This window comes from Ictalurus punctatus, chromosome 22 (genome assembly GCF_001660625.3).
Source record: "Ictalurus punctatus breed USDA103 chromosome 22, Coco_2.0, whole genome shotgun sequence".
NCBI lineage: Eukaryota > Metazoa > Chordata > Actinopteri > Siluriformes > Ictaluridae > Ictalurus > Ictalurus punctatus.
The window spans coordinates 19,037,076-19,109,164 of NC_030437.2; the positions used below are offsets into that span (position 1 = coordinate 19,037,076).

At 42.2% G+C, this 72,089-nt stretch overlaps 1 protein-coding gene across 1 annotated transcript; it reads left to right on the forward strand.

Moving 5' to 3' along the window:
• Positions 1-19,039: 19,039 nt before the first annotated feature.
• On the forward strand, positions 19,040-25,289 carry npffr1l2 (neuropeptide FF receptor 1 like 2). Its single transcript, XM_017451392.3, has 3 exons — positions 19,040-19,401; positions 22,205-22,304; positions 24,194-25,289. The coding sequence occupies exons 1-3, from the start codon at positions 19,053-19,055 to the stop codon at positions 25,179-25,181; spliced, it is 1,437 nt and encodes a 478-aa protein (XP_017306881.1). The 5' UTR covers positions 19,040-19,052; the 3' UTR covers positions 25,182-25,289.
• The last annotated feature ends 46,800 nt before the right edge of the window (positions 25,290-72,089 follow it).

A 72,089-nucleotide genomic window follows, 5' to 3' on the forward strand; every position in this document is an offset into this window, starting at 1 on the left:
GAGAGAGAGAGAGAGAGAGAGAGAGAGAGGTTAGCCTTATGCTAATTTCATTTCCCATCCTAAATATCTCAACTTTTCTCACCATTTATTTCCGATGTGTTGTTTAATTTTTTTTTTTTTTTTAAATTATTATTATTTTTAACTGCTCCTAGTTAAACACAAACATGTTCACACAGCTATACAAGTACACTCAGGTAAAATACATCGGATTTCTCGGACGCTCTCACCTTCCTCACAACAGGTGCTGTGACTTTGAGTGTCACGCGCTCGGTTTGGTGCTTAAAATGCGTTTCATGGAGACGGACGGTTCCATCGAACACTGGAGGGTGGTTTGGGGGAGGAACGAAGGGTACGAATTCGGCGGTGGTGATGGTGAAACGTAAACGTACATGTCCGTGCTAATGGACAGGAAATCATTGAAGCTATCTGAGCCACGAGGCATGCAGAGTGTCTAGTTCTGCTGTTATTATAATCTTCACTTTGCCTCGTTTAACTCTGACACGAACAAAATCTATGAGCCAGATCGTCAGGACGTATGGATACAGGATCATTAGGGTCATCTCTGGCATACTGGGATGGAGAGATACTGTATATAGATTATACCTTGCGGAGAGGAATTGGTAGAACGAATACCAAGGGATGCATGTGTGTTTGTACTACATCCTGTAGGCTTTGCCTCGACTAGACCAGACTAGACTAGACATTGTTGTTGGGCTTTTTATTTTATTTTATTTTCACTACAATTCTTTGAAACTCCACTCAAAAAAATTGTAGGTTAGAAATAATTCAATCCAGGACAATTTGGAAACCGAGCACAGGGTCCACTGTACAATCCCGCAAGGGGTTGTTTATTCATCAGCTGTTACTTGTTTGAACAAATATACAAAAGTCCAATTTCCAACAGTACATATTTGGGGTACACTCATCCTGTTTGATTTTCCTACGCATTAGTTTGTTTGTGCTCGCCTTCCTTGCGTTTTGAGCATCGGACTGGTTCTCAGTCCCAGGAGATCCCCGCTATGTAAAGTCTACAGTTTTCCCTGCCAGATCTTTAAATCACTGGTTATCTACCAAAAGTCCTTGTGCAGTTCCTGTGTCCTCATTATTTCTTCAGCTTGTACTGGGCCACATTGATCAAGCTGGATCCAGACGCATTTTATTTACACAAGAGCATTTACACAAGAAACGTGGCGTTCATGCAAATCCAGTTAGTGAGGAAAAATAACCGCTCATATCCTACAAGAGCTCCGACGTGTGTAAATTTATATTTATATATAATCGCTAACCCGCTAATGTGAACCGCAGGCTTTGCACATTTTTGTGTTTTCTGAGTCCTGACACACCAGTTTGGGACAGTCACATGACAAGAACACTTACTCTTTGTTCCAGCGCCACTATTTTTCCATTGTTTGCATCTCATTGTTGTTGTTGTTGTTGTTGTTGTTGTTATTGTTGTTCCCTTAATCAGTGGTTGCGGTATTTCTTTGTTATTGGAAGACTAGCCTGTATTGCCTGTATTTTATGAGCAGTGCTAGGATCTCGGACAGTGAATCTGGGAGCAGCCTGAATAAAACGACCCCCTTTTCATATCAGTAAACCTCCAGTGCGTCAGGGAATCAAGGGATGTTGCGATTTTGAAGATTTCCACGTGAAAAAAAATTTCAACAAAAGTGTGAAATCAGGACCAGAACCCTGAAGAAATATAATTGCCCAAATGTTTGCAGTGGCATTGCTTCCATCTAGAAAAGAACAGACATCAGATATTTCTCACTGGGTTCTGAAGCCTGGAGCGGATTCACTATTATTATTGATTAAGTGGCGTCTGCTGTTTCTGTTATTTGACCACAGAACCACCAAGTTTTATACAGATATGATAGTTTCCTTTATAATATCTACATGACTGTGCGACGTTTTTTTACGTAACGGTTTAAATAAGAACGTAACCGGAACCGCGGTTAAAATGTTAACGATGTCCATGTTGGAGAAATGTGTGGTAGTTATTATACACGATGCCGAATACGTACTACGTCGATTGCTCCTTTCTAATCTCCGACATGTTTTCCTTCCATTCTTCCATCAACTGGTCTGAAACCAGTTCGACCGTTTCATTTCATCGAGTTCAATACTGATTGTTGATTTCTGAATTCCGTTACACGATATTATATCATCAGTACATTGGTAATAATGCGCTTTATCGTGCTTGCAGTGTGATATTAATGACTCGGGTTACACAACTAACATCGCACGTTTATTTATAGCCAACCAAAGCGCTTGTAGTCTGCGTTACAACCGAGTCGCTGATTCGGCTAGCGATGTTTTAAAAATGAAACCCATGAGGGATGTGATTAACAACTGGGAATTTTGTGACCGTTTCTCACAAATACACAACACAACACTAACGACGGGTAACGGTTAGTGAATCGAATGAGTGACTCCTGTTGGTCGGAGCCAATCGAAAGCATGCCTTTCAGAGTCTAACGCTGATCAATTCCATTAAATGCCCCTGACCTGAGGAATACTCACATGCACGGAATGCTGCGTTTTCTAATCGATCTCTTCCTCGTATCCCTGGAAACTCCAGTTCCAGCATGTAGATTATTTTCCACAGGGTTAACAAGAGTTGTAATTGCATATACATGCTGTTAATGAGCTGTAAGGTATGTTCAGATTGTACCACTTGGGCAGACGGGTTGTTGACCATGACCGTGAACTCATACCAGGGTAATTAGCCTTTCAGAATCCGTTTTCTGGAATACCTGTAGGATGTTTTACACCTACTTGGAGCTTGATTAGCGACGCTGAACAATACAATCTGAGCCCCTTTGCGGAATCTCATTTGTGGAAAAGATCAAAAGGATGTAATTTTGCTATTGTGTCATGCTTGGCACCATGCTTTAGCTGTTTCTATGAGTACACGGTGTTAAAATAACTATAATAAACTTGTACCCACACACACAAACCAGAACATCATTTATTGGGCTGTAAAATTATATATAAGCGCTGTGTCCTGTTTTGTTTTCTCTTTTTTTGTGTGTGTAAGTCCTATGTACATTTTTCCTGTATTTTTAAGAGAATTATCATTTGAATTGGGTCTGAACGTACAGTAGGCCGGTATGCAGGGTTTCAGTAGCATAATCAGAAAAGTGCTATCCTGCTATATCTATTCATTACTATACTAATTACTCATAGTACATTTTGAATTTTGCATTAGCTCATTATCTAATGAGTATAGAGGCTCTACCATGAATGATATCAGGGTAAATAAATAATAATAATAATAATAATAAAAAACCCCAATATAAACTCTCTCTATACTCTCTTCTATCGTCCTTCAGAAGGAAAAATACAGAAATGCCATCGCAGCATTTGTTATACAAAATGAACAGATTTCTTTCCCCCTCCCAAGAGATCTTTATCAGCATCACACTGATCTAATTTTAACAGGATTACAAGAGAACCTTAAATACTACACTCAAGAGCTGGGGTGTCCAATCTTATCCAGAAAGGGCAGAAGCCACAACCGATAGTCTATTAAAAGCCAAGGTCAACAGGTTGTGAATCCTGCTTGACTGGAATGAAAACATGCACCTATAATAGCCCTTTGTGGACAAGACTGGACACCCATGCTCTAGAGGGTAGTCAGTAGGCGTACTCCAGTCCAGATTTGAACTAAAGGACAGTCGAATCCCTAATAAAAGAACAGGATCTAAAAATCTTCGTGCTGGTTATCTGACACCTGGCGTATAGGTATAAAGGTTTGGTGCGAACGGCTCTCCGGTCCTAACGTAACAACGTCTCGACGTCCGTCGTCTGTCAAGTCGCCGATTTGTTTTGCCGAGCGGCATTAGCGAATTAGCAAAATTCGGAAGCGCTACGAAAATGTTCCAAATGGTCAGATCCAAAGATAAAGGAAGGTTGAGAGTGAAAACTGTGTGTTTAAAGATGAGCGGACAGACACGTGTACGTTTATTCTCCCTGACAGAAGCTTCGTTTGCGACGTGACACGGGAGATTGTTAAGAGCGCTGACGATCAGCACCGGCAGGAAACAAAGCACATGTATTTTGAGCAACGTGACCCCGTGAAGACAGAGGTGAGGTGTGTGGACCTTCAGCTCAGGGGAAAATCGGCAAGAGGACCAAAAAAGATTTGGATTTGATTACCCCTGCTAGGGTTAGGGTTAGGGTCATGGGATTCGGTTCCCTGAATAGAGGGAATGTTTTCAGGCTAACCAAGAGTACTGCTTGAGTTTATATTAATTCCCCAAAATATTGTAGCGTCTGCTTCTTAGACTCTATTCAGATGATCATCTCTTTGTTATCATGAAAAATTAGACTGCACGCTTCATTATCCGATTATGTGCCTTGCACTTAGTTTTATTCAGAAATTTGGCTTATTATTACAATGCTTGCCTTGGCACCTACACGTAACTCTAATTGGCGTATTCCAGGTGCTAGATAAAGACTCACTGGAAATGACTTAGACACCATTTACACTTGCTTGTTTCAGGAATGTTAAGTATCACCCTACGATTAGTGGGCAACCCGCTCTACCACCTGAGCCACAGCGGCCCGTTTATATATATGGTGAATGCAAAGGAAATGCATTTTACATGGCTAAGTTGGATCACTAATGTCAGAAGATCATGTAATAAATGGTGATAATCAAGCATCCATATCTATCTGGGCAAAAAAAAAAAAAAATGCCAAAAGGGAAAAAGCACATGGACCCATTAATGCTAAATAACAGACATGGATATAGATAGTTTGTCCACTCAGTAGCTAGTATGTACAAGTGTTACGTCACTACTAGCTACGATAACAGAAGTCTTGCATTCTTCCATATATAAAATGAAATGATTGGAGTGGGGCGTGGGCCTGTGAGTAAGCCGTCGCTTAGGACAACGTTATATGCTACATACGCTCTATATGCTTAGTCATGTGTATTCACAACTTGCGGACTAACGTAGCGTATCGCATGTGACACTTTTCACTTTGTTATTATTATTATTATTATTATTTTAGTGATTATTATTATTCAAGTGTAGCGTAGACTGAAGTGCATTGTAGCCACACATAAATGCATATATGACTCCAAGCCACGTCCAAGCAGTAAAAGCTTTCCCAATACAGGGCACACCTTTTTCTATGAATGCCAAAGATAAATAATTAAATATGAAATATATTGAGAAAAAAGATCCGGTAACTACGAACAGAATCAACATTGGGAAATGATTGTTGAATCCTTTTGTTGCGAAAATGAATAATAATAAATAAATAAATATTACGGTGATTTTACATGTGAAGGAATGTTTACAGTGGGATGATATCCAGTGGTGAAGTGTGGCCAAAAAATACCCTGAAAATCTGTGAAATCTATTACAAAAAGTTAAAAAAAAAAATAAAAAAAAAAAATCAGAATTATTACATACTGAGATGACAAAAAAAAAAAAAAAAAAAAAGAAGATAATTGTCCCTGAACTTTTCCAGACGTTTTCATTTCCAGTATCATGACCCCTGTGTTCCAGGTGTTTCCGTTTAGTTCTGAAGGATCCCTTTTAATATACTTCGGTTTGCAATAGGAAAGATTTCTATGAAAGAAAGACATTTTCTTCTATGGGTAAATCTTACCAGCAACGCAACTTTGTCCAAAGTAGATATAATTCCAGAGCTAGTTCAAGGGTTAAGGGAAAGTAAAACACACCGACGTTCGTAACGGCAGAGAAAATGTCAGCTATTTGAATGTCTTTCATTCTATAATATATATATCTTTTTTTTTTTGAGTGATGTGAATGCCAGATTTGTATATTGAAAAAAAATTCCTCGTGTTATAACACATAATAGCAAGGTAAGACCGAAGTCAATTTCTTGTACGGACCGAGTAGGGTTTAAACATGGCTTCAGAAAAAAACAAATGAATTCTCCTAGTCCTCATGGTTTAAGTCATGTTAAAAGTTAAAGTGAGCGCAAAGAGCATGACTAGCAGGTCTAACTTTTCACAAAATGTAATTCTTGTGAAATTCACTGACCTTTGCTAAATATTTTCCTAACTTATGTAACTCAGATGGTGGATAATGCCATGGATTAGCCCGTTGGGATCTAGGTCACACACATATGCAGAATTTATGACTTTACAAATATGGTTAATAAATGAATATGATTCTCCACGGGAGTTGAAGGCAGCTTGAAAACACCGTTTTCTGTTTACACTAGCGAGTGACAGATGACCACTCAGGTTCCTCTGATTCCTCAGGTTCCTCAGGTTCCTCAGATTCCTCAGGCTCCTCAGCTTCCTCAGATTCCTCAGGTTCCTCAGGTTCCTCAGATTCCTCATCTTCCTCAGATTCCTCAGGTTCCTCATCTTCCTCAGGTTCCTCAGGTTCCTCAGGTTCCTCAGACCAATTGTATGAAGTGTTTGGAAAAACATTTTTTCATTCTCCATTCACAAGTTTGGTTACAACCCGCAGTTAGTCCCTATGTACTGCGAATCCTGATGACGCCACAGCCATCCATGGGAAGCATTCAGGACAGTAAATTTTGGCTGTGCTCTGTGGGTGTGATCTGTCGAATCACAGTGACACTAGCCAATTATATGCTGCCCTGTGATGCAGTAGCAGGTCAAAAGGTTTGCAGGCTTCACACTCTGTCAGGTTAGTCGTGGTCATATGGCAGGGAAGATAATTGGTTAGGTGAGTGGGAGGAAATTGGGGATAAAATGTGGGAAAAATGTGACATAAGAAGCCGAATATTGAAATTTCTGCCCTGAGACGTAAATCTATTCATATGTAAAGTCCATCTTGAGAACAGAGGGCTCATTTTCACTTTCAAATAGAGAAACTCAAGATCATTTCATCTAATTCATAGGACCTAATACCATAATATCACCACTAATGACCTACTGTGAGCCTTAATGTGCTCACTGAAACCTCAGTGCCTGTTACACCAAGTCTTGCTGCAGGGTTTTTCACAACCTGCCTTCTCAGAAATCTGCTTGCAGCCATTGATAGCGTCCTTTTTCTGCCCCGTCCGGGTATTTCATACGTTTTCCACCCCTAGCCCGTTCAGGTATTTCATGTGTTCCAGCTCAAGCACACCAGGTGCAACTAATAAAGCCCTTGAGACGACACCTGTTCTGCATATCTGTGCTGTTGTGAGGGATTCTATTCAGGGGGTGAATACTTTTGAGACTGGAGAAATCATTATAAGTTGCATTTTCATTTGAATTTTGGGAAAGCGCTTGAAGCGTTCGTCGTGTCGAAGTATTTCGATCGCTTTTGTTTGATCTGTTCGTCGCAAACAGCTGAACGTCTGTACATTCTGACAATGAACGCGCCCTGCACTGGGGGTTGAACAAGTTTGATTGCGACCGTATTAATAAACTTCCGAAGTTCGAACCACCGGCTGAGCGCCAGTGTAACGTGATCATGTCCAAACTGAGAAGGAATTTGATGGGTTTTGAAGTATGTTTTCAACTTTTCTTCCTGCTTCAGGGCAACGTCGTTTGTGCCAGCGTGAATCATCACGTATACCACACACACCAGATTCTCTCCTTTCCTAGAACACACTCAATTCACCCACTTGACATTTCAGGACGTTTACTCGAATTGAATGAATATAACTGTAAGAGGTGTGAAATTTCGCATTCCTTTTGACAGAATTTTTCTTGGACAAGCTGGCTTGTCTGATATCGCTCTTTCCTGTTGGTTAGAAATATATAGCGTGGCTTACATTTTTGTAGACTTACTTCGGTGAGTGATTTTGTGCCCTGAAGCAAAAAAAAAAAAAAAACTTTACTACCAACGTTCAAGTTCAAAATATGAAAAATAAATCATCCAGGTGGCGCTGTGCTGCCTCGGAGAACCACGTCTCCCAGTTTGATCTAGGAGTTTTTCATGTTCTCTCAGCATCTGTGTGGATTTCCTCTGGGTGCTCTAGTTACGCCCATTTGGTGTAGAACTGGGTATGTGTGTGAGAAGGAGGACTCAAGAGACCAGAGGCTTTTGATGGAGGTTTGCCTCTGTTTTTATTTTTCTTTCTCTTCGTTCACCCACGAGCTCGTTTCAGCGTGCATCGTTCGCATACGTTACACCAATAAAACTCCAAATGAAAAACTCGTGGCTATGTCCAAGTTCAAGCTCACGGTGAGCATATTGTGCTTGTGCTTGTGTCGCCTCCATCAGTTCTGTTGCTCTCTGACTCACGCTGTTCTCCATGAAAGCACAAACAAATCACTTAAGTGACCAGGAGGGGAATACACACAGGTGAGTTCCGGTACTCAGTGGGGAAGAGGGTCCTTCAAGGGTTGTTTGGACGGTCGAAGGGTTCTTAGCTGCCTGAAGAATTTCCACTTACTTGTAGTTGTAGGGTGTTTTCACCCTGGTCTAGGGTCGAGGTGTAACATAAGTAATCAAATCAATCAATCAATCAATTAATTAATGATGAGGTTGACACACGCTTCTTTCAATTCTTTGATTTCTTTACCAATTTAATGTTGGAAAGAAGGAAATAATCGTAAAAAAAAAACAAAAAAAAAAACACACACACACACAACAAAATCCCTCATAAAGCGAATCTCTTCAGGGCTAGGCAAGGCCAACAAAATAAACAAAACAGCATCTAACCTGACCTGTATCAATGTAAATAACCTAGCAACAGAAAAGGTACTTCAAAATAAAATACAGAGTCTAACTTAACTCCTTCGCTAATTCAAAAACAGAGAACAAAAAGTGAAAATAAATGGCGCCCTTACAGCTTTCGTTATACAAAGAAAAGAAATATTTACACTGTGTTACAATATATACAGATAAGGCGTACACTCAGCCACAGCACATAAGGCAAGAAAAGGAATTGGAAAATACGTTACGTTGCGTTACATTTACGGCAGGCGTACTTATCCAGAGCGACTTACCATTATCTCATTTTTTTTATACAGCTGAGCAGTTGAGAGTTAAGGGCCTTGCTCAAGGGCCCTGCAGTGGCAGATTGGCGGGAACTCATGACCGTCCGATCAGAAGTCCGATGTCCTAGCCACTGAGCTGACACTTCCCAAATACAATAGCGTACCATAATAAGACCGTCTTAAGAAACACAATCCAGTTCAACGAATCCCTTCCTTCACTCGTACACGGTATAAACAATCAGCGAATTCACTCAAGCACCAAATAACATTCGATAATTAATCGTCACCACACTGTAAGAGAGCGAGAGAGAGAGAGAGAGAGAGAGAGAGAGAGAGAGAGAGAGAGAGAGAGAGAGAGAGCGAGAGAGAGAGAGAGAGAGAGAGAGCGAGAGAGAGAGAGAGAGAGCGAGAGAGAGAGAGAGAGAGAGAGAGAGAACACAAACCAGCACAGTACGTCTCCTGACGTGACTTTTACACAGGATCTATAACGCAAACTGAAGAATGCTTTATGTCTGTATTTCACCAACGTATGTACTGTAGCATCTAAAAACATAAGCATTGCGTACCTTTTTGTTTTTTTAAAGTGGACCTGAAGGTCCTTGTGGGTTTAACCAGGTTCTCTGGTTTGTCTCACCTCTCAAAAACCTGCCAGTAGGTGAATCGACTACACTAAATTACCCCCCTCTGGATATTAACACATGATATGCACTCATTGTTCCCGTGATGAGATCATTCTCCCATCCTGGGGGTATTTCCACCTTATACATGGGAATGTCCCTGGATAAACCAGTGGCATCCAATCCAGGGGGTATTCCTACCTTGCACACAGTGTTCATTGGATTCACTGGATTCATTGGATTCATTGATTCATTGGACAGGCTCTGGATCCACCATCGGCATCCCATTCAGGGTGTTTTCCCACCTTGTTCCCAGGATAGGCTCCTGACCCACCACCACCCCCTGCACCAGAATGAAGCTGCTACTGGAAATCAGTGACTAGTTCTAAGTAAAGATACACTTGTTCGTAAAAGATACATGCAACCGCAGTGACAGGGAAAGGATTCAATGTACCATGACCCACGACCGGTTTGTTGATATCTCTTTCGTACTGTGCAGAAAGCAGGGTCTTTTCTCCTAAAGTTTATCGAGACGAGGAGCTGGGTAACTAATGGAACGCAGCAGGCACAGAAACAATTGGTACCGAGGAAAGCAAAACTCTATGAATAATAAGAAATGTGAAGCTCCTGACAAGCTTGGCTGATTAGAGTCTGGTCTAATGGAAATGAACAGGTGTCACTGGTAAGTCAGTGGGTGATGCTGACACCTGATAGTCCGCCCCCGAGAAAGCCACAGGCGGAGGCATGACACTGAGCACATCTCTCAGTTTGAAATTAATCATGCATCCTAGTACATTAGTCCTCAGTAATTAAACGAGAACTGGAGAAAGTATGAAGACTTTATAATGACTGTGTAGAGTTCAGTGAACACGGTCCAGTTCGGCGAGATGTATAATTAGGTGCTCGCTACAGTATAATTAGGATATTATAAGTTCTCATGTCAGATCAAAATCATAGCGCTCCCCACTCCACCACCACCAGCACCAATCTCGTGCGCGCAAGCCCATATTAATTACCGTACGTTGACGTGGAGGGTCCCGGAGAGGCTGAGAAGGAGCTGTACATTCTGAATGAGAAAGCACGTGAAAGATCATACCGCACCCGGTATTCAGGTCGAGGAGAGAAAAGAGATTATCACGCTTCAATTCTTTTTCTTTCTGAAAGAGATCATTATTTCGATTTTTTTTCCCCCTCCACTTTCATTGTAGTCCTCGGAAAACAGAAACATGGAGGTGGGTTTGTCAATACTGTAGTACTTGAAGTGTGTGTATTTGTGTGCCTGGGGGAAAACAAGAAAGAATGAAAAGCAAGATGGCGTGTAAGAGAGAGAGACTCTGTGAGGATGATGGAGTGATATCTCACTGTACGGCTGCGGCTCAGGTGGTAGAGCGGGTCGTCCACTAATCGTAGGGTTGGCGGTTCGATTCCCGGCCCGCGTGACTCCACGTGACTCCACATGCCGAAGTGTCCTTGGGTAAGCCACTGAACCCCAAGTTGCTCCCGATGGCAAGTTAGCGCCTTGTATGGCAGCTCTGCTAACATTGGTGTGTGTGTGAATGGGTGAATGAGAACCAGTGTACAGCGCTTTGGATAATAACGCTATGTAAGTGCAGACCATTTACCATCAGAAGTTGTTGATATATATATATATATAACACAATATATTGAGCTCTCATAGGTCTGTTGTGTATATCTAGGATGAGATATTGGTGGGTTTCCCTGTAATATAGAACTCATAACAGATCAGAAATACACATTTCGAACAAGACATCGATTCTATTTTCCCGTCCAGTCCCAGCTGGTGCAGTTATGTTTCTGGGAGAAACAACGTAATGTAAACGTAGCTCTCTTATCTAAAACACGTTTTTTTTGTGTGTTTTTTTTTTCTCAGGTAAACGATAAAAAATGGATTAGCCTTCCAGCTTCCTTGCAGCTTTGAAAGAGATAGCGTGTGACATTTGGGAGTTCTCGATATAAATACATATAGTACTATGCAAAAGTCTGAGGCACATGCGAAGAGATACTGTAGATGCCTTCAAGAGTAATGAAACGAAACGTTTCTACATAAAAATAAAAAAATACTACGAAGAGCAGTAAACGGTAGGAAATGAAACAAAGTCAGTATCTGATGTGATGACCCTTCGCTTAAAGAAACACGTTGTAGTCTCAGGTACAAGGCACGCAGTTTAATAAGGACATGAAGTGTAAGTTTTATTGAACACCTTGCAGAGCCAGACGTTTTTTTTTCTGGAGAATTTGACTGGGCACATTTTCTTCTTATTCTCGCTGCAAAACCCAGCAGCCTTCACTGTGTATTTTGGTCTCTTACATAATATGCTGTTTTCTTCGCAGACATACGGGGACATTGTATTAGTGCATTTTAATTAACTGATTTGCATATCAATGTTGGGATTGTGATGAGGTTATTAGACACCGATTTTACTGTATTCACTTGTACCTGGAGTGTCTCCATGAAGTACAGTGCATTGGCCTGTACGGCCACGATTAGCCTGTTCAGCCTTATTAACTGATTACATTAGCCAGTAGATCGTGAGTCATGCATGTTAGCAAGACACGGGTCAACTGTATTTGTCTTTTGGCTAATTAGCTTTAAAGTCAAGGCACTTAGTCTTCTGTTCATCACCACTTACCCCCAGATAACCCCCAAAACACCCACAACTGGGATAGGAGAGGGGAGGAGCTGCTGTCCGTGTGTGTTACATTGCCGCTCAGAGACGCGACGGGAGAGAGGGAGGGAGATGGAGGGAGACAGAGAGGGAGAGAGAGAGGGACAGAGAGGGAGGGAGAGGGAGAAGGACAGAGAGGGAGGGAGAGAGGGACAGAGAGGGAGAGAGAGAGAGGGACAGAGAGGGAGGGAGAGAGGGACAGAGAGGGAGGGAGAGAGGGACAGAGAGGGAGAGAGAGAGAGGGACAGAGAGGGAGGGAGAGAGGGACAGAGAGGGAGAGAGAGAGGCACAGAGAGGGAGGGAGATGGAGGGAGACAGAGAGGGAGAGAGAGAGGGACAGAGGGGGAGGGAGAGGGAGAAGGACAGAGAGGGAGGGAGAGAGGGACAGAGAGGGAGAGAGAGAGGGACAGAGAGGGAGGGAGAGAGGGACAGAGAGGGAGAGAGAGAGAGGGACAGAGAGGGAGGGAGAGAGGGACAGAGAGGGAGAGAGAGAGGGACAGAGAGAGGGAGAGGGAGACAGACAGAGAGAGGGAGACAGAAAGGGAGAGAGAGAAGGACAGAGAGGGAGGGAGAGACTGGGAGAGAGAGGGACAGTGAGGGAGAGAGAGAGGGACAGAGAGAGGGAGAGGGAGACAGAGAGAGAGAGAGAGAGAGAAGGACAGAGAGAGGGAGAGGGAGACAGTGAGAGAGAGAGGGACAGAGAAAGGGAGAGGGAGACAGACAGAGAGAGGGAGACAGAAAGGGAGAGAGAGAAGGACAGAGAGGGAGGGAGAGAGAGGGAGAGAGAGAGAGAGGGACAGAGAGGGAGAGGGAGACAGAGAGAGAGAGGGGGACAGAGAGGGAGAGAGAGAGGGACAGAGAGGGAGAGAGAGAGGGACAGAGAGGGAGAGGGAGAGGGGGACAGAGAGGGAGAGGGAGACAGAGAGGGAGAGAGAGAGGGACAGAGAGGGAGAGAGAGAGGGACAGAGAGGGAGAGGGAGAGGGGGACAGAGAGGGAGAGGGAGACAGAGAGGGAGAGGGGGACAGAGAGGGAGAGGGAGACAGAGAGAGAGAGAGGGACAGAGAGGGAGAGGGGGACAGAGAGGGAGAGGGAGACAGAGAGAGAGAGAGGGACAGAGAGGGAGAGGGGGACAGAGAGGGAGAGGGAGACAGAGAGGGAGAGGGGGACAGAGAGGGGGAGAGAGAGGGACAGAGAGGGAGAGAGAGAGAGAGAGAGGGACAGAGAGGGAGAAGGAGAGAGAGAGAGAGAGAGAGGGACAGAGAGAGAGAGAGGGACAGAGAGAGAGAGGGGGACAGAGAGGGGGAGAGAGAGGGACAGAGAGGGAGAAGGAGAGAGAGAGAGAGAGGGACAGAGAGGGAGAAGGAGAGAGAGAGAGAGGGACAGAGAGGGAGAAGGAGACAGAGAGATGCACGTGCTGACTGACATGCAAACATTTTTGTGCACCACTAAGGATTTTTAAAAAAATTTTATAACTTAACTATAAACTTTTGATGAACAGGTTATAATTAAGGTTTAATGCTGTGGCATGTCCATGGGACTAGTTAGATCCTGCTCTCACATTATAGCCACTATAAACACCGTTCCCTTACCAGTAGAATACCAGTATAACACCAGTATAACACCAGTATAACACCAGTATAACACCAGTATAATATGAGTTCTGCAAACGCAGAGAACCCTTCCATAAATGATAAATAAATCTCTTCCAACAAAAAAACCCCTCTATTATCAATCATTACATGTTTTTCTTTGTTACACACCACAGTTTAAAAAATATGTGTATTATTCTTAGATCATGTGGATCGACCACCATTACTGGTTGGTAGCTGTTACTATAGAAACAAGAACACATTAGAACATGAATATAAACCTGCCATTCATGTTTCAGTCAGAAATACCGTACAAAAATAATGCACACAGTTCGGGAAATGAGTTCTTTTGTTTTCAGTGAATATATTTCCACTGAGGTTATTCACATGAAATTTTCCCCAGACATCAGTATTAACTCAAGAAATCCGCAAATATAAAGAATTCACAACATTTAAGTCCATCAAACTGAAGAGGAGAGTCCACCAGCGTGGACCTCCAAATGTGAAGGATCTGGAGAGGTTCTGTATGGAGGAACGCTCTCAGATCCCCCGCCATGTATTCTCCAACCTCATCAGCGTTATAGGAGAAGACTCCGAGCTGTCATCTCGGTAAAGCGAGGCAGCACAAAGTACTGACTAAAAGGGTGTCAATAATTGTTGCGCACCTATATGTAACCGAGATTTATTTATTTATTTTTGGATAAACCCACGTTGTGTTTGTAATCGTTTGATATTCACGAGTGTGTTTACCGCAAGCACAAAACGGGACGGTGCTACAACAACACGTCTCTGATCTTTTGACAATCTGCAAGCACATCGTTCAATTCCTCTAACAAGCAGCCACGTACACAACCCGTGGGTTCATGAACTTTAAATCGTGAACTCCATTACCCAAAACGCACTGCCATGTACTGTACTTTTAACCGAGACCTTGCCCCTCCTCAGAATGCTTCCCAATGACTGGAAGAAAAGGGGGCGGAGCCGGGCGGGGTTCTATACCAAAATCGGCTACAAAAAAAAAAAGAAGACATAAAACACCTCAGTAACCAAAACCAAAACCCCCTTCTAATGAAATGCATCGTCCGTTCCTACATCTCTCTCCACCCCCTTAAAAAAAAAACCAAACAGCAACGACAACTACTTTCACACCATTACGACTTACGGAACCCTGGAACGGTTCGCCATGTGGTTGGTTTGAACTCCGCATCATATTAAAGGGCTCTGGATGAGACCATCTGGTACGCTTTGATCAAGAGGAATGCATTGATTACCCGCACACCCTCGATATATATATATTTTATACAAGAGCAAAACAAACACTGCTCTGTGAGCAGCAGATCTGAAATACGCATCCAGAGAGTACAGTTATTAGGATGAATAAATTATACTCCATCTCAAAGTACAGTCTTAAAGTACAAACAGGCCGTCATGTTCCAAAAACAGCACTTCGACCCGACCGTCGGATTCCTCGAAGTGCGTTCAGATGCCACGCATCGGACGGACCGTTATGGAAATTGGATTGGAAGCGGGATGGAAATTGGTTTATTTATAACGCAAAAACCATCATCCAAGTCCGTAGCAGGGGTGAAAGAACCCGCGAGCAGAGTCACGTAACGGGAATACCGAAGTGCACAGAGGTATAGCTGCGCTACGTCGTATGGCCGAAAGTATGTGGACACCTGACCGTCAGACTACGTCAAAGGGAATGCTTTACGTGAGCAGGATATTATATTCAATACCTTAAAAAGACCTGCGATTTCTCTCTCTCCGTCTTTCCGTTCCTCTCTGCCCACCGGTCACACGTTTCGGCTTGCGAAGAGCGAGAAATGTGCGAAAAGATAAAGTGTGGCCGTGCGTGTGGTCTTAATTAGATCCTGGAAGAGAAAACGTCAGTCTGTTGATATCCTGTGAAGGGACTCTGACAGCTGGTGTGATTAGGAGATATATAATTCATGCTATTAATATCACTCCAGTTTAAAAATCAAAAGGTTTTTATACGCGGATCAGATTCTCTTTGTTTCTGATGTTCTGAGTGTCTGTGGCGGGAAAGACAGCAAACTGAAGTATAATTCCGTATATCATTAATCGTTAGTGGCGCCGTGAGTGCTGACGCTAATATCATGCTTCATGTTATTATTCACAGTACCGTTAACCGTTTATTACTCTGCATACAGGGTAGTGGAAATGCTCTCATGGGGAAATTTCTCATGAATGTGCCTTTTATGCAGGAATCGCTGGTATGTGGTATGTAATTACGTAGGAAAACAGAAGTTATTCCACTTGCGCTACGACAATTCGCCGACGAGTACAATTTATGATTATTCATGAATGACACCATGCGTTTTAACTTTTAAAATGTTCATGCTAGCGTTATAGGTGACGTACAGGGTTGTGCCGAGATTTTTTGGGGATCGCCGCGCCCGAAAACGCTGCGTTTTTAAAAAAAAAAAAAAAAAACATTTAAAAAATGAAATTTGTGATGCAACTTTCGGAGTTTTTTTGAGGCGTTTTTTTTTTTTTTTGGCGGGAAACGACTCGGAATCGGCGAAATCGCGATCGCGCGGAAGTCCTTCACGGCGATGTCCGTTGGAAAATGAGACCTTTCGGCTGTACTCGCGTTCGACGACGACGTCGCACCACGTCCCGGCCCAGACCCGCGGAGAATCCTGGAGGGACTGGTTATAGCAGCTATAAACAGACCACACCAGCCTCACTTAATTCTCTCTCATGAAGATTTGAATAAATAAATAAATAAATAAATAAATAAATAAATAAATAAATAAATAAAGCAAGCCCAGACGCTGTTCCAGCACGACGATGCCGCTGTGCACAAAAAGCGATCTCCACGAAGACGGCGTGTGTGAAGGCTGGAAGAAGGTAGAAGAACTCGAGTGTCCTGCACAGAGCCCTGACCTCAATCAACCCCCGTTGAACACCTTAGGGATGAACTCCTCAACCGACTTCAGTGCCTGAACGAACACAAATCCCCACAGCCACACCCCACAATCTAGTGGAGAGCCTTCCCGGACAAGTAGAGGATATTATAACAGCAAAGCAGGAATAAATCTGGAATGAGATGTTCAACAAGGTGTGATGGTCGTGTGTCCACATACTTTTGGCCTTGGCATCTACCGGAAAGATCATGATGTATGAAGAGTCACGTAGCAGTCAGGCTGCTACAAACATCAACCTAGTTTTTTTTTTTTTTTTTTTCTCCCACGGCCTTATTTCTAATCCGTCTGTATTGTTTACTGGCGATTCGACTGAACTCATTAAACGCACATTCGATAAATAAATCGTTTATACAGTTCGGCGGAGTCGAAATGGAAAGTTACACATCCAGTCATGTCACTGGATGTGTGACTGCATGATGAATTCGATAGCTGTGTTGACTTTTTTAAATTTTTATTTTCTACATATTAAGTACTGATGTTGTTATCGTCAGCCGTTAGATGTCGGTGCTCATTAATCTGTTAATAAGGACAACCTTTCAGGATCGTCTGAGAGAGAGAGAGAGAGAGAGAGAGAGAGAGAGGATGAACCGATTTCTTAATCACAACCCGATCACCAAAAATGATCATGCGTCAGAGTTGTTTACTCAGACGTGTGTGAAATGTCAAGCATGTGATTACTCCCACTGAAAGGAAAAGCGTAATAGGTCAATTATCATTCCAGGAAGAAGATTGCAGCTTTCAATTGTTCCCGCGTTCTCAGATCGGTGTGTTGCGATAAACTTTAGCTATTACGCACTTCTGACTTTTCCTACCATGGTGGCAGATTCAACTCAAACAAACCCCTGGAGGACATCTGTAATCCTTTCGTTTTAGTGTCGCTCACGTGCGTTGTAGTTCCTTCCCGTCCTCCACGTGGGTCTACAGTGCCGTCGGTCCAGCTCTGTTTTATTTATCGCAGCGGATCTAACAAGGTCAGGGCTGGGTCGAAGACCTGAGGTGGGTCCGCGTCCGTGTTCCTCGGCTCACGGTGAAACGTATTCCTGGATTAGCTCTACGTGTAGGACTCAGTTCAGGCTGCCCTGATTGAGCGGTTTCACATAACAGGTGTTTACATACAGTCCACAATTCACTGACAATCAAGAAGGCGACAGGATGCATTAAAAGCCAGGGGGGTGTAAACTTTTGAGCAGGGTGATGGGTGTAGATTGTTATTATTTTGTCTTCTGGGAAACATGTAAATGTCTTATGTCGTTTCTGAAAGGCTGTGCTAAATGAAAAAAGTAAGATCTTTAAACAAAATAATAACAATGTACTCCGATCATCCTGTTCAAAAGTTTACACCCCCCTGGGTCTTAATGTATCAGTGAACGTTCGCACCTTTTGTAATAGTCGTGTACGAGTCCCGCGGTCATCCTCGGTGGGAAAAGACGGATCTGAACATCATATAGTCGATGTTGGAAAGGGGTCAAACGGATGTGTCTTGTGGATTAACATGTAAACATCTGTCATGTGAAACAGTGTATTAGGGGTGGGAATAAATAAACAACAACATGCCATTTTTATTATCCCGCCTATTTAAAAAAAAAAATGATGAAGATTTTTGCAGATTCTGCACGGCGTATGCAAACTTATCACCTCGACTGTACTTTCATTTTCCCTTCTTGCTTGTTTTCCTCTGAAAGAACACATGCAGTTTAGTTCAACTCGCCTTAATAAATTATTAGTTGCAACCGAGCAATATCAAAACGGGAAGAAAACAAATTTAATGAGGAATCCAGGGTAATAAATTATTACTTTTAAACACTGATTTAACAAACAATGTAACATTATAACATATGAAATGAACCATAATGGGGGGTCAAAAGACCTTCAACCATGACGTTAACCTTGTTTTACTATGCTCCGAACTGAATCTGGTAGCAGTTAACAACAACAACAACAACAACAACAACAACAAGACACTACTATGAGAAAAATGTTGTCAGTAAGTTTGAAGATTTTGTCAATAGCCCTGTCTATAAAGCCAGTGAGTTTTCGGATGACTCGCGTAACAAGCTCAATCTAATGTCTCTTAGAACTACTGATGTACTGGTCCAGTATTACAGCAGAGCTATGAAGTTGTTCTGCAGTCACTACAACATGACTGATTACAACATCAGGGCAGGAGTTCTTCAGAGAACCCTGTCTCTCCACCTCAGTCTGTACAAATTTCCACATCAAAGCAGTCCTGGAGAAGTTATACATTTATTTCTATTGAACGCTCTGTTTCTGTGTGTGTTGTCAGGTCTCGCCTGGTACACACACAGTGATGAATTCTCTGGATATCTGGGACGGCATGCCTTTAACTGAGGTGTTATCCGATCTCCAGACGAATTCAAGCCTCCTAAACGTCTCCACCAGCAACACCACCAACCTCACCAGCATCACCTACTACCCGTACTACCAGCACTCGCTGCCTGTGGCAGCCAGCCTGACCGTGGCCTACCTCTTCATCTTCCTGCTCTGCATGGTGGGAAACGGCCTGGTCTGTCTCATCGTGCTGGAGAACCGGCGCATGAGAACAGTCACCAACCTGTTCATCTTTAATCTGGCCGTGAGTGATCTCCTGGTGGGGGTTTTCTGCATCCCGACTACGCTGGTGGATAATCTTATCACAGGTAACATTTTGCGAATAATCCTAAATGTTAAATTACCATCGAACTTACCGTTGTGTAAGGAATTACAACAACAACAAAAAACACCCCACTGTGCTGTACTGTAATACAAAAATGATAATTAACCGGGTGGTGTGACGAAGCGTGGTTACTGTTACATGTCCTGAAGGGTTTGATTCCTCTTATAACACACTATACTGTGGAGGGGCGAGGGGTGGCAACGGTGGCTTAGTGGTTATCATGTTTTCCTGCACGCCTGGGGTTGGGGGTTTGATTCCCGCCTCCACCCTGTGTTCAGAGCTTACACGATCTCCCTATGGTTTGGGGGTTTCCTCCGGGTTCTCCAGTCCCCCCCATCCAAAGACATGCATTGTAGGCTGATTGACATTTATAAATTGTCTGAAGTGTGTGAATGAGTGTGTGTGTGTGTGTATATATATATATATATATATATATATATATATATATATATATTTGTGCACTGCTATAGGTTGGCACCCTGTCCAGGGTGTCCCCTGCCTCCAGCCCAAATACAATAAAGGTAAAGGATTCATAATAAAAAAAACAAGGGGGGGGGTTTGGAGGGGTAAAATTACACCGACCCCTTAAACCTCATCATACCTGCTCAAAGGGAAACATAATCCATTAATATATTTTTTTAAGATGCTTTCTACCAGGGTGTCAATTCATGGAGAACTTGTGAAACATAAAGTGAGAGAACGGGTGAGGGAATGTGAGACAGAGAGAAAAACGGCAAACTGCAGGTGTCACTTCCTGCTTTGTGTCAGCTGTGCGAATAATTTCAACACCATTATCCTAAAAAGCGCTACTCATCAAACCAATTCAAGGGCAAAAGCGCTTCAGAGAGACTGCACATGAATAGATGAAAAGCAGAAAGATTACCATACTCTATCTCTAACGCTCAGGTACTGCATTCAGAGTTTCCTCATATTTTACCTCAAGCGACAAAAGTGAAAAACAAAAACGTGGATTCCTCCCATGTTCAGATTTTGTTAGCAACAATCGAGCCACCAAACATCCGCAACGAGTGATGAATATTTTCCTCCTCTGAACGGCGAACTGCATAGTGAGTGTTATAGATTTAACAAGCTAACGTGCTCGATTCAAAGCAAATACTCATATATACTGTAGTACAAATATATATATATATATATAAAATATATATATAAATATATATAATACATATATAAATACATTATATATATATATATATATATATATATATATATATATATATATATATATATATATATATATATATATATATATATATATATAATGTATTTATTTATTTTAGACACCAAATTGTTGAGGCCTCTCAGGCGCCCCCTGGCGGCACCCAAGGGGGCCGCGGTCCCCCACTTCGAAAAACCACTGCTGTAGTACACTGTAGTACCGTACAGCAAAACTCATTTAAAAGTAAAGCGCTACGTTATCCGCTGTGAGCGGATATTTTGAGTTGACGTCACTTGCTGAACTCGGAGTTGAGGACACCATCCCGAATTTCCAAGTTGATGGAGGGTTTTCCATGTTTTTTTTCCTAATAAAGTCGGAAATTCCAAGCTTTCGTCGAAGGCAACATTACATCGTAAAAATATTTAAGTTAATATATAATATTATAAATATATATATAAATATAAATATAAATATAAATCAACTTCCAACAGTCTGTTCTGTAAAAGCCGTTTTCTCTGAAGAGAAACGTCTTCACGTCGAAATAAATAAACAGACGTTTCAATTATCGTCCAAAACCTTTTTGGTTTCCTCGAGTCTGCAAATTGACGCACGTTAAACGAAAATGAAATGAAATTTGCATACATTTCCGTAAGAACCCTTATCTGTCCGGCGCCGTGACTGGAAATATCAGATGGCCGATCCGTATTGTGTGATAACGCAGAGAAACTTTCCTTTCTCAGACTTTTCAAAGCAGTCAAAGTGCAAAAGAACGGTGGAAAGAACGCGGCGGAACGAACTTTGATGAGGACTTTATATATCACGTCATCACGGTTACGACTAATTATCATTCCGAGGCCTCGTGAATGAGCGGTCGTTCCGTTTAAAGCCACTCCGGCTTCAACACTCCTCCGAGAATATGTCGACCGACTGGGTCTATAATGACCTGCTAACTGTTATTTCCAAAGTTCTTGACTTTTTGGGGTATTGTTTCTCGTCACCGTGATTCACGTAACCCGAGAAATCGTTGAGGAGTGATGTATGTCACAGAATGTAAAAAAGGGAGAACGTCAAGAGGTTAGAATTTTGAAAGTAACTTAAGGTTCACGCTAGTCGTGCGAAGCAGGGGTGGAAAAAAAAGTACAAAATATTTCAACCTGATGACCTTCTGGTCACAGAGCTTCATCTGCTGCACGTGCTACCACTAACCTTCAACTTCAATGAGCACCGTACAGACTTTCAATCATTAAAGACGGCAGCGCTCGGCTAAAAGCACGACCACTACGACTCCACTTGGTATTAGACAGAAAATTGCGGACGATGTAGTGCGGCGCGAGCCGCAGCTGGTGAATCATTGTGTGAGTGTCTGGCTATTATTAGTTTGTCTTTATAAGAAGTGAAGGCAGAACTTCCTGAGTGCAGTCTTCATTGTCTGCTTGCTAGCACGTGCAGGAACACGTGCGTCTGCCTTCTGCCTCGTCGCAGTCCGGATCACGACAACTTCCGGAAGGGAAAAAAATCAAAATAAGTAGATTCGTCTTCTCAGGAAACAAAATCCATCCCTGTATCCCTTCGTGTCTCGTGATACAGTTTCTTTTCTCGTTTCCCTCAGGTTGGCCCTTCTCGAACACGGTGTGCAAGATGAGCGGTTTGGTGCAGGGAATGTCCGTCGCAGCCTCCATCTTCACTCTAGTGGCCATCGCCGTAGACAGGTTTGTCCTGGCAGGCTTATCTCCTGCCTGTTTTGCTCGATATTAAAATAATCAATGGTTGGATACGAGGTTAAAAGAGGAGCCATGGCGCCTCCTAATAATTGCATCTTACTGATATAACACGTCCCTTCCATCTGAAAGCTGCATCATCAAAAGGCTTTCATCGACATAAAAGAAATATTTATAATAAGGAGAAGAAAAAAAAGTATAATTTTGTTCGTATGAGTCACCGGGTTCCTTTTTTTACACCGTTTGTTTATTCCCTTTCAAGTCACCTACTGATTAAAAACAACTTGTTAAAAGTGTCGAATAGATTGGAAATCAGAGAGGAGCATACGCAGAAAGTAAAAATAGTACGGACTTTGGCGGTGGTACGTACGGCGGAGATGAAAAATCTACACACCCGTTATGACATTACCAAAACACACCATGTGAGATCTTTTTATAGCTTCAGTGTGATACAGCAACCTGCACAATTCAAATGAAAGACGATGTTTTTTTCCCGTTTGTTTGGGGGGAGGGATAAAAGAAAGAACTTACAATAACCTGGTTCCGTTCATTAGTATCCACACCCCTGAACTAATTCTTTGTTAAAAACACCTTCTGCTTGTTATAGAGCACTCGGTGTTTTTGGCTAAGAGTCTACCAACTTAGCGCGTCTAGATTAGGCAATTTTATCTCCCTCTTCCTTGCAGAAATGGTCTGTCCAGATCTGTCAGATTGCGAGTGAATCTCCTGTGCGCAGACTTCAAGTCATTCCATAGGGTTTTTTGATAAGATTTAGATCTGAGTTCTGGTTGAGCCATTCCAAAACGTTGATCATCTTCTGGAGCCATTCTGTTGTTGATTTGGGTGTGCTTTGGGTCGTCATCATGCTGGAAAGTGACTGAAGGATTTGTGCAAAACAGTTTGGTATTTGGAGCTGTACATCATTCCCTCCATGTTGACTAGAGCCCCAGTCCCAGCTGAAGAGAAGCAGCTCTGTAGTACGACGCCGCCGCCACCATGCTTCACTGTTGTTTTTGCACCAAATATATCTTTTAGAGTTATGACCAAAAGGTTCTACCCTTGGTCTCGTTAGACTAGAACATATTTTACCACATGGTTTGGGGTGATTTAGGATTTAGGGAAGCTTGAATTTGGAAAGGGTTTTCCTTCTAGCCACCCTACCCCATAACCCATAAACTTGTGAAGAATAGGAGAGATTGCTGTCACATGCAGCGAGTGACCAGAACTTTCCAGATATTCCTGCAGCTCCTTTAATGTTGCTGAAAACTCTTGAGGAGTTTTCTTCCTGCTCTTTCTGGAGTTTCTGGAAAGACGTCCCGTTCTCGGTGGTGTCACTGCGGTTCTCCGTTTTCTCCACTGGTTGATGACGGACTCCGCATTGTTCCATGGTACAACGCTTTGTAAATTCATTTGTAAGCCTCTCCTGATCGATGTCTTTTGACAGCGAGATCACGTACATGCTTTGTAAGCTCTTCAGCTTCAGCGGTCGGAAGAAACAAAGATGAAACAGCTTATCTTTATTTGGGGATAATCAAGATCACTTTAATGATGACAGCTGCATGATTGAATTTCTTTTGAACATGAGGGTGAATGTAATTAGTTCATTCAGAGCTCAGTCATACGCTCCGGTATTAAAGGGTGGGCACGCTTGTACACCAAGGTTATTGTAAATTTTTTCTTTTTCTCTTTTAACACCAGAAGTGCTTGCTTTCACTTCCGATTCCTATCTGCTTACTATAAAGTAGCACTCACACCAAGCATCTGAGGGAGAAAAGGGATTTTCAAGGGATTTGACTGGTACAATTTTCTGTATTTATAAGAATGTTATAGAAGAACATCAGTTCCAATTAATCTTGAGTGCATCTTATAATTCCTTTTAGGTTTCGCTGCATCGTCTACCCTTTCCAGCCTAAACTGACCTTGCTAGTTGCCAAGGTGACCATAGCGATGATTTGGGTGCTGGCGTTGGTGATTATGTGCCCTTCGGCAGCAACGCTGACTGTGGAGCATGTCAAGCATCACTTCATGGTACACAACCTGGATTACAACCACACATACCCACTCTTGTCTTGCTTCGAGAACTGGACCAACCCTCACATGAGGAAAGTCTACACCACAGTCCTGTTCGCCCACATCTACCTGATCCCACTCACAATCATCACGCTGATGTACGGCCGCATCGGCGTCAAGCTTTACACCACGTCGGTCATTTCTGTGAATGAGCAACAGGAAAGTGGCGGGGGTCAGAACGCTGCCAGACCGCTTATCTCGCACAAAAAGATCAAGGTCATCAAAATGTTGATTGTGGTGGCCCTTCTTTTTACCCTCTCTTGGCTCCCCTTATGGATCCTCACGCTCTTGACGGACTATGGAGGTCTGGACCAAGAGGAACTCGAGTTCCTCGCCGGTTATGTGTTCCCGTTCGCACATTGGCTGGCTTTCTCGAACTCCAGCGTTAACCCAATCATCTATGGCTACTACAACGAAAACTTCAAGCGAGGCTTCCAGGCCGTGTGCAGGACCCATTCGTGCTGCTGCTGCTGTTTTATCATGCCCACGGGGAGCAGAAGGGTTCACAGACCAGGCAGGGAAGACAGGAGAGAGGTGGTGGTGAACTCAAACTCTATGCCCTTTGGAGCCAGAAACAGAGTATACACTGATGGTAACTTAAAGAACTCCAGAGCCAACATGGATGAGGGGCAGAAGAGGGCTGGTTGCAGGCTCAGCAGCTCTGCCAGCATGGATGACGCCAGATCTGAGATGGCCATTCAGACAAAGGGGGTTGCAAGCCAAAAAGGATTGCAAATGGAGGACCTGGAGAAGATCAGTCCCATTGGCATGACTGTGAGTCAGGCCTGGGACCAGTAGAGACCAGTATGCAGCGACAGTCATTTAAATTGTATTATATTATTTTTCAACTACGGCCTAAATCTACACACAGACATTCCCAGGATGCATAAAGGGGTGCAAATCAAACAGGCCGGCAGACTAATAAAATCAATCCCATTTGCATAATGTAGTCAGACGTGGGATGTTTAATGGATATACTTTCAGCCGCTGTAATTACATTTTATTTTTAAACTAAAGCCTAAAGATTAAATACAGAACCAAAACAAAAAAAAAAAGGCTTCAAGACCAAGATGAGAAAATACTTGAGTAAATGTACGTCGTTGCGGTACTCAAGTAACATTTTAGAAGATTATTGCGAATGTTGAATAAAATGTACTCTAATTTAAGTACACTTTTAAGACGAAAATTTACTATATACTCCTTAGAGTTTCATTCTGACCTTAAAGCACTGCCAAAAATGATATTAGATATTTCTCTCACCCAGCTGCTATGCCAATCATTTCGGTTTTCGCTTATGTAAATGGCTGTAATTATTATTATTATTATTATTTTTATTTTTATTGTAAGACTTTAAAGAAATTACAGCTGACACACACACACACGGACAAGCTTGTGTCGCGTCTGTGATTAATCCGTGCAAGACGCAGGATTTAGCAAATATCCGTACACGATGACATGGCTCCTCCCATGGAAAAAAGAAATATCGCCTTTGAAAATTTTCCATCATGCGTAAAGAAGCACATCGAATGAATCAAGCTAGATTTAAGTTTGCTAAATTTGCTAGCTAGTTTTGTTTTTATCGCTAAGCCCAACTTAGCATTTATCCCAACAAGGTTATTAAACATTATCTGACCGGAAAGCCAAATACTACTGTATAATAATTTCTCAGCAAAAGTTAGCAGAATATTTATGAATGAATTATTTTTTACAAAAAAATATATAAATTATATATATATATATGTATGTATGCACTCATGAATACTTGAGCACGTTTAAATGTAGATACTTTTAGACATTCACTTAAGCAGATTTATGCTGAGAGTGTCTTTACATTTACTCAAGTACAGTTTCTCGAGACTTTTTTCCACCAGCAGTGACCCATCCAATCAGCATTCCTGAGACAAATAAACATTATCTGTGTTGATAAAAGGCCCATAGAATGACCACAGAACTATTAACACTTTTAAAAAGCTCATGGACCAAAACGTCGATATAAGAGTGGACCTTCAGAAGATCAGTTCGATTAGCATGACTGTGAATCAGCTGAGAGACCATCAGCAAACACCAGACACCGTAACCCGAGCAACTAGAGAGTGAGGCCAGACGAGCACAAAGTGGCACCTGCAGGTTTAGCAGCTCGGTCAGCGGGGATGATGCCAGGTCCGAGGTGTCCAAAATGACAAAAGGGCTCGTGCTGTAAACAGGACCGCAGCGGGAGGATCTGGACACGCTCAGTCACATCGCAGTGACTATGAGTCAGGCTTGGACCAGTGAAAGGACACAAATTCAGGGTTCAGCAACCAGACTGATCAAATGCTGAGCCTCGTTTGCCAAATGGCATCACTACTGATGAGATGGACGCTCTGAGAAAGGTTTTTAGGAGAGCTAATGAAAGTTTAGAAAGAATATATATATATATAAATAGAAAGGGATCATATTCTAAAGTGATGATTAATTCATCAGTTATAGATTCTTTTCCCCGATGTGTTTAAATATCTGGTAAGGAGCATGATGGTGTATAAATATTCCGATATTTCAGAATAGGAAAGAGGTCCATTGTTGAAGCTCATGTGGTACTGTGTTTGTTTTTTTTTTATTTCTACATTTTAAAGCGCTTTTCATTTGAGCCAAGAAGAATTCAGCAGTCATTGTGTGCATCCAGCTGTTCAACCTGATAATGGGTATTTTTCTATTTTGTCCAAAAACCCTTTGGAAATGGATTGGAGGGTGTTAAGAAAGCTGCACAGACTCTTCACAGGTGTCGTGCTTGCCTAGAGACTTACGATCAAGAGAGCAGGCTGTCATTTACGATCGCTAAGGAAACACTGCTCAAAATCTGCGAGAGATTTATTTAAAGGAGTCGTATCGTCGTTTTTAAAAAAAACGTTTTTTAAACGTTCATTGTTTTGTTTACTGGGTGTACGAGAATAGGTTGACATGCTTTAACGTTTAAAAAAACGCATTATTTATCAAATAATGTACATTATTGCATTACCTCCATTCCCAAGCTGCCTTAAACGCTCCGACTTCTCCAAAGCCCCTCCTTCTGAGAAGCCCGGAGTGCTCCGATTGGCCAGCTGACCGGTTAGCCAAAAGCTTCACGTGCGTGTCGGAAATGTAACGCTCCTTGGCTTAGTTTAGCCTCCAAAGCTTCTCAAGCAATTCTAAGCTCCTAAGCAGCATGTCGTCGGTTTTACCGTTTCAGTTCGGGCCCGACTCAGATTGAGAAAATGCCGATGATCACGTGGAACCAACTTTGCAAACACGACTTGAGCAGAACATTTCATAATGCCAAGTTCTTATTTTGTAACTCGCTCACCTTTCAGACACGACGTAAAATTCCGACGCCCCGCGAATCTGTGCTATGTACACAGCTTCTGTGTGTACACAGGTACTCATGCGATATATCTTTGGATTCTTGTGATTTGATTGATAAACCGTTTCAAGATACAGTCACAACAGCAGCTACAATCAACATCTCTGCCGGACCACCAACATACGAACAAACACTTAAAAACCCGAGGCAGCTTAGCAGACTTCAGCTAACACGATAGCAGAGGTCTACAACGGAGCCGCAAGACAAAACTCCGCAGTTGAACAGTCAATGGCAGATACTTCATAAAATAATCAATCACACGTACAGGTTCTGATTCATGAGCACCAGATTGTTCGAGCAGATTGGGAATCCTGCCACTTTTCAGGAGTAGCCTTTGTGCGTAGCCTGCGCTGTACTCGCCCAGGTTCGGGAAGCTGTCCTCCGTAAAAAGCGCTGTGCGCAAGCAAACGTTCGGGTTGTACTGCTCAGGAACAGCGTTATAAATAAACACTAACCACTGATTCCGAATTTCGTCCGTTTTTGGGAAGGGGGTTTTGCTCTTGAACCGAAACGCACAGCGTCTCCGCGACATGGCGCCTGAATTCATCGAAGCCTCACCGTCTTTCTTCATGGCTGCCTTTGGACGAGATTATTACGCTGTGACGTAGACGGTTGAGGAAGTAAATCCAAGACTTCGAATGAGACGTTTTAGGCAGGTCTGGAACAGTGTTCTCCAGTGTTAGATAGAATAAATCCCTTTGAGCTTTGGGACTTTACAGAGCTTATACATGCACAAACAGATACATCACACACCCAAGGAGAAGGAAAACATTAAAAATCATGTTATGAGCCCTTTAAGTTGACGGGCTAGACGGGTGACGTTTCTGTCATCAAAACGTGGATGAAAATAAGGAGGGAGATTAAAAGACAAATAAACTGGAGATACGTCTGGAGATATTTAGCAAGTGGTAGCAACTGGTTCATCGCAATGCGGACATTAAAGTGGACGTGGATTAAAAGCTTGTGCCCATCATGTAGGAAAGCAAGCCTTAAATGCGAATGGCAGCCCAAACTCTCATTAGTGACATTATTATTTGGTGTATGCCTTCGTATCTGGTTTATTTAGAGCGCAAGGTTAAAAATAAATAAATAAATACAGATTCACTCAGGTATATCATGAAATTATAATCATGGACGTGAATGTGAAGAAATCTCTCTCATACACAGACGTGAAGTCTAACGTCCCGTTCCAGTTAGTGAGAACGTTCCAGAAGCAGCCGTGCAAAGCCCAAGCCATGACGCTACCTCCACCATGTTTCACAGATGAGCTTGTGTGTTCTGGATCATGAGCGGATCCTTTCTTTCTCCACACTTCGCCCATTCCGTCACTCTGCTAGAGGTCCATCTTGGTTCCTGAACTTTTTGTGGACTGTCTCTGTATTTCCTTGTGAATTCCAGTCTGGTTTTCTGATACTTACTGCTGAGGAGAGGTTCGCATCTTGTGGTACGGCCTCTATATTTCTGCTCTCAAAGTCTTTTTCGAACGGTGGATTGCGATTCAGTGATTCCTGCCCTCAGGAGGTTGCTGGTGATGTCACTGACTGTTTTTTTTTTTTTTTTGGGGGGGGGTGGGGGGGGGTTCTTCACAGCTCACTACTGTTGTTTGACTGTTGCTGATTGACAGAACACAAGTGGTTTCTTTCTTTTTCAGGGCGTTCCAGATTGTCGTATTGGCTATTCCCAATGCGTGTACGACGGCTCTCATTTATTCCCCCTCTTTTCTCAGCTTCGGAATGGCTTGCATTTTTTTGGCCCAGCACGTATTTATGTACCTTTTATCTATGCATGTCGTGCATCACCTGTCACCTTTGCTTTGTTTTTAAGAGCAACTTTCCACAAAACTCAATCCTGGTTGATGTTGGCTTTTAGATGTCTGCTTGGTACATCACGCCTTTTGACAGTAGAGAGCCACTGCTGTGCCCTTGAGCAAGGCTTTTAAACTCCAACTGCTCAGTGTGGAGTTCTTTCTTCTCCTGTTGCTATGGATAAAAGCATCTGACAAATAAATGCACAATAATTTGCCGAGCTTTCGATCAATTTTAATGATATACATTATGCATGTGTTTGATTGACCATATCTTTGTAGGTTGCTAGGCAAGGAGACAGTAATGTGCATGGGACCAGGTCACTAACGAGTGTGAATATATTCGCTGCTTACCTGGCTGGCTAGCCATCGAACAGTTAGGTCTTGTTGCAATTGACAAGCCGTGATAAATTATTCACACACATTGTTGCAGCTTTTGAGGTCTTTGTAAATGGCCCGAACTTGAAAGCATGTGGCAGTAACGTAATCCTGAGCTGTGTGGCGTTTCTGTGCAAGTTCTCCCAGTGTCCACGTAAGGTTCCTCAGAGGTTCCCCAGGGTCCTTCCACATCAGGAAAACCACCATCAGGTAGATCTTAAAGTGTTTAAAGCCCTGACATGCACTGTATTTCCATCCGGCGTGTGTTCCCTCATTTTGCCCAGTGTTCCTGGGATACTCTCCAGCTCCACCACACCGTTTAACAGAATAAAGCGATTGCTATTAATACTATAGATAAAGCTGGTCCTCGCCTGCAATACTGAGCCGAACATCACCGATAAATAACCGCATATTAATATTACTCATTATTTCTTGTGCAAAAGTCCTCCTTTGTTGAGTTTATCTCCGTTTAAACGTTCTTCGGATGAGATTTTCTAAAAGCAGATCGCTTTCGAAGGCGTACATTGCATTACAGCGTTTTTCTTTACACGTCCCCAAGTCCTTTGCGCAGTACTTTCTTTCTTCTTCTCGAAGAACGAGCGTGACGTCCCATCCGCAGAAACACCCGATTTAGCTGTGACTGCAACCCTGACCTGTGGGATTTACATGACGCATCGTCATAAAGTTTACAAAGCGTGAGTTTCACCTTTAAGACACGACAGTGCACAAAGCCTGCTTTAAACTAACCGTATACGCGAGCTGGAACATGCGAATTTAAGAATTCTAGACATCAGTCCTAGAGGTACGGAATGATACAGGGACCAAGAAAGGACCGACTAACCCAAACTAGATTTCCTCACCGCTTCTTCGGGGAATATTTTAGGTCTCCCAGAATCAAGTTAACACTGTAAGTCTTTTACATCCTGGAAAACAGTCCTTGCAATAGTTAGCCCACTGCAAGGCACCAACAAAAACATTCGCACCTCGAGGTATCGTCAATCCAGACACCTGCACGTTTTTGGGAGGTGGGAGGAAACCGGAGAACCCAGAGGAAACCCACACAGACACAGTAAGAGAACGCTAAACTCGACGCTCGACATTACTCTGAGCTCAGGATCGAACTATTTAAGCTGTAAGGCAGCGACGTTATGCAGTCTCTATACAAGTTCCACTAAACTTGCTTTGAAGTTTAATTATATGCATGACGATATTGTGGAGGTTGCGCACAATATATATGCTCTCCTTCTGGGTTTTTTTTTTCTCCTCGTCTTCTTAAGTTGTTTTTCCTTAAACGATTCCCTTAATTTCTCTGCACGTATTCAAGATGTCAAGCTGTGCTTTGTATAGCGCAGAGCTGTCAAACTCAGGACAAAAGGGACTGGCTTTAATTTATTGTTAATTGAAGCAGAAAGCGGTGAATAATGAGCACAAGCGCATGAAAGGCCTGAGAACGGCTGTGCTTACACAATGAGAAAACTTTTATTGTGAGGGGGGAAAAAAAATAAAAAATAAAAGGAATAAAGCTCAGTGTTTTTGTGCTCAGTGTATTTTAATAGCGTACGCAGTAACACACCAGCTCGCTCTACGTTATCGTTTTTCCAAAAACACAAAAAAACAAGGAAAAAAAAACGCGTTTAAAAACTTGTGTAATTGTCGATACGGTGAAGTTTTCCGTAAGGGGATGTTAAATATTTTCGGGAAGGAGTCTCCAGCGTCAGCGTCGTGTAACGATCGGATGTACGTTTTTTACGCTTTACTTTACGCTTTTCTCGACACGACGTTGTTGTTTTTTTTTGGTTTTTTTGTCGTACTAACTTCATGAGGAATGGGAACTACTGAATTTTGTTTCTCACGACGTTCCATAAAATCAAATGCAACTATAAACGGAAAAAAATTATTTATATATATATATATATATATATATATATATATATATATATATATATTTTTTTTTAAGTATAACGCATCATTCTTTAATAAATTAAATATTGTAATCGTCGTTAACTTACCGTGGTTTAAGAGACATGAAACACTTGAAACAGGACGTGTGTCATGGGGAAAGAATCAAGTTCCGATAAGTAGCTGTAACTCCACTTCACACTTCACACTTCACACCACACGTCCCTGAGTATTCCCACATAAAAGCACAACATGAAAGGTTTCATTCTATACAAAAGCACACGACATATTTGTTTGACAGTTAAAAGTACGGAGTTCTCCGTACGTGTATTTTATATCAAAGGCTCCGCTTTGCACTTCAGACGTGTTTGCCTTCAGTAAAGCACTCGTTTACAGGTCTCGCTCCAGGCAGATTTTAGCCTTCCTTATTTAAATACTGTTCTGTATCTTCTTTTTTTCTTCTTCTTCTTCTTCTCCCGGCAATAACGGTGATTGAACTCTAATGAGCTGTAATGAAAAACTAAGAAACTGCTAATTGGTCGATCTACCACGAACGGTTCTTCTTTCCAGACTCGCTTTTTAAACGAAGACTTTTTAAACAAAGAAGCTTCTTGTGTTTAAGTCGAATAAAAATCAAATGAATGAAATAAACGCTTAAATAATCTGGCTTTTTTCCCGATCACACGAGTGTAGGTCTGTTGTACGTGATGTATAAATGTCCCCCCCCCCCTCTTAAATCATTAAATATTCCTAATAAACATTTCGCAGTTAATGCGTAAGCTGCTGGTCCGATTTTCAAATCGGAATATTTAAACAAAAAAATGTAAAAAAAATAAAATAATAATAATAAAATACTGGAAGTGCGAAAAAGTCCGACTTGTATGATGTAACGCGGTCGGCTGAATGCAGGTCTGTGATCCATGATGGACTTGGAGTAGTTATGGCTATAAAATCAGTCATAAGGGGGGGGGGGGGGGGGGCGTGAACAATGACCAAACCACAAATCAGTTAGATTTTTTAAAAAAATTAAAAAATTAAAAATGCTGATCCTTACAAAAAAATCGATGCTTTTTTTTTTTTTCAGTTAAATTGAAATGTACTGTCAGCGGGAACAAACAACACACCTCTCCAAAGTCTATAAAGATAGAATTATTCGGATGTGTAGTAATGGAATTGTTCTATAAAATCGAAAAAAATTGTATACTGTACTTTCTACAGAAAGTAGGATTTCCTCTAGTGATCTCGCTGCTGTTATTTAGTTTTATACAGTAAGGGCTGTCGTGAAGAGAACGACAGAAATACGGCCAGACGTTCACGTCAAGAGAACACGAGCAGAGATCCTCTACGTGCTGAGTCGTTACCGCGGGCGAGTTTTTCACGTTATTTTTCTTTTCCGTTAAAAGAACCGAACCGGTCATGTTGTGTATCGTGGCATTCGTGCACATCGTTCTGGTTCAGCACCTGAAATTCGAATTTCAACATAAAAACAACCGACTGAGGTATTTTAAGTCAATCGTTCCTTTCCGGTTTATTAGCAGGTATGGATTTCCCCGAGTATAAACAGCTGAGTGGTCGAGCGAGCATCACAACTCTCTCTCTCTCTCTCTCGCTCTCTCTCTCTCTCTCGACCAGTTATGATGCTCGGTCAGGGGGACTCGTACAGTGGAACTCCACATAAATAAACGGATAAAAATAAATAAATACACGTTCTTCAATGGTTCTTTACAGCGCCATAGGTTCTGCACAGAACCTTCTTCTCGTCACGAACGGTTTCCCATTGTATAGGGTTCTTGAGTCGAGCTGTACGGTTCTTTGGAGATTAAAGACGTTCTTTATGGTTCGTTATAGGTTCTTCAATGTGTCGGTTCTTCAGGGTGGCATCACGTAACAGGTTAACGTGAACCCGACCGTATACGGTTCTTTGTGGGACCGGAAAAGGTTCTCCTGGCAGGCAACACTCTTAAGAACCCGTACTTTGGTTCCTTAAAGCACAAAGTTTTTAAAAAAAAAATTTTTTATGATAACATTGTGGCGCTGCCGTGAAGAACCATTTCTTGGTTCTTTCTCCTCTTTTTTTTTTTTTTTAAGTGTGTAATCGTTGATGTGGTGAAGTTTTCTGTAAGTAGACGTTTATGTAACGTTTATGGAAGGAGTCTCTAGCGTCAGTGCGTTGACTGTGTGTTTTTTTTTTATTTTTCTAACATTTACAGGACAGGCGACATGTTAAAAATGACAAGTTGTTTTGTTTTGTTTAGTTTTTATTTATTTATTTTTTTTGGGGGGGGGGGGGGGGTTCTTTTTTTTTTTTTTTTTTCAAATTAACTTTGAGAGAGAGAACTTTGAGAGAGCTTGTTTTGCAGTATGTTCCACAACATTAAACGTAACTATAAATGGATAAAAAAAAAGAAAAGAAGCATGAAATCGTTAATAAACGATGTAAAAATGCAGTTTTCACATCATCCTGTTGTTGATGATCGTTCTATAACATGAGATACCGTGCTTTATTCCTTACATGAGAACACAGGAAGACTCGTATCAGCTCCGTGAAGTCTCTCATAAAGATCTCTCTGTCTTACCGTAGAGAAGCTCTTCGCCACACATCACACTTTTAATACATTCTTCTTGTTGTTGTTGTTGTTGTTGTTTTTAAAATTACATTCTGGAAAAGATCTGAACTGTCAGACACAGAGACGTCAGCGGAACCTTCACTTCCTACCACAGTTTCTCAAAAAGCTATTAAAAAAAAAAAGAGAGAGAGAACGTGAACAAGCTCTCTCGCTATAGCACCAGCATGAAAATGTGATCTCTTAAGTGATCTGTTGCTATTCATTTCGATTTCATCACTCGTTCCGGTCTGTTTCGTGAGGTAGGAAATGTAATCTGACTGTCCGTGTCTTCTCAAAAGTTTTCTGCCGTCATATTGTGTACGTGTGAAAGTATCTGTAATTGTACAGCGGTGTTTGTACTCGTAATAAATGAGTTTGCGATCCAAGTGTCTGTGTCGTTGTCTGTATCTGCACTTCACTGGGAAATTTAAATCAACCTGTGCAGGACTCTTAATCATATACATTGTCGTATATAGATCGATCAATGAAATATTGAAATATGAATATATATATATATATATATATATGTAATACAACTGCATGCTCTCGTCGCATTCCGGCATTTCTTCAACAGCAGCTATCAAGCTATCAATCTAGCAGTATTAGATCGAGCATTAAGTATTTAGTATTTACTGATTTCCGTGCTATTTCATTATGGATTAGATTCGTGCATTTCATTTTCACTTCCTCTGCAAGTCTACATCTGTGTGAATTTTGATTCGCACAGCGTGTTGTCGTTCCTCATTTTCCCCCACCGCTGTTCATCTAAACTTCCAGGGCACTACGTTTTAAACTACAGCCTTTCCCACGGATACATTTATTCGCCGCCGGGGTCAAAGCGTTCGGGACTGACGCGCCGGTCGGTGTAAAGATATATTTTGTTCGTTTGTTCGTTTGTTTTTTGCGATTGTCGCAAACAAGACTTGATTTTCTTGCGTTTTTTTTTTTTTTTTTCAAAAATGTGCAAATTGCTGTGATTTTTGTGTTTTTTTAAAAAATTTTTTTAGTGAAACTACTCGAATCGGCGAATCACACGGAATCGTTTCACGCGTTGTTTCAAAGTGATGTCTGTCGGTAAACTAGACTTTTTGGCTGTAGTCGTGTTCGACGCGCGTGAATCGAAGATTCGGCTTTGGCTGAACGCGTATAGTGATGACACGTCTCGGCCCGGGCCTGCTGAAAATCTGTGGTAATTTTTTTTAAAAATTGTTTGATTTTGCGGTAATTTCTGCGATCGCGAAATCGCAACATCGCGAAATCGCAAAATTGACTGAAAAGCTCTTTGAGCCCTTAAACAGTGAGCCGGAACGTTACACTAGCAAAAATAGGTGGAGTGATCGAACATTTGGGTGATCACTACGGGTGAAGAACTTGAGTCTGGACTTATTAGCATTTATACTTGGGCTTGGGAATTGGTCTCAACAGACTCTTGTAATTCCTTTCCCTAGAATTATTGGAACAATACACTAATGAAGCTAACTAGCCTCCATCTTGACTTGGTGTTGACCTTCTTAATACAGACCTCTGTCCTGACCCGGTCCTGGTTCTGATCTACAGCCATAGTGATTCCTCATTCCGTCCGACAAAGAATAAATAAATGACAAAATTGTCCATCCCTGGCTGTCCATCCCAAACAAGGTGTCTATGAGTACCGGTTGTCTTTCTCACCAGTTGCGTCGTCAGCATTACCACGAAATATTCAATATGTGACAAAATCTTACGGCCAGCTGTGCGGAGAGTCTCTGGGGTGATTAAAATGCCACCACAATGTGGCATAGCTCACCAAATGATGGAGTTGGTGCACGTCCAAAAGCGCGCACGCCGCATCCTTCATGGGTCGTTAACTAAAACTCATTACGCGCCCTCTGCCTTAGCACTCTCTCTGACAGGAAGACAGAAAACAGCTTAATCATCCCTCAGTTCAGGAACTGCCCACCAGGGGCACTGTAACTGAGGGGAACTCGGAATAAACGTGATTCCACGAACACGAACTGAAGTTCCCCAGAACGTTTCCACGTGGCCTTTATCAACTAAAAGGTCAACTAAAATGAACGCTTTCCGCCTCGATGGCGTTCCAGAGTAATGCTTACTGGCAATCATTGTTCGCGCCGATTACGTATTTATCATCGCAGTTATTCGAATATTTTTTAAAACGTAGATTTTATAACGCAGCTTACCATTTTTACTCGAGTGTAATGCCTACGCAATAATAACACTGGGGCTTTTTTTTGGAATAGGAATAATGATGGTCAGGATCTTAAGGCACGATATCTTAAAAATCAAAGAGTTACTGTATATATTTCCTGTATACAGTCTGTTCTCCGGATATTTCGACAGTACTCGTAATTTTAAGAAAACATATAGCTCAGAGAAACATTTCTTAAAAAAAAAAAAAAGCGATTATAATGGGGCGGCTGTGGCGCAGGTGGTAGAGCGGTGGTAGCGCTAATCGTAGCTAACTCCACGTGACTCCACATGCCGAAGTGTCCTTGGGCAAGACACTGAACCCCGAGTTGCTCCCGATGGCAAGCTTGCACCTCGCAGCTCTGGTGTGTGAGTGTGTGTGTGTGAATGAGAACCAGTGTAAAGCGCTAAGGTTAAAAAAGTGCTATATAAATGCAAACAATTATAATTCTCCCTGTTCGCTACTGAAAACACACAGCCCCGGTCTCAGATTCTAATGAAATTAACATTAGTGCATAATTAAGGTCAGGTCAAGGCAAGCTTATAAATAAAAGCGAAATTACAAGGTGTATATGCGTATATGCTCGGTTTATTCGTTTATTCGAATTTTCCCGTTAGAATAAATGGTCAAACGCTCAAGGAAATGTCCGATCAGTATGTAGAGTAGCGCATGTGCTTAATTAGAAAAAAAAAAACATCAACCACAACCCACTGCGTGTTTTTTCACACAGTGCCAGAAAATGCATCTTTCTTGTTCCACTTCATCGTCGGGAAAAGTTTGAAGTTTGGCAGTGACCTAGTCCTTTTAATGTCAGCCTCACAAAGCAACTCAGACAGACGAGTGAAAAGAGCCCTGAGTACAGTTGCGATCGAAATTACCCCCCCCCACACACACACCCCCCCACAAACCCACCCACCCACCCCCACCACTGCGAATCGGGTTTACTGTCAAAACGTACAGAGACTGTCAGCGGTTTGCGCTGTAGAAATCGAACAGAAGCGATTGAAATAGTTCGACACGGCGAACGATTCGAGTCTTCTCCCCAAATACAATCTCTAAATGATTCAACCCCCTGAATAGAATCCCTCACAACAGCACAAATATGAAGAACTGGTGCGTTATTCGTTTGAGTCCCTCCGAGCAGATTTCTCCCAAAGGCAGCAGGGAGAAGTGCGCATTCAGCGATTCTCTCGGCTCCTCACTGTCGGGTGTAAAAACAGCTCGTTCCTGTCAGTACACATTGAGAAACATTGTTCACTAAACGTAATTGTACCATTGAACCACGGACTCGAGGACTATAACTACAGCACACGTCGTTGATTACTTTCCACGCTGGAAATGAGAAACCAATCCGGGTTAAAAAAAATTCCATCTATCGTCACCTTCGACGATCCACCCTCCGTGTTGCTCAGTGGGGTTTGTTCCAAGAACAGGAATGTGACGCTATCGTGGGGACAGACTCACCCAAACTGGACAGAAAACAAAACAGCTGGTCTTTTTCCAGTCTTTAATGGTCCAGTTTGGGTGAGTCAGGAGTAGAACCCAGTGCGGTCTGCTGCAGTTCTAGCCCGTCCACCTCACGGTCCGATGGTCTGTGCACGCCGAGATGCCGTCCTGCTCAACACGATTATAAAGAGTGATTGACAGTGCATTTACAGTATCCTTCTTGACAGCTCGAACCAATCTGCCCAACTCCCCCTGACCTCACTCCTCGACAAGGCGTCCCCACGCACAGAACCGGCACTCACCGTGTTGTTTATTGTCGGCAGCGTTCCGTGTAAAACCTGTGTGAAAATCTCAGACCGGCCCATCTGGCACCGTCCTGATGTTCGATGTGAACGTCGAAACTCCTCACGTGTATCTGCTGCCGATCGGATAATCGCACGGATGAGCAGGCGTAGAGGTGTTCTAATTCAATGGACAGTGCTCGTGCAAGTCATACTGAAGGGTCGGGGGGGGGGTTTCGGAGAAAGACACGGTTACAGTGTCCTTTTTTAATTTTTTTAGCTTGCAAATGAAGAATGAGATGTTTAGAATGTCAGATTATAGCCCTGAGTATATTGCTGTGTCTCCTCTGAACAAACACCAAGAAAAATTAACCACCGGCTGTGCCACCGTGACGCTCGTCACCGAGTGTAATAATATTCATTTATAATAATAACTGTACCGGCATGGAACAATCTTTACGGCAATGAACAATCTAGTTTTAATTACAAGTTATATGAATAGCGTGTGCTCGAGCTGACCCGGATTAGGTGTAAAACTAGTTCCAATCCCACCGAGTTTCACCTGAACTACTGTTGAACAAGACGGGATAAGCCTTGACCGCAGAAGAGTTAGCGTGGTCAGTATCACAAAATTTGCTCCTTCGATATTGACTATTCAAAAATACTGCACATCCATCCATCTTCTCTACCGCTTTATCCTTTCTCATTCTTTTTTTTAAAACACTGTTTATTTCCAAATCAGGACCTCACTGTAGTTCCCTAGAACTACATTTAGCTAAATCCCTCACGCAAATGAACATTACACTCTCAGAATAAAAACGTTTAAGGGCTTCTTTGTATGGTTAAGCGTGCTCATCTTTTTAAAAGCGTCCCAGTTCTGAACCTTTCCAGACATGAAAACACTCTGCTACAGGGTTAAACATATCACTATTAAAGGTTCTCCCTCTGGGTTCTACGTGAGATGCAAATTACACCTCTAAAAAAAAAAAAAAAAAAAAAAAAAGAATTACCAATTTTTTTTGTTGTTTTGGGTCGAACGAAGAAAGTTCAGCCAGAGAAGGTTTTTAAGAACGTTTTAACGTGTATTCATTTCTTTCTTTTTTTTGATCATAGAATTTTTATTGAAAATTTACATTTTACATAACACCCCACCCAACGAGCCCAACAAACAACCACAGCCGAAATCAAAAGAAAGGGGGAGACAAAAAAACAATAAACAAACAACCAAACAAACATTAAAACCCAAAACAACAACAACAACAACAACAAAAAAGGGGGTAAGATGATCCGGAATTACAGTCCACCTCTCCTCAATCCATCACCAGGGTGCGTACATCATTGAAGTAGGTAATAAATTGTGCCCATTTTCCCAAAAATGAGTCACCCCTGCCTCTGATGTTGTACTTGATTTTTTCAATTTTTAAAAAGAAGATTAAATCTTTAAGCCAGACTGATATAGACGGGGGTTGTGGAGAGGTCAATTGTGGAGGAACACCAAAGAAAGCAATTAAAGGACAGACATCTAACGTGTATTCATTTCTACGTCATCCTCGAACACTTTTATTTTATTTGTCGGAACGTCGAAGCTAACGTCTTCCTCGACGACGGTTTTTACGTCACTGGAAACGTGGTGCGAGAAACGTCCTGACAACGTCGCGCGGATATTTCTCAAACGGCAACGCGTTAATGTTATTTTTGGAACTTTACAGATGTCACCCTCTGAGAACCTGTCGAATGCGTACTGAACGTTCTGCTAACGTTCTCCGCATACACGCGTGATTAAAATCGCATACAAACTAAAGGTACGCTGACGTATCGTCGCCATGGGCCGTCGGCCGATAGTTTAATAACATCCGATGATCGGGGCCGATTATATCCTGTCGATCAAAAGAGGGCGGGGAAACACATGGACACATTTCCTCCCCGGGTCCAAAGACGTGCACGGTAGGCTGATTGGCGTGTCCAAAGTGTCCGTAGTGTATGAATGGGTGTGTGAGTGTGTGTGTGATTGTGCCCTGCGATGGATTGGCACCCTGTCCAGGGTGTACCCCGCCTCGTGCCCCATGCTCCCTGGGATAGACTCCAGGTCCCCCGTGACCCTGAAAAGGATAAGCGGTAGAAGATGGATGGATGAAGAAGGTATAAAAGGCAGAACTATCGGTATCGGTTATCGGTATCGGCCGATATCACTCTGAATAATTGGTTATCGGTATCAGGTGAGAAATTTAGCATTTAGCATCTCTACTAAAAACACACCATCAAATAAATCAGCTTTGATCGTCCTCCTGTGAACTCCTCCGGAGCCGATTCACCGGCCGTCATCTCAACGAGCAGACCATATCTTCACTGGAATTGTAATTAAACGCTGTTTGCAGCTCAGAGGATGATCTCACCGCGTGGTGCCTTTTATTGAAATGGAGAGGCTGAAACCCACAAGCAGGAGGTAAAAGTTCACCTAAAAGTTCAGGTCTCGGTAACCTCAAGCATCCTGTGATTTAAAATAAATAAATAAATAAATAAATACAAAGACAGAAAAAAGAAAAGAAAAAAAAAACGCCAGACGAGAAGCGGAGATTTTCCCCGAGGCTTCCTGTTGTGTGAACGTGCTTTAACACGCTCGTCTGAGAAATGCCATTTCTAAAGTGAGCGAGAGAGTAGAGCGATCTGCCTCGGGACATTCTGAAACAGAGCTGATAAAAATCATTTTAAAAATCAATTAACATTCAGTTCTGAAAGTGAGGGAACGCTGAAGTAATGACATGGAGGCATGACGTGTGGAATCACACGGAAGCACGGTGTAAGGAATAAATATAAAGTGGGGTGGTGGTGTGATGAAGCACACGTACGGAAGTGTTTTATTTCTCTTATACCGCAGAAATTCACCAAACGGTCCCAATGTTTTTACTGAATATGACACACCGTACTTTTTAACTGCTTGGAATTATATTTAATGTTATGGAATATCTGTGAAACAGCTTCCTGTTACTGCTCCTTCTGCTTTCGGAATTTTTCTCAGGTTTTTTTTTTACCATTATTAATGAACACATATGGAATTATACAGTGTTACATGAAAAAGAGAGCGCGCGAGCGAGCGAGAGAGAGAGAGAGAGAGAGAGAATATATATAAACACATGTACCGCAAATTACACAAAGATTTTCACTAATCAACCAGCAATTAAAAAAAAAAGTAAATACGTGAGTATATTACATTTGTTCCCTATCTTTATTATTATTATTATTATTATTATTATTATTATTATTATTATTATTATTATTATTCGTTTTGTTTTCTTTTTTTCATCACATCCCTAATGTGTGCATGTCGACTCGATCAACACTTAAGACATATGAACGATATATTTTCAACCCCAGTGTGATGTGTCCCAAAGTTTTGACATTTTTCGGTTGCGTCGTGCCAGAGTTTCGGATCCCGCTACGAGTGAGAGTTATAGGAAACGATTGACGGACGGGAAGACGGAACGAGAGACTACGTGACCTGGACAGAGGTTGAAGGACAGGGGGGGAAAAAGAGAATGGAGAAGAGTCTGTCTCCGCCGAGGTCAGGCCGATTGCTTTGGCCTTTTCACTCGTCCCAAATGAGAGTCATCTGTGTGCCCTAGCCTCATCGCCCCCGCTGTCACACGCCAATCTCTGCAGATTACAGAGCGCTGCACGAGTAATCACAAAAGCCTTGATGGCACGAGGGTTCTCTCTGCCGCAGGTACATAAGTCTCCCTGTTAGGATGATTGCTCGAATCAGAGCCGGGCTGATTGGTTAATGACGCTCAGATGTCTTCTGTTATTCAGCCATTCATTTTAAAAGCCTCTTGTATTAGCTGCCATTTGTCATTTGGGATTGATTATCTCTCACTCTCTCTCTCTCTCGACCCCCTTGTCTTGGTTGACACAAATGTTGGAAAGCTTCCTGCTTCCCATTGAATCCTCTGATTCTCTGAGTGTGTGACGTGAATCTATACACGATGCTTAATTTCACATTTATTGACCTGGCTCGAAATCTGCAGTTAACGTTATAGTGCATATTGTACTCTGTCACTGTACTCAAGTATTATTTTGGTGAATTTATACAAGACTTACGCATTATCGCAAAAAAATAAATAAATAAATAACTGTACTCTTATTTAAATCCGTTCATTTTCACTCCTTACATTTTCGAAGGTCTGTGTTGTCACGACGCCGATGACTGCACGCCGTATATCAACAGAATCGGTCCCTGTACATTGTTTTCGTTTTCCCTTTCAAGCAGGGGTGTCCGAACTTCTCCGAAGCAGAAGAAGCCACACCCGATTCCACCTGTTTAATTAGTTGATCTTGGCTTTCAGTCGACTATCAGGTGGGGCTTCTGCTAGGCTGGAATGAAAACCCTTTCTGGATAAGATTGGACACCCCTGCTTTAAAGTATCCAATCGAGCTAATCAATGTACAAAAGAACTCTAATGAACCGTTTCAAATCGTCACCTACCGCGATCTTCCCGTGCTACGGCGTTTCGTTAGCGCTATAGCTGTCCGTGTGGGTTTGAAAATGGATAAGTCACCGTGTGAGGCTGTAAAAGAGTTCAAATGATGCGTCTCCTTGGCCGTCCGAGAAGGCATCTAATTCGTATAAGCATGCGGAGACAAGGTTTGCTGATTTGCTAACGTCAATTGGCTATATTTAATATAGTTAGCATGTTTTCTTTGCTAACTGCAGGTCAGACTAGCATCGATTCCAGCAGCTAATGTCAGTGGCTAGGTTTCAAGCCAAAGTCTAGCTAATAGCAAATATTGGAAATTGACAGGGATTCTGTATCTAAGCGTAATTTCTCAGTCCTTTATCCGCCCCTGGTATTGGAAGGATGCTCCGTATGAGCAGACGGTGAGTAAGAGTCCTGGGAAGATCACAGGACAGTGTTTATGATTGATTATTAGTTTCCATCAGCCTGCTGGCTAGAAAGCACTTTAAAATGGATCTAAAAGATGTTCACAAAGAGGTCTCTGCTGTTAATCCACAAATTCAGCGTATAATAAGAAGATGTTTTGCTGTTATTTTGGCACCAAGCTCGGAATGATTTTGCCTGTGATGTTTATGTTTGTTGTCTATGCGCATATCAGCAGATAAATGCATATTGGATTCATTTAACCGCCGGCTGAGAACTTCTGCATCAATCAACATCAGTATATCTGTCGCTGAAATTCCCTCGGCGTCATCCACGGAAATCGTTTTCTGAGACTGCTGGCTTTATCTCAAATAAATAGATCTCTCGTTTGTTTAAATTCACGTCGAGATCAATACAAGGTATGAAAAGACATCAAATTATTATGCTAGTCAGAGCCAGCTGTTGTGTTTATCCTGTCACACTGCACTGGAGTGAAAGTGAGTCTCGGCTGCACCATGGAGACTCGGTGGGAGCAATGGAAAGGGGAAGAATAGGACTAGGAAGCTTGATAGCATCCTGTTACAACAACTTACAGGGAAAAGTAAGCACCGCATACTAATCAGAGCAGCTGTTGAGGAAGTGAGGGTCGGTAGGGAAGCAGGGGCGAGACATCAAGGTGCCTCGGACAGATTGGAGTAAGCTGTAGAGAGAATCGACCTCATGAAAGGATTTATGGTAGGCAGAACCACACTGCATCCTGATACAGGCAGACTATGATGTCCTGCCCCAGACAATCCAACCTGCATTGTTATGGCCTAGAGAGGAGACACCAGATTATCCTCTTAGCCACAGAAACGGGGACCCTGGAGCCCATCTTAACATAGACTGCTGTACAAAGATCGTGGAGGGAGGCTGATAAACCTGACGGCATGACCAGTTACTCAAAACCATTGCGGACACCGTTTGCCATTTTCATCTGCCGCGAGTCCAAACCCTCAAAGCCTTCCATCTGTTTTGTGAGACCTGACGACAAACCCAAGATAATGCCCCAACGCACCATCACGGCTTCTCAACACGCCTCAGGATTGGCAACTGATGGTAGACATAGGGAGGCAGCTCACGTTCCCTCAGCATACTGCCACAACGACTCTGAGACCAGACATTGTCCTCGCAGCAGAGACCGCAAAGAATGTCTTCATGCTGGAACTTATTGTGCAGTGGGCGGAGTGAATGGAGGAGGCTTTTGAGAAGAAGAAGAAGAACAAGAAGAAGAAGAAGAAGAAGTAGTATGAGGGCTTGATCGATGGGGTGCAGAGGCTTTACCGAGCAGTCACTCTGCAGGGAATACTCTGTACGTTGCATCACAGGGAAAGAAGAGGAGAAGAGCCTCTGTTTGGCATCTATAACCTCACAGAGGGCACCGAGAAAGCCTCCAGGTGGTTCTGGATCAAGAGAGCTGATCCCTGGGGGTCAAGCCGAGGCCTGATCAATCTCGGCTGGGTCGCCTTGACAACGGTGTCTAATGTTCTGAGACCAGAAGACCCCAGGATACGTCACTGATGACGGGTCCTAGTCTAGCATCAGAAGAGGTGACTTTACAACAGTTTATTGTTTGTGTTCAATCTAAAACCTTTTAAGATCCATTTAACTGTCTATCATTGGAATTCTGTCATCTTTTCTGAAGAAGATGATGGGTGGTGGTTAAACTGGGACTGGGACTGACAACAAGGTGGATACAATACCGGTCAGTGTGTATATTATTACATGAAGGTCTGAACATCGATATCTTGGAGATATGATTGAAACTAGTTTCCTGTATTTCTATCTCTGTCTTGAAGGCTTAATTTAAACGTACTGCTTTCGGGATGTCAGACATTTCAACTGTCCCTCTCTCGCTTTTTTTTTTTTTTGGTTTTGGCATCAAAATTAAGTATATATATATATATAAAATATAATAAATATAAATAAATATAAATAAATCTTGCTAATCGCAGGGGTATATGAATGCGTTTCTATAGTAACAGCTCATTCACACGGCAGATGTTCCACATAAATGGACCTGACACACTACCTGACCTCACTAATGGTCTCGTGGCTGAATCTGCAAATATGAACATAATCATTAAAACAAGGCATTGGTGGTGTATATATATATATATATATATATATATATATATATATATATATATATATATATATATATATAAGATGCAGAGGACAGAGTGAGATGGAGACGGACGATCTGCTGTGGCAACGGCAGCAGTCGAAGGAATAAGAAGACGGCATTCATTATTTTGTCTCATTATTAGAACAAAAAGAATCTAATAATGATCAACACTTTACAGTCACCATAGCCAGTGCAATGGAGGTGAAACTCCTCAGGTAATAAAGAAAATATCATTAAAACGAGGCCTCGGTGAGTTGAAAAACCGGTAGATGATGCAAAAAAAAAAAAAAAAGCAGTGAGAGACTGACATATTTTTTCTCCCTCCAACACTTCTATTCCCCTGAGCTACTGTATGATTTACCTTTATCTAATATACTTACTGCAAGGAGAAGAAGTTATCAATGAAAATCCAGCAGTGATGAACATGTACAGAAGAACTCAAACTAGGAAGTACAAAAAGAAAACAGAAAAAGTTTCAAACGTTGATGTTAATAATGTTAGATATAATCTGGTATCGACATAAACAGTTTCAGTGTACTGCATCCACTGATAGTTCCACCAGCTCTGCTCGTCATGGAGACAATACAGCGACAGCTCCGGGGCTAATGACCATGCCAGCTACGACGCCAGGCTCCCCGGGACATCTCCTGAGCTAGTTCATCATCCACACAGCACCGTCACGGCCCCAGAACTGACCAGTCTGCAAATCTTGCACGAATAGTTGCAAGTCGCTGTTAATTTATCAGCCGGTCAACTACCTCGACATCTCTAACGCCGAAACGTCGAAACGTCTACGAAGCTCCTGCGCCGTCACATCGCCACCATCATCAAAACAGAGAAGAGCGCACACGCATCCTGTACGTACGACAGGTACAGACGGATCTCATTTAACAGGAAGGAATTCAGCCAAGAGAACAGAAGTGAGTGGAATTGGAACGAAATCTTTACATAGGTATGACATTTTCCACTTTTTCACTTTCTGGGGATGATGAAAAAAAAAAAATCATAAAAAAATGTATTTCTTATTGAGAAATATGAAGAAAGGAGGAACGCATTTCAGTCGATAGTAGAAAGTGTCCAAATAAATGGATTTATTTGTATGGTCCAGCAATAAAAAATGGATCAGAAAGAATATTTGCATTTCCCAGTAGGCTGTCATTTCACACCGGTCCAGTTATCTGATCAAAACAGGATTTTAACATGTTGGTCTATTTAAAATTCCTCTGGTTCAGGGTTTGGCTTTTGCTACAGATTATTTGCAAATGAAAGAGATGCCTTTATTCTGGATCAAATATGATCTTATAGCACTTATATACGGATTATTATTATTATTATTATTTTTAACACTGGCTAGCGGTTCAAAAGCGAATGCTTTTAAAGCCTTCAGGGCTTTTATCTTCTTTGGAAGAATGAGACTTCCTGTTGGAACTGCTGGCAAAATATGAGGTGTTGTTAGATCGTTAGCCATCACTGACATATCTTCGGCGCAAGAAAAAAATTTTAAAAACCAGACCACGAGTTTCACAACTCGACAGCTGGAGTCTTCGCAGTTAAAACAAAATCGACTGATCCCCGGTGATGTATAATGACGCAGCATACGTAAGATGTTAAACAGAAAGCGCAGCTTGTACTATGACATGCGACAACTGAAGAATTCTGAACATTAGGGAGCGAAGGAGCCGAGCGAAATCGGACATCTAGAGATCGCTTTACGACGGCGGCCGGTGGTGAAACCACCGCGTTAAAGCCATATATCGGCAGATGTTTTCACAATGAATTATTCGCTGTTGCGTTCTCGCTCTAGGTTTGCTCCAAATACCAACAAAAAAAACACCAAAACAACAGAAAAGCGCTGTGTAATGTAATTTGTGCTTTGATTGAACAGTGTGCGTTTAGTATATCTACTTTTAGTTTTTTCCCTTACGAAGGCATTTTTATTTTTTTTTTTTGGTGGAAAAAATGATGGCGGTTCACGTTTATTACACGTGCGACTGTATTTCAAACGCATTTCCCTCCTCAGTCGCTGCTGATGAGGTGTTAGGGATGCATGTGAAAAACAGCCCAAATGGAGATCGGATCTAGGGGGCGTGTCCGTCTGTGTGATCACCTGACACGACTGTCACCGATAGGCTGCATGAAGCTACAGTCCGGGCTCGAAAGAAATCAGCCTCGTTAGATCAAAAAGAACGAAAGAAAGAAATCAGCCTCGTTAGATAGATAGATAGAAAAATAGATCAATTATTCGATAATGAGATAAAGGACTAGTTAAAAACATTGTGTTTATTTTCTTTCTTTTTTTTTTTTTTTTTCAGAATACATGATATTTCTGCACGGCGACAGCCCGGTACAGCTTTGACAGCTCGTATCTACAAAAAATAAATAAAAAATAAAAAAATAAGTCGTGTCCTAAAACACACGGGATGTTTGATTCACTTCCCGCGGTCGAGTCGATTCAGAGTCGAATCGCTTTCTCACTAGTGTTCACTGAGTCATCTTAAAGAAACTTATAGAAATAAACTCGAATGGAATCTTAAATAATAATGTGATTTAAAAACGACACATTCATTGTACTACACTTTTGTTTTTACCTGTTCCACGATGTGTTATAATCAACGAAACGGCTGCTTTCTAGAGATTATACAAAGATCTAGAAGTCATTCTCATGGCTGATATCTCATGGTCTGTATTTCCGGGCTGTAGGCTAGTATTGCTATTAGTATGTATTAGTGTATTGCTATGCACACCAGTATCACCAATTTAATGTGCGCTGTGAGCCAGAAACTCTTCCACAGCTACGGTCAAGGAGCTCCTACTGCGACCCAGCCTTCTCTTCTAGACTATATTTCAAAATTATACAGTATTCTGCTTTAAGCACGGATGCGACTTCAGAAATAGAAGAGAATTATACGGTCTGTCCGGTCACCATGGCGAAGGAGAAGGTTATGCCGCCTCTCTAATTGTCGTACCAAGCCACCGTGCGCAGATAATTATTCATCCGTCCACAGGATTACAGCACAGTAGTGTATAAAGTGTTGCAACTTTCAGAAAACAAAGCACCTGGGAATTTACCTTTAGCTTAAAGGTGAATGAACGAGTTACGGGGAGGAAGAAACCCTTCGAGTCCTTTCGGTCAGGACCGAGACTCGATCCTGCGTCGTCAGACGGCGGAACGACGTTTGCGTCAGGACCAAAGGGAAAAGAAAAATGAGAAAGTACTATAACCGAACAGCGTGATGATAATGATGATAATGATCCGCCGAGTGATTCCCTAAGTGGAGAGAAATTCAATACATGCCCGAGAAAATAGAAAATAGTGCTCTTACGACTTCACCCTGCATTCTTCAAACCGTTTATCTGCGCTTGATAACGAGCTCTTCTTCTTTTTGAAACACGTTGTTGCATATTATCGTAATTTAATTAGTCATTCACTTCCGAGCGACTTGATGAGACGATTCATCTCTTTCATAACGCCGACACTGATGTTCAGGTTAATAAAGCGAGTAAACTCGGTAGAACACATTGCTTTGGAGAATTTCCATTCACGCGACTTCTCTGTTGTCCGTAGGTCTTCCAGTCTCCTGGATTTTTACTCTCATTAATACGGCAGGTGTGCGGTGAGTGTGATGAGTTGAGCACTTATCACACTTTTAAAGTACAGGCCTGTATGACAGTAACCATATAATTAACTTCTCACATCTCATTTACCTCTGCGCTGTTTAATGAGACATTTGCGTACACACTGTTTACAGAGGGGTTTTTTTTTTATTATTATTATTATTATTTATTTTTCAGCTCAAGCAATTCAATACACGTTAGTTGTAACATTTTGTAAAGTCGGGGTAAAGGTGCTCAACTGTTATAAGGAGTAAATTACAATAATACATAAGGAGTGAATAACAATAATCAACAACGGGGAGAAGTAGCGTTACTGTTACCACTCGGACGTTTAGCGTTTTCCTATAAACGCGCGTGCTGAAGATACCGCAGCAATTTGCCCGTGATAACAATTTTTGATTTATTATAGACATTGTACTTGGTTATCCATTTATAATCGCTGTTAATGTTGTGGAATGTCCGTGACACACGTTAGGTCTTGTTCTTACCTGCGTTGTAGCAGCCTCTGCTCCTGAAGATGTCAGAAAACTTACGGCTTTACTCCACTGGAGACAGAAATAATGTTCCATAAATGTTCTGTAAACACATTTCTCCTTACAGAAAACTTCATGAACTGAGTATATTTTGTACCCTCTTCTGGATACTATAAGATACAGAATCTTGAAGGTTGCAATCTCATTGGCTCCTCCCACATTTGTATGATAATAATAATAATAATGAGTCTTTATTTATCACATATATGAAATTCTTTTCTTTATACCCCAGCCAGTCAGGACGTTGGGGTCAGAGCACACGGAACAGCCATGATACGGCGCCCCCTGGAGTAGAGAGGGTTAAAAGCCTTGCTCAAGGGCCCAACAGTGGCACCTTGGCAGCGCTGGGGCTTGAACCCCTGACCTTCTGATCAGTCACCCAGAGCCTTTAACCGTCAAGCCAGCACTGCCCCATGCTAGCATGTATGCTAGTTTCAAATAGGAGAACTAATTTTTTAACACTGTGACACGCTGAGCTGTTCAAAAGAAGATCCCATCACTGGACTGAAAAAAAAAAACTTCCATGGTATCACATGTTGTTTGAATTATTACTGGTAAGAAAAATGTAAACGGGTTTGAACTGTCAGTCAAACGGCCTTTTGATGGATCTTCAATCTTTTTTTTTTTAGTACACTGTGACGACAATAATTTAAAAAATGATTAAAAAATCATGAACCAAAAGGTTCCTTAGGGAACGGAACGGCAAGAACTTAACATTAAAAAATGTCAGCTTGAAACTAAAGTAATCTGTGAGTGGGAAGTTCATGAATAAAAAAAAAAACCCAACTGTATACGAGTGTGATCGGTGTGATTTCTCTCCATGGCAGCGCTCATACTCGTGTTTCCCAGGCCTGAGCGGTGGAAGAAAGAGATCTATTATGTGTTCCAGAGTGCTGTGTGGAAGAGCTGTAATTCACATGAATAATATCGTGTGGCTTACTTTGCATGGATGATGGTGTTTTGCTGCGTTTCTTTGTGCTCCTCTTGCTTGCTTGGTCAACATTCCGCTGAGAACGACGCTTTGATCTGGCACGTGGAAACCGTCTGTGATCTTCTTTATATCAGCAATATCCTACAGTTTATTCACTCTTTGAACAAACGAGTTCCTCAAGTTTCCTCGTTTCTGGCTGTGTACACAATCTAGTGAGAAATCCAATGGAGATATTTATAAGCACTTTTTTGTTTTTTTTTAATGCATTTTAACATCACCACTGAGCTCAGTGATGAACCCAAAGAAAGTTTTTAAATTTAATTTAAAAATGACATGTAGGTGGTTAGCCAAGCCTTGAACCACCAAGTTATAGGGTTATATGGAAATAATGACTTATTATGGTCAAAGTAACAATATAATAACTTAATAATTAATGATAATAACTCAAAAATAGACATTTTTTGAAATAGCGAGATAATATAACTCCAAATAATGACATACTGTATATACAAGACCTACTGTACAGCTAGTCTTTTTCCAACCCTCGTCCGTCCGGTTTGGGGGAGCCTGTGCCCTCTGTAGCGTCAGGTTCCTGATCTAGGCTGATGGGACTGAAACCTGACGTGGCCTTCTGCTGTTGTAGCTCACTCACCTTAAGGTTCAGCATTCTGAGGTGCTTTTCTGCTCACCACGGCTGACACTGGAGAAATCATCGTACGGTAAGTTGCATTTTCAGTCGAATTTGGGGAAACCACTTGAAGCATCCGTCGTGTTGAACTATTTCAATCGCTCTTGTTCGATCTGTTCATCGCAAACAGCCGAAAGTCTGTAAATATTGACAATAAACCTGATTTGCACTGAGGGTTGAATCATTTTGATTGCACCTGCAGATTTAAAGTAAAGTGTGTCATGAATCACTCGGTTAGAAAAGTAAAAATTGTCAGCAAACTGTGTGAGGTCTTCACAGTCACATAAGTGTTTATTTTGAGATTCAAAGATTCAAAACATGCATAGGAAAATATTAATTAATGCGCTGCGGTAAGACAGGAAGTAATTATCTTAACTATTGCTGAAAAGGAAGCGGATAGAAAGACTCGGCCCATAGCAGTGATTGTAATTTAAAGAGAACAGCAGAGCATGCTCGGTCATTAACTTTCTCTAATTAATCGACCTCCATGGAGATGCTTTCATGTGCAAATATACTGTAGTGTATAAATGTCACGTAATGGTGGCTGAGATGGATGCAAGTGCAGAGGAGAAAGGCAGAGAAATCCAAAACGTGAAACATCGTCGTGATCAGAACAGGCAAAGGGTCAGGCGAAAGACAAGCGGGCATAAAACAGGCAAGGCTGAGCATGGAACGAGAAACAAGAAATGAGATTCAAAACCAAACACAAGAACGACGATCAAAGGCTCGGTACGTTACGGAATGCAAACAATACTTCGCCCCAACATGGCCATCTCGTCGCCCTCAGACAAGCCCATGGCTTGAGAGGCCGTCTCGTCGCCCTCAGACAGGACCATGGCTTGAGAGGCCATCTCATCATCCTCAGACAAGCCCATGGCTTGAGAGGCCATCAGCTGCCCTCAGACAGGCCCATGGCTTGAGAGACCGTCTCATCGCCCTCAGACAGGCCCATGGCTTGAGAGGCCATCTCATCATCCTCAGACAAGCCCATGGCTTGAGAGGCCGTCTCATCATCCTCAGACAAGCCCATGGCTTGAGAGGCCGTCTCGTCACACTCAGACAGGCCCATGGCTTGAGAAGCTGGGTTCGGGAGACTGCCTTTTCAACCTCATTGTCACCTCATTGTCTTCTAGCAGGAATTTGACTTGGGAGGCTGCCTCGTCGACCTTGGACAGGAACTTGACTTGGGAGGCCGCCTCATTGACCTTGGACAGGAACTTGACTTGGGAGGCCGCCTCGTTGACCCCGACCAGGAATTTGACTTGGGAGGCTGCCTCATCGACCTCGGACAGGAACCTGACTTGAGAGGCCGCCTCGTCGACCTCGGACAGGAACCTGACTTGTGAGGCCGCCTCGTCGACCTCGGACAGGAACCTGACTTGAGAGGCCGCCTCGTCGACCTCGGACGGGAACTTGACTTGGGAGGCCGCCTCGTCGACCTTGGACGGGAACTTGACTTGGGAGGCCACCTCGTTGTCCTCGGACAGGAACTTGACTTGGGAGGCCGCCTCGTCGACCTCGGACAGGAACCTGACTTGAGAGGCCGCCTCGTCGACCTTGGACGGGAACTTGACTTGGGAGGCCGCCTCGTTGACCCCGACCAGGAATTTGACTTGGGAGGCTGCCTCGTCGACCTCGGACAGGAACCTGACTTGAGAGGCCGCCTCGTCGACCTCGGACAGGAACCTGACTTGAGAGGCCGCCTCGTCGACCTCGGACAGGAACCTGACTTGTGAGGCCGCCTCGTCGACCTCGGACAGGAACCTGACTTGAGAGGCCGCCTCGTCGACCTCGGACGGGAACTTGACTTGGGAGGCCGCCGCGTTGTCCTCGGACAGGAACTTGACTTGGGAGGCCGCCTCGTCGACCTCGGACAGGAACTTGACTTGGGAGGCCGCCTCGTCGACCTCGGCCAGGAACCTGACTTGAGAGGCCGCCTCGTCGACCTTGGACGGGAACTTGACTTGGGAGGCCGCCTCGTTGACCCCGGCCAGGAATTTGACTTGGGAGGCCGCCACGTTGACCGTGGACAGCTATCCACATGAAATTTTCTCCAGACTTCAGTATTAACTCAAGAAATCTAGAAATATAAAGAATTCCCAACATTAAAGTCCATAAATAAAGTTATGCATAATAAAGTGGAATTACCACAGATCATTCAGCCAAAGCCCTCTTTGATGAGCATGAGCACAGCTGAAAGGTCTCATTTACCAACAAACATCACAGCAAAAGGCCTTGCAAAACAATTTCGTACAGTTGCGAATTCACCAATTCAAGTAGTTTTCCACAAAAAAGCCCACAAAAAAACCCTCAGTAAATCGAATCGCAAATGTTGAAAAAATCAGCAGCAAACTCAAGCACATTTGGCCGTAACAATCACAAGTTTTTAAAAGAATATATTAAGAAATGATGTACAGACTGATTAAGGGTTTATTTCTAGTCCTTCTGGGGGATCCCTTACAAGTTCCTACTCTACAACAAAGCAGAACCAAAACTTTTCTGGAAACATTACTCTCCCTAAAGAAACCTTTCCCAGATTTCTATGCAATTTCTATCCCTTTTTCCCCTCATCCTCAGAATACATGGTAAACAGGAATTGCCAAGTTGGCACCTTAAAAATACCACCAAAAACAAATCACCAGAATCAATAAAACACTACATCTATTTTATCAAATAAAATATTACTGGACAAAGAAGTCTGGACAAAAAAAGTGGGTGTTACGTCAGCTTGACATCAAAACCGATAAAACTGCCTATATGAATAAGCTTACAGTATATTATGTCAAGTACGTTTATCTGGAGAACTGCTACACACAGTCATGCCAACCGTATAAAGTATTGATGCACAGGTCATTGGATTGATTGTTCAGATACATTCATTTTTCCTCACTGGAGTTTTGTTCCATGTTTGTATAGCCTGTGTAACGAGAGCTAGAAGTGTACACAGTAGTGCTACAGCTGCCTTTGTTAGCTTCTGTATTGTATCCTATTGGTTATAGCAGGTTGTAATGCAAGCTAATGCCTTGTCATTATCCATGTCATTATCCATCAAACGCAGTCTTGATGAACAGAACCGAAATGTATACGCGACGTGCTTCATGTCGTATGTCCAAGCTTTGGACTTGACATTGAAAAGAAGCTAAGTAATTAAGGAGAAAGCATAGAACCACTTGGCAGGCATTTGTTTGGAAGAATCAAAGCGTGCCTCTTCATAGAGTGACCTCTGTGTTGAATGAAATGGCTCTGGATTTCATCTCATTAGTACGCTTTCATAGTATGCCCATGGATTGGTGTATTGCCTTCATGGTTTTGATGGTCTATGAAGCTCTTTGTAGTAGAGTAGACTGGAAGCTCAGTGGTCAGCTTTGTGTTGGAACATCATCTATATATGACAGATGACTGCAGTGCTGTTTGAGAACTTTTTGACAGCCCTAAGCGACATCCTACTGCTATTCTACACCGTCCAACTGATCTTTTTTTTTTTAAAAAAAAAAACAAAAAGTATTATTCATTAGTAATTATCCAGATCACTCAAACTAGCTAGCTACTAATGTAGCATCCATGCTGTTCTTTACATTAAAATATTCCACTAGTCAAAACTGCATATTGATTTAATGACATTGACTTAATATACGTACTGTTCAATCAAACCACGTGACGTAACCAACCACAGATGGATGTAAGCTAGCTAGCTAGCTAGCAAGTAGGGGTTAGTTTAGAAACTAGCTAATTATTAAGCCATTAACTTAAACGAGCTACAAACGAGAAAAGAAGAAAAAAACTGACAAGGAAAACCAAAGACCCCCACCCCCCCCGCCCCCCCAACATGAGTTGCTCATAGCATTGACAGGAAACAACGTAGGACTTCTTTACTTGCTTTACTAAACAGGTTACGCTGGATCTTACTAGCATTTGCTTTAGATCATTTAAGATACAGACATATTCACTTTTTAAATCTGTAACATTTATTTTTCCTCTAGTCACCTCTGCTCAGCTAGCTGATATTGTTTCCAAGGCTAAATACTCCAGCTGTAAATCCGATGTCCTTCCAAATCGTCTTTTCAAGGAAGTGTCAAAGTGAAACCTTGAGCCCAGCTGTAACCGCTATTATTAACACTTCTCTAGCAAACGGAGTTGTAGCTGCTAGTTTGAAACATTCTGTGGTTCACCCTCTGCTCAAGAAACCCTTGAAAATCTTGACCCATTTATCCTCAGCAATTTTAGACCTATTTCCAAATGACCTTATATTTCAAAGCTCTTAGAGAGAGTTGTGTATTGTCAGTTGAGTTCTTATATTGGTATGTCCAATGTTTTAGATACATTTCAGTCGGGTTTTAGGTCGATGTGCGGTATGGAAACGCACTGTCGAAGGTCCTTAACGACCTGTTGCAAGCTCTCGATACTGGACCGCATGTTGTGCTTGTCTTGTTGGATTTAATCACTGCATTCGATAGTACTTTATTAATCACCAGATGGAGAAATTAGGGGTATAATTATAGTATTCTGTTTCATCGGTTGGAAAATGTGGTGGGTATTCGGGGTGTCGCCTTGCAATGGTTGGCCTCTTACCTCAAAGACAGAACCTTCTCACTGAGCATTGGGAAGTTTTCTTCTTCATCAGCTGTCCTATTGTGCGGTGTGCCCCAAGGGTCCATTTAAGGCCCTCTTCTTTTTTCAATTTATATACTCCCCTTGGGCACTATTGTTAAGAAATACAAGTTCTCCTTCCACTGCTATGCTGATGATACAGTACACAATTTTATCTACCATGTTATGACCCGGTCTAGGTTGAGACGCACAGAGTAACAAGCTCACGGTCCAAATGGAAAGACCGCTAAATAAGGGAAACCAGGAACGACAGACACAAACAGATTCCAATGAAGTTGTGGTACAAATCAGCGAGTGTATATATATATATATACACACAACTATACATAGAACACAACACCAGGTGTATCTTCAGGGTGGGCCAACGCCAAAATAATAAACAAAAGAACTCTTGGTTTAGAGAGCTAGTTTACCTAAAAGAAAAAACAACAAAAATACAAATGTACTTCCCTAACTCCCTAATCCAAAAACAGAGACAAAAAGGAACCCACTCCCAAAAGAAATGGCAGCCGCACCCGTACTGCCGGTAAACCGAGTGAAACATATATACACATAAATAGGTACAGGAAGAACCAAACTCAAACCAAATGCAATCTCCTAACACCACCAAATCACAGGTAACCACCTCCAACATCCTCCTCTCTCTCTTCTCCTCTTCCTCTTTAAATATGGTCGCCTTTTACTGATGTCATTGTGGGCGGTGGGAGCAAGCAGTGTAGGGCAGGCTGGAACCTGGGCATTTGGAGTTGCACACAAAACATGGCACAATGCACACAAAATAAGACTCCCCATGCCAAAGATTGGCGGGTTGTAACAACCAGTTAAAACTGACAGTAGTTATCCTTTAGAAGTGCTTTGCAACTGGTTTGAGGAGATTAAATATTGGATGGCAAATAATTTTTTCGCAATTAAACGAAAACAAAAGTGAAAATCTTATTTTCGGCCCCTCCAGGGCTCCATCTGTTTTTAATTTAGGTTCTCTTTCTGCCAGCGTTCAACGACATGTAAGAAATCCTGGGGTTAAATTTGATTCGTCACTAAATTTACTGTAATTCCCTATACTGTGGCCTGCCTCAAACTGCCATCTCTCGTCTGCAAATTGTTCAAGATGAGGCCTCGAGACTTCTTGCCAGCACAAAAAAGAGAGAGATCACATTTTTTCAATTCTATCCACTTTACACTGGCTTCCGGTAAAGTTTAGCATCCATTTTAATTTAAAAAATTGCTGTTTTTTGTGTACAAGGCTTTATCTGGTGTCGCACCAAACTACATTAGTGACCTTGACCTGATTCCTTAGCTCCCCCAAGAGCACTTCAGCACTGTAATCAGCTTCTCTTAACTGTCACACGTTGTCTCTGTAAATCTAAGGGTGGTCGGGCCTTCTCTGTCTACCCTTAAATGTGAGGTCTGCTGTTTTAAATCGGCTCTTAAATCTTATCTGTTCTCTCTGGCTTTTGACTAAGATCTGTTTAAGGGTTTTTTGTTGACGTTTTCTGATTGTATTCTGTTTAACGTGTTTATATTTTGTACGCTGCATTTTTTCTTTTAAACTTGTTTTTATATACTGAACATTTTATTGTATAGCACTTTGGTTCAACTCTGCTGCTGTTAAATGTGCTCTAGAAATAAATTTTGACCAGACTTGAATTGACTTGCTTGACTAGATTGACTTGACTAGACTAGACTTGACTAGACTTGACTAGATTGACTAGACTTGACTAGATTACTAGACTTGACTTGACTTGACTAGACTAGACTTGACTTGACTAAATTGACTTGACTTGACTAGACTATACTTGACTAGACTAGACTAGACTTGACTTGACTAGACTTGACTAGACTTGATTAAATTGACTTGACTTGACTAGACTACACTTGACTATACTAGACTTGACTTGACTTGACTAGACCAGACTAGACTAGACTAGACTTGACTTGACTAAATTGACTTGACTTGACTAGACTACACTTGACTAGACTAGACTAGACTTGACTTGACCTGACTAGACTTGACTAGACTTGATTAAATTGACTAGACTTGACTAGACTACACTTGACTAGACTAGACTTGACTTGACTAGACTAGACTAGACTTGACTAGACTTGACTTGACCTGACTAGACTTGACTAGACTTGACTAAATTGACTTGACTTGACTAGACTAGACTAGACTTGACTAGACTACACTTGACTAGACTAGACTTGACTTGACTAGACTTGACTAGACTTGACTAGACTTGACTAGACTTGACTTGACCTGACTAGACTTGACTAAATTGACTTGACTTGACTAGACTAAACTAGACTTGACTAGACTACACTTGACTAGACTAGACTAGACTTGACTAGACTTGACTTGACCTGACTAGACTTGACTAGACTTGACTAAATTGACTTGACTTGACTTGACTAGACTAGATTGACTAGACTACACTTGACTAGACTAGACTTGACTTGACCTGACTAGACTTGACTAAATTGACTAGACTTGACTATAGCTAGAAACAGCCCTTCATATATTCTGCAGGATGGCCATGGATACAGCATCGTTTGTTCTTTTCTATATAAACTCTTTAGTATTTCCCAATCAGGAAAGAAATGATAGAAGTGAGCAGTCAGAAGACGTGCTCTTCAGAAGGGGATGATATTAAAGAAGCAGAAGCTACCCCATGCTGCGGTGTGGATTTCGTTTTCATAGTTTTCTCAATTGCAGTTCATTAAACGCATTGAGAAGTGTTTTCAGAAATCCTTACTGGCTTCCTGATGGCTGAGTTTTATTTAACTACGAATGTATGTGCGTTGCAGATGTTCTCAACCTCAGAAAGGGGCGTCTGGGCAGAGCATTTTATCCTCAGCTGTTTCGTTCTCCTCTCTGATTTGACTCTTGCTCACTTAAAAGATAAATAAATAACGTAAATGTAAATGAATCGGGTTCTTCTCTTCTGGGAATAGGTTTAATTAAAGGGCTGCGTGTACGATTTGAGTGGCGCGCTTGTCACTGCTTTCTTCTGCTCCTGCCATCCATCTGTCCGACTTCACCACCCGCTGAGCTGGGCTGTATGTATAATTTTGTGGGCTTTGTGGATGTCAAATTGTCTGTATCTGTATCAGGGGTGTGAAAAGCTGTGCTGCTGACCTGATTCTGTTGGAACTGCTATCAGTGCCATGGGCATCACCAATCATCACAAAGACCTCTGTAAGTTGAGGTGTGTGAATCCGATTGTGGTGCTATCAAAGACTGATATCCCCGTGGAGAAGCTGCTAGCACTCTTGCAAATTAGTCTAGACAGTACATGCATTGGAAAACCATTACACACAGAGACATGGCCACTTTCATAACTCTTGAAGGACTTCACGGTGTTCATAACTTTTGAAGATGTCATCACCCCGTACGACTCTTCCAGAACTCGACAGTCTTTATCGCCACTATTTATAATTCTTGAAGAAACTGCCCGTCTTTGTAACTCGCAGAGAACATGACACTCTTTGTGACTCGTGAAGAACTTGACAAACTTTCTTATCCTTGAAGAACTCTGCGACGTGACTCTTGAATCTGGCACTCTGACGTTCGTCAAGGAAGAACACCAAAGAATTATTTTGCTGTTACAATATATAAACATCGATACTAATTAAACCCCACTGTTAAAAATATACCGTATTAAGATATATATTTGACTAATCTGACATCAAACACACCATATTACAAAGGTCATTTCTAAAATCCAAAATCATTTAGAAGTTTGCGCACATATAGGGAATTGGTGATCGCCAATATCTCTCAGTTCGACATCTTGGGATTTATTTAATTATGTAAGTACATGGTTTGTACATGGCCTCTGAGCATGGCCTTTTATTCTCAACAGTTCCGATCTACACTTGGTGTTAGTCTAGAGTCTAGACAGTGCACACAGGTACACGCAATAACGATTAAACCATTATATACAGAGACTGGGGCACTTTTATAACTCAATAACTCCATCAAGCCTAACTCATGTAAAACCCCACTTCAAAAGACAAGAAAAAGTGTAAATTCATCTGGCGCTGCTCTGTTGCGAAAGGGTTTACTTGAACGGCTCGATGTGTAAACGGAGTAGAGCGCTTGCCACTGCTATCGCCGGCTCCTCCTACTTTTTATAGTCATTTACTGTTAACCTGGGTACATTTGATCGTTTATACATGTACATTTCATATCCGAAGCGCTGTACACTGTGTCTCATTCACCCATTCACACACACACACACGCACACACACACATCAATAGTGGCAGAGCTGCCACACAAGGCGCTAACTCGCCATCGGAAGCAACTTGGGGTTCAGAGTCTTGCCCAAGGACACTTCAGCATGTGGAGTCATGTGGGCCAGGAGTCGAACCGCCAACCCTACGATTAGTGGACAACTACCGGATCCACAGCCGACCCGATCTGTAACTCAAAGCCTTATCCAGTGAGCCACTATGACTACCTCGACTAATTTGCATAGATTCAATGCAGTCAGGGGTAGAAGTACAATAGTAGTGAGCCAGCTGAGCTAGTCGTGGTGGCTCAGAGGTATTACTCCCCTGTGTGTGTGTGTGTGTGTGTATCAGGGTATAGTCCAGGCACAATATGGCAGGATCTTGAAGAGAGCAAGAGAGAGAACTTCAATTCATTTCCCTCAGGAGGCTGGCAGGGGAGCAGGCTCAGTCGTACACACTGTTCCTCTGAGTACTGTGTTGGCATACAACAACAAAAAAGACTGGAAAATAATTTAAAAAGGGAACCCAAAGAATGGTATTTCAAAGAACTTGAGACGTGAACTTCTCTTATGTTAATGTTCCTGTTACACTCGATGCGAGTTGGTCATCTCAGGCACCACGGGGGGCTTAAAGGAACGTGTGTGTGCGTGTGTGTGTGTGTGTGTGTGTGTGTGTGAGTGAGTGTGTGTGTGGAGAAAGAGAGAGAGAGAGAGAGAGAGAGCACAATGCACATGCAGACTTCTCAGATGAGTGTCACGTCGGGAAGGTGAAGGCGGATGCAAGTGCAGATAAGGGTTAACAGTCTGTATGGAACTCGTAGCAAAAATACAAAGCCTCGGAAACAAACATAGAACCGTGAACAACGCAGCAACAGCCAACGACGGCAAAGTGAGACACACGGAAGACAACTTGTGCAGTGCAAAGCGTGACTTATATACAGGTGCTCATTATCCCAAACGTGGATCAGGTGCAGACAGTCATGTGACGTGATCAGGTAAGGTGCAGTGGCTGATGGGAATCGTATCCTCTAGTCTTTTTCCGGTATTTACATGACAGTGAGTCATGTGTAAGAGTTACTGGATCCATTGTTGCTAAAATAATGTTGACTGATTATTATCATTATTATTATTATTATTATCATTAATAATAATAATAATAATAATAATGATAATAATAGTAATACTATTATTATCGTTAACAATAATAATAGTAATAATAATGATAATAATAATAATATAATTTAATTCATTTTTATTTTTCCCGAAACAGATTTTTAAATCATTATTCTGATAAATAACAACAAATAAATTAATAATGTATTAAATATATTGTGTTGTTATTATTATTATTATTATTATTATTATTATTATTATTATTACTACTACTACTATTATTATGTTGTGTGTTTGCACAACAAAATGTTTTTACACGCCAAAAAAAATAAAAATTAACACCCCAAGAACCCATAATTATCGCATATAGAACACTAGCACTTGTGTTCAAGATACCTTGCAGGTTTTCAGGGTGAGAATGTCAGAACTGGTTGCCATAGTAACTAAAAGCCTGGTTTTTCTAATAACAGGCAAATGGCAGTGAAGAAGTGAGGAGACTACAGTATGACAAACAGGATACCAGAGGTAATGTGCTGTTTGTAGACATTACTGACGTGCACTTTCAAACGGAGATCACTGTCAAAAAAATAGCTCTCTCCATAATTTGTGGTCTTCACAGGGGTTTATGTGAGTCCAGAAAAGTGTTTATGTAACTCCACAGTGCTTTGGTTCGAATACAGCATTATGTACTGTATTATATAAATACGATATGCAGTGCAGTTATAGGAAAAATAATCCACAATAGGGTGGTGTGCTTAGTTACTATCACTTACAAGTTGATTATTTTCTCATAACAGCACATCCCAAAGTGGTTTATTCCACTTATACCACAGAAATTTTCCTACAAGTAAAATGAGTAATTTATTAAAGAATGACACACTTGCCTGTGTTGCTTGACCTTAGTGCAGCTTTTGACACCAAACATCATTATATTCTTCTAGATAAAGTAGAAAATGTTGTTGGTAGACTTTGGTGTTCCACAAGGCTCTGTTCTAGGCCCGCTTCACCCACTGATAAAATTATTTGCAAACTTAGCATCAGCTTTCACTGTTATACTGATGAGTAATTGGAAACTAATAGGAAAGCTGTTCCATAATTGTGGGGCTTTGTAAGAGAACGCTCTGTCTCCTGCTGTAGCCTTGACTATTCAAGGTACCAACAAATAGGCTGCACCTTTTGTTTGACATCGCCCTGGCGGATCATAAAAGACCAAAGTTTCACTTTCAGCAAAGCCAGATGAGAGACATAACAGAGGATTTATAAACATATGAGGCTTAATAAAGTTGAGGAATTTGTGAAGGACATTGAACACTTGATGCTGAATAACTTCCTCCTACTGAATTTCCAGCACGATAGAAGTATTTCTAGGAACACAGGCAGCTAGAAGCGGTTGAAATAGTTCAACACGACGAACGCTTCAAGCGCTTTCCCCAAATTCAACTGAAATCATTATAAGTTGCATTTTCAGTTAAATTTGCGGAAACCACTTGAAGCACTCGTCGTGTTGAACTATTCCAATCGCTTTTCTTTGATCTGTTCATCGCAAACAGCCGAAAGTCTGTCCATTTTCACAATAAACCTGATTTGCACTGGGGGTTGAACAATTCTGATCGCATCTGTAATCGAATACATCATTTAAACAGCGACCAGGATTGTCTATCGTATTATGTGGGCTGATAAAATGGTTACTGTGTGTACACAGGGAGTAAAACTGAACTCACAAGCCTGTGTGTGAATAAGCCAAAAAAGAAAATTAAAAAATGGCGCAGTTCCATATTATATAACAGCGACTAAAACCAATCAGGTAACAATCCTCATGCTGATTGTAGCTGTGCTCAAAAATCACGTTCCATTCAGCTCAGACACTTCCCTATCATTTAACTCAGCGTGTTGCGACGCCGAAGATGCCCATGTCCAGAAGATGATGAATGGAATTAAGACTCGAATGTTGAGCCCGTGCCCACCAGGACACAATCATGTGAAAATGCACTGCAGGTTAAGACTCCTGTTTAAAGTGAAAGCATCTATCAGTTAGGTCTCGTGTGTACACCTGATTAACGTCCTGCACTTGACTTCTGCTTCAAAAAGTCCTCAATGCGGAAAATCTATACGCATTCGAGGATTTTTGATAACGCACTTATTTTATCCGTTCCGCAGACGCTTTCATGCAAAGCGACTGACAAATGAGGAAATATGAGGAAAGCGATATATCGAGCGGAGAACAACACAGGTCGTGCTACCGTGAAGAGGATTATTCTCCTAGAACGTCACGTGTTTTATTTCACCTACAATTCCAGGAGGACATGCTTACGGAACTTCTACGCTTAAGGAACCATGCTTGCATCGGTCATAACACAGCTTATATCATTCCTTCTCCAGAAATAGCTTTTTTTCAGTCTAGCCCGCTTAGTACGACAGCGTTGTCTACACCTCGTGGAGCGAGAACATGGAGTAAAATCGCCCGTAGGAATAACTCGTACAGAAAACGAGGCACACGTAGCAGTTATTACAGAGGTGCGAGTTTCCGCTGCCGAGAGAAAACAACACATGCTAGTACAACATCTCACACTCATCACTTGCTGTAAAAATGCCGTCAGGGCGGAGAAGATATAATTGTGAAAGTTCTGGAGACCTGACAAACGTGAAACATGTCCAATGACAGGAAGTAAACCATGTCTAGTCTTCTTTCTAAAAATAAATGCGCTATTGATTTGGCCTGTAGCATGGCGGCGGATGATAATAAAATAATAAAGCATACTACTAACCCCGGTGTTATTCTCTCTGTGAGGAATAAATCCCTCCACATTGTGCTGTCATATGAGAGAAATTAAGCAGAGTTACCATTACTGTTTATTCATTTCCTATACTCGCACACCCCATAGTGTTTATTATTCGTGTAGCGCAGCAGTTTGCCCACACAAACTATATGTTTATTCAAGAATGCCATGCTTCTTATCCATTTATATATAGATATAGATCAATTTAATGTTGAGGAAATGTCTGAGAGAAAACTCCACTAGTTCCTGTTCTCATTTACATTAAAGCTGCTATAAACAGTCGGCCAAAAAATATGGCCAAAAGTATGTGGACACCTGAGCAATCTTCACTTCATCCTTCCACTAGGTTTTGGAGCATGGGAAGCCGTTATTATGAACAGCTTTTATTATAACGGCAAATGGGAATGACATCTCGAACGGGAAGTTCAACAAGGACATGTGGGTGTGATGGTCCACAGACTTTTGGCCATGTAGCGTGGGTGCGTTCTCCAGTATCAGGTGTTGCAAGGCTGCTCACCGAGCGTGTTCTCTCCAAGGGCGCAAGCCTGTTGTTTGTGATCTTGGCATTGAGAAAAACATATAATAAGGATGTTTGTCTAGGTAGCAATATTCAGGAAATAAATTCAAAAGCACAAGGGTGTTCAGGGTGGGCTCGAAGCAAACAGAAGCTGATATATAATATTCTTTACTGACTCCATAAACCCCCATAAACACAGACCAAGAGAAAAGGTAAAAAAAAAGAAATGGCACGGACACCGATATCCTGTCTGCTCATGACCGAAATCAGAAATCTTCCAACCACATTACACTCGTTCGTTCAAATTGCTTCGGACTGGAATTTCTCATCTGATCGAACTGCCAAAAAAATAGAAGCTTAACCTTAGATAAGTTCATGTCTTTCTATGGCTCAACAAGATCCTATGTTAACAGTACGCTTCCCCACATATTCTCTAGTAAATTAGCAGCCATGTTGCGCTGCCCTCAGTCCCGCTGTTGAGGATAATCTCTGAGGGAAAAGCTAGATCACGACACAGCTTTCCAGTCTGCAGTGGATCTCTGTGTGGGTTTGAATGGGCCCAATTACAACCTGGATAACATGGGACATCACCATGAAAAGACATGCCGAGAGAGAGAGACAGAGAGAGAGAGAGAGAGAGAGAGAGAGAGAGAGAGAGAGAGAAGGCAAGAGAGAGAGAGAGAGAGAGAAGGCGAGAGAGAGAGAGAGAGAAGGCAAGAGAGAGAGAGAGAGAGAGAGAGAGAGAGAGAGAAGGCAAGAGAGAGAGAGAGAGAGAGAAGGCAAGAGAGAGAGAGAGAGAGAGAGAGAGAGAGAGAGAGAAGGCAAGAGAGAGAGAGAGAGAGAGAGAGAGAGAGAGAGAGAAGGCAAGAGAGAGAGAGAGAGAGAGAGAGAAGGCAAGAGAGAGAGAGGGAGAGAGAGAGAAGGCAAGAGAGAGAGAGAGAGAGAGAAGGCGAGAGAGAGAGCAAGAGAGAGAGAGAAGGCGAGAAAGAGAGAGAGCAAGAGAGAGAGAGAGAGAGAGAGAGAGAGAGAGCAAGAGAGAAAAAGAGAGAGAGGGAGTGCGAGAGAGAGAGAGAGAGAGACAGAGAGAGAGCAAGAGAGAGAGAGAGAGAGTGAGAGAGAGAGAGAGAGAGAGAAGGAAAGAGAGAGAGAGAGAGAAGGCGAGAGAGAGAGAGAGGGAGAGAGAGAGAGAGCAAGAGAGAGAGAGCAAGAGAGAGAGAGAGCGAGAGAGAGCAAGAGAGAAAAAGAGAGAGAGGGAGTGCGAGAGAGAGAGAGAGAGAGACAGAGAGAGAGCAAGAGAGAGAGAGAGAGAGTGAGAGAGAGAGAGAGAGAGAAGGAAAGAGAGAGAGAGAGAAGGCAAGAGAGAGAGAGAGGGAGAGAGAGAGAGAGAGAGAAGGCAAGAGAGAGAGAGAGAAAGAGAGAGCAAGAGAGAGAGAGCAAGAGAGAGAGAGAGCGAGAGAGAAAAAGAGAGAGAGAAGGCAAGAGAGAGAGAGAGCAAGAGAGAGAGAGTGCGAGAGAGAGAGAGAGCAAGAGAGAGCAAGAGAGAGAGAGAAAGAGAGAGAGAGAGTGTGTGAGAGAGAGAGAGCGCAAGAGAGAGAGTGCGAGAGCGAGAGAGAGAGCAAGTGAGACAGAGTACGAGAGAGAGAGAGTGCGAGAGAGAGTGCGAGAGAGAGAGAGTGAGAGAGAGAGAGAGAAAGAGAGCAAGAGAGAGAGAGAGAGAAAGAGAGAGAGAGAAAGAGAGAGAGAGAGAGAAAGAGAGCGAGAGAGAGAGAGAGGAAACACCTAATTGCATCATGTTTCATGCTTCTGGACTGTCTAGAGTTAAATACACGAAGATAAAATATATTTTTTAAATAAAGAATGGGTCTTTTTGGATTAAACACGTTATTCTGAAAAAAGCACAAGCCACAGGAACTTCTATAGCTTCACAACACCTGTATGATTTAAAGACTGAAATGAATCTCAAATCATTTCCATTGCTGATGTTTGTACATAGAAAACACTCGCTCACTCACCAGCCACTCGGGATCGTATAATATGTTCACCTGCGATTATCCAATTATCCAATTATCCAATCAGTCATGCAGATACAGGCCAAGAGCTTCCGTTAATGTTCATGTTAGAACGGGGCAAAAGACGAAAAGCATCGAGTGAGCGACAGTTCTGAGGGTGGAAACACCTCCAGACTGGTTTGAACGGACAGGAAGTCTATGGTCAATCAAATAACCAGTCTTTACAACCGTGGTGAGCAGAAACGCATCCCAGAATGCACCAAAACATCAAACCCGAGGGCAAACGTGTTACAACGTCGGGTTCCACTTCCACTCCTGTCAGCCAAGAACAGGAATCTGAGGCTACCGTGACCAGGTGATGGTTTTTTTTTCTCCAATTTTTGAAGTGGCTCCTCAACGGTTCTAGCTTTCTAACAGCTTTCAAAAAGGGTTCATCTTTTCTAAAAGCAACACTGCCTGCTGTTCGGTTCTGGGCAGAACATTATCTGTGTTATCCCTCAGGGGAAAAGAAGAAGAACCCTTCAGTGTGCCAGATGGAATAAAATCCATATTTATAACCTTCAGGGTTAACAGGTTTTCTGTTGTACCAAAGGTTCTACTTAGAACACACTGAGAAAAGCAGAACTATTTGAGGAACCTGGGGGGGGGGGACGGGGGGAGGGGGGGAGAAAAAGCAGATGAGTGTGAGAGGAATGAAGATTGCACACATGCACCGATGGGAGAACTGAAGAGAACTGTACCACAACGGAAGTGACACTTGAATTTTTTTTTACAATTTGTATGTACTCAGGGCAGCAGGTGCAAATCCTGGTGGTTTCTTTATTAAGTGAAACAAAACAATCAAAGGGGAAGCAAGAAGCACAAACATGAACTAGCTCAAGAACAGGAGCCGGAGTGACTAAACACAATCGAGCTGACACACACACAGAAACCAGACCTTAAATAGGTGTGCTAATGAAGTGCAAGAAGACACAGGTGTGTGATTAGTGAGGCATGTGACATATGTTTATGTCCGAAAGCAGCGATGACGTGACAATCTGAGTCAGTACCGCTCCAGCCATGACGGAGTACCGCGTATGCGTCTTAGTGGCACGCTAGGCGTCATTACTTATACTACAATTACGTCTTCCGGGGCTTTATTTCTCCTGATTACTCGAGTATGTGAAATGTAAAAGTGTTTAAACACAGCAATGCTCGTGTAAGAACAGATGAACCTTCATTTTCTTTGGGTTTTGTGTCAAAGAATTGGTTAGCTTACAAGAAATGTCAAGTTTGTTTTTCAGTCTGAGTTTCCCCAATTGTAATCAATGCAACTGGGAAATTACCACCGTCATCATCACCACTATACACCATCATCATCACTATACACCATCATCACCACTATACACCATCATCATTATACACCATCATCATTATACACCATCACCACTATACACCAACACCACTATACACCATCAGCACCACTATACACCATCATCACCACTATACACCATCATCATTATACACCATCACCACTATACACCAACACCACTATACACCATCAGCACCACTATACACCATCATCACCACTATACACCATCATCATTATACACCATCACCACTATACACCATCATCACCACTATACACCATCACCACTATACACCATCAGCACCACTATACACCATCAGCACCACTATACATCATCATCATCACTATACACCATCATCACCACTATACACCATCATCACCACTATACACCATCATCATCACTATACACCAACACCACTATACACCATCATCACCACTATACACCATCAGCACCACTATACACCATCATCATTATACACCATCACCACTATACACCAACACCACTATACACCATCATCACCACTATACACCATCATCACCACTATACACCATCATCATTATACACCATCACCACTATACACCATCACCACTATACACCATCAGCACCACTATACACCATCACCACTATACACCATCATCACCACTATACACCATCAGCACCACTATACACCATCATCATTATACACCATCACCACTATACACCAACACCACTATACACCATCATCACCACTATACACCATCATCACCACTATACACCATCATCATTATACACCATCACCACTATACACCAACACCACTATACACCATCATCACCACTATACACCATCAGCACCACTATACACCATCATCACCACTATACACCATCATCATTATACACCATCACCACTATACACCAACACCACTATACACCATCATCACCACTATACACCATCAGCACCACTATACACCATCATCACCACTATACACCATCATCATTATACACCAACACCACTATACACCATCATCACCACTATACACCATCAGCACCACTATACACCATCATCACCACTATACACCATCACCACTATACACCAACACCACTATACACCATCACCACTATACACCATCAGCACCACTATACACCATCACCACTATACACCATCATCACCACTATACATCATCATCACCACTATACACCATCATCATTATACACCATCACCACTATACACCAACACCACTATACACCATCATCACCACTATACATCATCATCACCACTATACACCATCATCATTATACACCATCACCACTATACACCAACACCACTATACACCATCATCACCACTATACACCATCATCACCACTATACACCATCACCACTATACACCATCAGCACCACTATACACCATCACCACTATACACCATCAGCACTATACACCATCAGCACCACTATACACCATCAGCACCACTATACACCATCAGCACCACTATACACCATCATCACTATACACCATCAGCACCACTATACACCATCACCACTATACACCATCAGCACCACTATACACCATCAGCACCACTATACACCATCATCACCACTATACACCAACACCACTATACACCATCACCACTATACACCAACACCACTATACACCATCATCACCACTATACACCATCAGCACCACTATACACCATCATCACTATACACCATCAGCACCACTATACACCATCACCACTATACACCATCAGCACCACTATACACCATCAGCACCACTATACACCATCATCACTATACACCATCAGCACCACTATACACCATCACCACTATACACCATCAGCACCACTATACACCATCAGCACCACTATACACCATCATCACCACTATACACCAACACCACTATACACCATCACCACTATACACCAACACCACTATACACCATCATCACCACTATACACCATCAGCACCACTATACACCATCATCACTATACACCATCAGCACCACTATACACCATCACCACTATACACCATCAGCACCACTATACACCATCAGCACCACTATACACCATCATCACTATACACCATCAGCACCACTATACACCATCACCACTATACACCATCAGCACCACTATACACCATCAGCACCACTATACACCATCATCACCACTATACACCAACACCACTATACACCATCACCACTATACACCAACACCACTATACACCATCATCACCACTATACACCATCAGCACCACTATACACCATCATCACTATACACCATCAGCACCACTATACACCATCACCACTATACACCATCAGCACCACTATACACCATCAGCACCACTATACACCATCATCACTATACACCATCAGCACCACTATACACCATCAGCACCACTATGCACCATCATCACCATTATACACCATCATCACCATTATACACCATCATCACCACTATACAAGTCAATGAGCCAGGATGGTGCGTATGCTTCATGTTTAATTTATAAGTTTATTTTCTGCTCAGTTTTTTTTACATCCAATGAAACGGCACAATACTTGTTTCATATTATTTCATTTATCAAAATTATATGCTTAGTGTATGTTTTCGTCGTTTATTTGTATTTAAATGTTACGTTATGAAGCCAACACCCTCGACGCACAAGCTGTTCATGCCATTCGATGGTTGGATTGAGGTGACTGTAAACCTTCCAGGCAACAGAGATTCTAACCTGCTGTTTCACCTCCCCTTTCTGGGGATTAACATGGCCCTTGGATGACCTTGCTGCGGTTCAATGTCATTGAACAGCTGATTAGGGGACAGACAAAGATGGAACAAAGATCCTGTCTACTGTCACTGCTTAGTAGATCAATGGAAATAGATGACCAACTAAGTGTAATTGTGAACTTCATACAGACCCGAAGCCCACTTAATGTCCTTTGGACCACTGCCAAAGTAGGATGTCATTGGTGTTGACGGTTCGATTCCCGATTCCCACGTGACTCCACATACCGAAGTGTCTTTGGGTAAGACACTGAACCCCAAGTTGCTCCTGATGGCAAGCTAGCGTCTTGCATGGCAGCTCTGCTGCTGTTGGTGTGTGAGTGAGTGTGTGTGTGTGAATGGGTGAATGAGACACAGTGTAAAGTGCTTGGTAGAATTTCAAAAGGACCATTTACCATGTCATGATGTTCTTATTCCTTCAGGACAGGTGTCACCTGCCAAATGCAAAGTCCCTGTAGACTCTGCTCAGTCAAACCCAGTTACCTGTTTGAATCCAACCAAGAAACCCCACAGCGTGATCAGCTTGATATGGGTGATGGTCGGTTAGAAGTTTGTAGAGCCCAAAGCCCATTCAGCAAAATCCCTGTAGGAAATCCCACAAGACATGATGTTACCCTGCCCTGATGAACAGTACTTGGAAGTATACAGCCAATACAGCAATAACTGACCTTGACAACAGCAGAGCTGAAGCAGCGCTGTTCCGGGATCCTCTTGTGTCACTTGACTGAGGAACAACAAAGCCTCGGAAGGAAAATGCTTTATGAAGAATCCCTGACCTATGCACGTAGTGAAGAAGATGTGGGCTGCATTCCAAGCTTACAAATGACCATCAACCTCACAGATGATATTCCTGTTCAGAGATCATATGCCTCAGTTCTGGAGCCCCTGTACAAGAAGTTAAAGAATACATACAAGATTTTCAAGACAATATTTCCCTATTCCGTCACCTGTGTCCGAAAAAACATGGGACAATCTGGATTTGTGTCAACTATATGTCCTCACTGACGTCCCCTTCCTCGAATCCAAGACCTCACAGATACTCTGACTGGCTGAACACAGTTGGTTTTCAATCTTGAACCAAGGCAAAGCCTACCATCAAGGCGTCATAGCCGAGGGATCGCGACATCTACCTGCCTTCACTGCTCCATGGGGTCTCTTTGAGTTTATATGGATTCCCTTCGGCTTGACCAATGCATCGGCCACATTTCCAAGAGGTATAGAGGAAATGTTGGATACCTCGAGAGACGAATATTGCATCCCATACCTGGATGACATACTTTGCTATGCCAAACTTTTCAAGGACATATATAAGGACTTTGGAAAGTATTACTTCCAGTGACATGGGCTTGAGCTGAGACTGACTAAATGTGAGATGTTTAAGAAGGAACTGTGGTAAACTGTGGTTACTGTGTTAACCGAGACCCCTACCAATGTTTGTGAGGTCCACAAGATGCTGGGTTTCCTGAGCTACTATTGTTCATATGTTGGCTGAGAGAATGACGGAGGTGTACCGAACTCCTTCTGAAAAAAAGCAGGAACTCGAATGCACAGGGAAAGAATTATGCC

Bases quoted from the DNA above. Each gene is read 5' to 3' on its own strand.
- npffr1l2 (XM_017451392.3), top strand. From the start codon at position 19,053: ATGAATTCTCTGGATATCTGGGACGGCATGCCTTTAACTGAGGTGTTA. The intron at 19,402-22,204 runs GTAACATTTTGC...CGTTTCCCTCAG, and splicing joins GGTGGATAATCTTATCACAG to GTTGGCCCTTCTCGAACACG. The intron at 22,305-24,193 runs GTTTGTCCTGGC...AATTCCTTTTAG, and splicing joins GTGGCCATCGCCGTAGACAG to GTTTCGCTGCATCGTCTACC.